The sequence below is a fragment of the Sinohyriopsis cumingii genome, chromosome 2 (genome assembly GCF_028554795.1).
Source record: "Sinohyriopsis cumingii isolate HCF-2022 chromosome 2, ASM2855479v2, whole genome shotgun sequence".
In the NCBI taxonomy this organism is placed as follows: Eukaryota; Metazoa; Mollusca; class Bivalvia; order Unionida; family Unionidae; genus Sinohyriopsis; species Sinohyriopsis cumingii.
The window spans coordinates 34,070,202-34,129,200 of record NC_142962.1 but is presented as its reverse complement, the minus strand read 5'-3'; the positions used below and the strand labels follow the sequence as shown (position 1 = coordinate 34,129,200).

Here is a 58,999-nt window from a genome sequence, read left to right as displayed (position 1 = left end):
AACCAAATTAGGTAAAGTTTTTAAAATACAAACTCAGTTCCTTTTTTAAATATCAACCGCATTATTTTAAAAAGTCTAAGATCTTCTCAGCTGTCTAGAACATCATCCCTAAAAGCATCCAAGGGACAAAAAGTTGACTATATCAGTCGCCCTCTACTACATGAAGAAGGAAGCATCGTGCCAATTCTGCATCTCCGAGTCCCCAAAGATTTTTAGGTGTGTATTCTTGTCTAATATAGCAAAAGATAACATAGGGTAGAGAACTAATTTAAACATATAATCTGACAAATATTTAAATTTTAATTTTAATATTTAAAATGTATTACCTCGTGCATACTATTTAATTATCCCAGTTATAATTATCATGGCACTGAACTAAACGATTCAAAGGACGACGCCGACTATTCAAAAACTAAATCAGGAGAAGTTATACTTTCAAGTACTCTCTCCCCGCCCACAGTCCGCCCCTTCCTGTAAATCAGCCATTTGGGTTTGAATTTTATTCCAATACCCAGTTAACTAATATTTGATCTATTTTTCTTTACATTTCTTCCATGTGTTTTGTATTAACTGAGGATCACAGAGGGCAGGGAACTTTTTCATTAGTATTTTATTTAGGACATCATGCATATATTATATTATCTGACAGCAATTAATGAATAAAACAATGAAACTTTGTTGGGTTTTTTTTTAAAACTACGATCAGATAAATTGTGTACTCCCCCAAAATCAGCCTTCATTTTAATTATGCTTATTTAACCAATATATGATCTCTTTTTTACCTTTGTACCATATGCCCTGCATTTTACAGAAGGTATTTATATCTGATTTTTGTACAGAGACAACATAAACATTGTTCCTATACATTACTTTAATTAATTAAACAGATAATTCGTAAGTGTGCAACTGTTTGATAGTAGCACATGTTAGTTAAACATGTTTCGCGCCTCGGCAAATTGCGGCTTTTCAAAACCTGAAATTACGACCCTAATTCAAGGTTAACCAAGCGGAAACCATTATCAGCCGTGCCCTCATTAAATCATTATCTTAAAAGATTATCAGTATAAAGGCTGATATACAGTATTTATTATTCTTACCTGTTAGCGTTGTTTACTTAAACATTCAAAAGGTGTTTTCTTCAGGGGGAGGGAAACAAATACGTCGGTGTCTCAAAGGACTTTGCAACAGATTTGATATCCTATTGATCTGCAATGGTAAGTAAAGTTTACTACATTTTGTTGATAATTTAATCTCAACAGTTTGAAGAGAGTGTCTTTATAACTGCGAATGTAGTAGTGGAGTAGTGCGTACAAATTGTATGCTGTACTTTATAGGTTCGATATTAACCCTGTCACGACACAAACTCCTAAGTTATTCATTACCTTGAGAACACATTTTGACAGACGCAAAATCATATGCATATCTCACCTGATCATACTCTTTCTTCTACATGAACTGTATTTCAGTTCCAAATCAATAATGGGTCTTGTATATCAGTATTTATATTTATCTCTGTGTAATGCAGTCTTTACATTATTTCATTGGCTGTAATCTTGGACACGGGTGGGTGGGTGGGGTGAGATCAATGTTGCTCTCGTGCGATCACATTTATTTACACGAGAATTAATCCAAATTTTAATTGCATTTTCTTGCCAACTTAAATTGTAACTATGACATGATACAAAACTTCTACTAAGGATTACTCGCGAATGTTTTAAGTCCAATGGATTCTACCTCACCTTTGTTCTTGAAAGACTATCCTCTTGATTGGTAATGAATGCATACTATAATCGGTACTGATATAATTATCAACGGACCAGATTCCTCCTGAAAGAATGGTATACATACCATTTTCTGACAAGTTAATGCATATGTTTTATTAAGAAACTTTTATTTTCATCGATGGCTTTGTTACTGGTAATTCATGATATATTCGTTTCGTCAAGAGTTCAATTATCATAGTAAAATAACTACCTCTGTGTTGATCGTGCCAAGACTTGGATTTATACTGAATTCCGTTGTAAAACATCATCGTCCTAAATTATTCTTCATTCTTCATTAATTCTTTGTGTTCTTTTTCATCATCATCATCATCATCATCATCATCATCATCATCATCATCGTTTGAAGCGAGATAGTACGTCAATGATTTGTGGACATTCGATCTGGCACTTTCTTTCATATTGTTTACGGTCTTTATCTTTTAGCATTTTTGTTTTCTTTTGAATACTTTCTAAAGAACATTAGCATTTTTAATCTTTGACCTTGTAAAAGAAAATAATTATTTTATCAATTTTTGACCTTGGAACCTTTTAAAAATCATTGCCTTTTATCTAGAGGGACAATGTAGTTACTTTATTAGGAAGGATTTTATATTTGTAAAGTCCATTGCATCATTAGCATCATCAAGCAAATGTTTAAAGAAGACAAGTACCATGCTAAACTAAATGATATTTAGTTCTGATATATCTACTGATATATTTGTATGAATGAATGTTTTACGATGTTTCGTTTTGCAAATACTCAGCTTACTCAGTGCTACTCTTGTATTTTTGTCACGTTGATTACTTATTTTGTCATGATTTTGTATTATCCTGAATTTAATTAATCTTATGTAATCTCTGTTTAAGAAGAAATGAAGTCATACATACATACATATATAGATACATACATACATACATACATACATACATACATACATACATATATACATACATACATACATACATACATACATACATACAGACATACCGCTCCGGTGGCTTAGAGCGTTCGCCTCGGATGCGGGAGGTCGTGGGTTCGATCCCCGGCTGAGTCATACCAAAGACTTACGAAAATGGTACTAACAACTGCCTCGCTTGTCGCTCAGCATTAAGAGGTTATAATTAGGACTGGTCGGCCTGGTGTCAGGATAATATGACTGACTAGGACATCATGCTACATGTCTGCGGCATGATGCCCCAATGCTAGACATCACTTTAAACTGTCACACTGCAGACATCATAGCAATATGACCGAAAAATTGTTAAAGCTACGTTAAAAAATCCAAATCTCTCTCTCTCTCTCTCTCTCTCTCTCTCTCTCTCACACACACACACACACACATACATACATACATACATACATACATACATACATACATACATACATACATACATACATACATACATTAAAACATACAATAATACAAGCATACCTACTGTATTACCATTTGTCTATCCTACCATCTGTGTTCATATATCCACTAAAACATACACTCATCCATCCTTCTTGATATCTATCTTTCTCTTCGTTACTTTATGTTTTTGACTGTTTAGTTTTGGTCTGGTGTTTTACGGTAAGTAGGTTTCCTAGTGCTAAGGTAATTGAAGCAAATTGCCTTGCCTTAGAAAGCACCAAGGTAGCCTAAGCGGGGTGACTCATTGGTAGGATTAAAAATAACGCTACTTTGGTCATGAGTCCGTCACGCTGACCACTGAAATACCGTGGCTTCTGCCTCTGTTAGTCTTCTCTTACGACATGCGTAGGGGTACAATGGCCTATTCTAAAAAGCTAAATAGCCAAGCCCGCAGGCAATATGTCTGCATGCAATTACACGATTTTTAGTTTAAATATTACTTTAGGTTACCATATACAACATTGTTTGATTGATAACACCGTGTAACAATTTTGTTGTTTTTTGTTTCTGGGTAGTAAGCGTTATTCCCTAATCGCTTATGCCTCAAAAGTATAGAAAATGGCTTTTATTTCTCGCAAACTTTGTTTTTGTGACCAGGACAGTGATATTTTGAAATTTACCTTTTTCCAGAACATTCAAGATAGATTCAATGCTGAGTAAACTTGGAGTAACGTCTAGAACTTTCTAGAACTTTCCATTAATATAAATAGTAATATAAATACATGGACCTTAAGCCCACCATTTCAGTTTAGATCCAGATGCCTAAGTGGGTACATATCTGCATTTTTCTGAGATGGCATCAAGAGGCTGCATGCATACGGCAGACGCATTTTGCTATGTCTGAAATGGCTGAATAACTATTTTTGTAGGGGGAAAAGAGTGCCATGAAGTTTGAATTTGGCGGGAACGAACTGACCACTCAAGCAACTGCTACTTCTGCATGGTGGACCCTTCCAAACGTCGGACTGGCAAAAATGCACATGCTATCACGTATCCGGACCTTCCTTCATACATCGCCCCGGTGCCCTGAGCTCCCCGTATCCACTCCTCCGGAGAGAGAGCAGCCGTCTTTAGAAGAGATCAGCAAGTCAGAGAGCGTTTAAGACGTTGTAGATCCAGATGACAATTTCAGATGTGGAGCTCAGGAAATAAACCCATATTACTCCAACCAAAAAGACCCCAACGACTTGATCAGATATCTTGGTCTCACTAAATACAATGCCGAGCTTTTGACGTCTAGGCTCAAGCAGTGGAACTTGTTGGATGAAAGTGTGCAAGTCTCAGATCAGAGGAAGCATCACCAAGCTTTTTCTAGCTTTTCCATCCGTCAAGATGGGCTCTGCGCCTGCCACAATGTGACCAGTCTGTTCGAGGCAATCGGAATCGCCTGTAACCAGAATGAGTGGCGCCTCTTCACTGACAGCTAATTCAGGATCCTCAAAGCTGCGCTGCTCTATAATGGGAACAAGTACCAGTCTCTTCCCTTGGCTAGCTCGGTGCACCTCAAAGAGGATTACAACCGCATCAAGATCTTGCTGGACGCCTTGAAGTATGATGAGTATGGTTGGGAGGTCATCGGAGACTTCAAAATGGCGGCATTCCTGATGGGTCTCCAAGGCGGTTTGACCAAGTTTCCCTGCTAGCTTTGCCTTTGGAACAGCAGGGACACCAAGGCGCACTACCACAGGCGGAACTGGCCACAGCGGACCGAGTTCTCTGTGGGGAGGAACAGCGTCAAGTGCGAGCCACTGGTGGACCCCCGGAAGGTGCTGATGCCACCACTGTACATCAAACTGGGCCTTATGAAACAATTTTTCAGAGCTCTAGATAAGGAATCAGCAGCCTTCACGTACCTTCAAGACTTCTTCCCTAAGCTGTCTGAGTCAACGGTCAAAGCCGGTGTCTTCGTCGGACCACAGATAAAGAAGATCCTGGAGTGCATTGAATTCCCCAAGAAGCTCAGTAAGGAGAAAGCGGCTTGGAACGTCTTTGTGGCAGTGGTTCGAGGTTTCCTGGGTAATCACAAAGCCGAAAAGTACGTGGAGCTGGATGAGGCTCTGGTGAAGAACTACGACACAATGGGCTGCAGGATGCACCTCAAAGTCCATATCCTTGATGCTCATCCTGATGAATTGAAGGAGAACACAGGAGCGTACTCTGAGGAGCAAGGCGAACTCTTCCACCAGGATATACTGGACTTTGAACGCCGCTACTAAGGACAGTGTAACGAAAACATGATGGGAGACTACATTTGGGGGCTGATTCGTGAAAGTGATCTACAATATAATCGTAAATCTCGAAAAACTACTCGCTTCTAACTCTTTTGTAGTCATTTTTGTATTACTTTAATATAAATATATGTTAATTTTGATTCATATGTTGTCGTTTTTTTCTCACTTTATATGAACGAAAAGAGACAATTTCGCCCGTTCATTGGAAATAGGTATATTTCAAAATATCACTGTCCTGGTCACAAATACAAAGTTTGTGGGGAATAATAGTCATTTTCTATACTTTCAAGGCATAAGCAATTACGAAATAACAAAAATTGTGTTACATAGTTTAATGGATCCAAGTACACGTGTACTGTCTCCGGAATGATTTCGGATCTCTAAGATCTTAAAGTTTATCCTAAATAAAATTGTAAGACTTGTTTAGAGCCTGTCAGATCGATATTCACACTTAACCCTGGTCGTTTTATTTAAAATGGATTTATGCAAGATTGTGGAGGGAACACGGACGGACATGATCTAATCCTTGGTGTGTAGATTTATGCTTCTGTTTACAGTTTCATCACAGGTCTCGTAGGCTTGACAACGTAATATATAACGTGCAAACGCATATTGGGATCGCAAATGATATATAAAGGGAATGTCTTCCTGAACATTAGATATATGATATCTTGCACAAAATATCAAACAAATCGTGTGACAAAAAAAAGGAATGGTTTACATGGTAGTCATACATCTAGGAGAGAGTAGTCAACATTTAAAAACCTAAATTTCAGATAAGAAAACAAAGCTATGCTGATTTTGATCAATTTTGTCTTTGTGTGATTATGTATGGATCTTAATCTTTTCAGTTACCTGTTAGATATAATTGATTTATACCTATTATAGTAGCAAGATTACCGCCAAAAATTGTATTCTATTTTTGCGTCTATTAGTCTAAGGATGAACTATTCCCAGCTTAAAAATCTTTTTATTTCTTGCTATTCAGCTGGATATATTTAGTGTATCAAATTTACAGTTTTCATTGTTTTAGGTGGAGCCCGATCCATTGACAGACGAGCAGATAGCGGGTATGTTACCTTCTATATCAAAGACCTCTACCTTTATATCAAAGACGCATTTAGATGTCTCTCTTTATATGATGTAATTCTACCCTTTTTATTGTCGATATACTAGTCGGCAACAACACGAAACCGAGGTCAGAGGTAACACTGAAAAGTCAACTGTGTATTTACAGTGTATGCGTCATTCATGTCAGATCAAGACGTGCCTTGTGAAATTATTTTCCAAACATTGGAAATAAAAGACTTCCCAAACAAAACTATGAATACCAAAACTAGCATGATACAACGCCAACCACCAGACATTTAATTTATAAACGCATCTTCAGTTTTGCAATTTAAAAAAAAGAAGTCAAAATCCTTCCTTTCGTTTCGGTCAAGCGCGGATATTTATATACAGTTAGTTTGCATCTGTGTAAATGGGGAGACCAACACTTAGTGATTATGTTGTAAAAAGGAAGTAACCATGAAGTAAGAATCACGGATTGTGATAGTTTGATGGTTGTCGGATGTTAAATAAAAATTGTGATTATATCGAAAAGAGAGCAAGGAAAGCTATTTATTTATTTGTTTATTTGTTTTGATAGCAGAATTGGATTGAAAACATCTGTTTTTAACAACTCTGTAAGCTGACTGAGCAGAATGACAAACTATGATGCGTGACTTTTTTAACATCAACCCTATCTGAAATATTGAAATATCGCTAGCCACGCAGACACACGTTTTCGTGTGTCGAAATATCGCGGGCCACGTAGACACACGTTTTCGTGTGTGATCGTGCCTGTCCGTTTGGTAAACTACACAGTCATACAGTCCCAAAAGGGCAGTTGTTAAATTGCGGTAAAGTCGTTCTGATTTAAAAAGTGAGGGAATACTTGATTCAAACGAAATTTATTAATAATAAGTTAATTTAGTTAGCTTAGTCATTGAGAAAGTTGAGAGAAAAAAAAAATAGAATAGCAAACCCAATCCTAACATTCTGGTACATACAGGTTTCAACATGCTTTCTTAAGACACCCCCACCCCCCAAACAAGCCTCATGCCTCATGTGTCATCTTAGTATTTTGGCTAAATGTTTCTGCTACACATTCAAAATTATGTTGATCACTGTAGTAAATTATTATCAAGAAAAATATGATTTGTTTATATTGCTTCTGTTGCTATACTACAAACTTCCATGGACAGATGATATCTTGATTTTATTCAAATACAAACGTACATAATTATTGTGGGGGATGTTCAATGCTATGTGGTCAGAATGTCATTTAAAGCTACACAACAACTATTGATAACACAGAAAGTCGGAATAGTCATGTATGTTTTAATGAGTTTCAAACTACGGGGTGTCGCGCTGTATTTGAACAATGTAATAATATATTTACACATATTATTTGATACTCAAATGGTTTTTGGATTATTATTTCCTGCAATTGTATCAAAGTACATGCGAATATCTACACTTATGACGGTTATTACTACTTCTGAAACGAACTTTCTGATAAGAAGTAATTTAGTTTTCTTAGGGATCTCTCAGTGTACGAACAAAATCAGTCAATGTGGATAATGAACATTAATTACTCACAAATTAAGCATGATCGAAACTTGGATTCGGTTTTTCAACGTTTGCTATACAGATCAGTGCAAAGAGGTGTTAACCAAATGTTTTATAAATATTGAAAAGGACGAGAGAGAGAGAGAGAGAGAGAGAGAGAGAGAGAGAGAGAGAGAGAGAGTGTGTGTGTGTGTGTGTGTGTGATTTTGATTTTTTACCGTAGCTTTAACAATTTTTCAGTCATATCACTACGATGTCTGCAGTGTGGCAGTTTATAGTGATATCATGAACTGGGGCATCTTGCCGCCTACATGTAGCATGATGTCCCACCCAGTCACATTATTATGACAGTAGGCCGACCAGCCATAATATTGACCTCTTAATGCTGAGCGCCAAGCGAGGCAGCTGTTAGTACCATTTTTTAAGTCTTTGGTATCACTCGGCCGTGGTTCGATCCCGCGACCTCTCGCATCCGACACGGACGCTCCAACTACTAGGCCACCGGAGTTGTCTGAAAATGAGTGTAAGAGAAATTGTGTGCTAAGCGTTTATAGTATATATTCTTACCTGAATGTTGTGGTAAACTTTTATTAGAACGACTGTTTTTATCAAAAGTAACCATGTGATGATTCTACGTATTACTTACTATCTATCTGCGTACCTAACTATTTATCTATCTAAACGAACATTTTTTCGCAGAACTTCGAGAGGCGTTCAGTTTGTTCGACAAGGATGGTGATGGCGATATTTCTGTTAAAGAACTTGGGTCGGTTATGAGATCTTTAGGGCAGAACCCCTCCGAAAAGGAATTAGAAGATATGATCAGGGAGGTGGATGTTGATGGTAAGTTTATAGTCGCTAGAAATTTTCATCTAAAAGTTTGAAGCCTTTCCTTTAGTCTTACTGGTATCAAGTATTTATATCCATCGAAATCAATTGTTAAGACAGGCTGGTGCACAAGGATAGTGGAGTGGAGAAGAAATCGGAAATCGGTTGGGGGGGGGGGGGCTTAACGTGTTACGAAAATTTGGTCGAAATTTGTCATGATGGTGTTCTAAAATCGCTGTCCTGTTGATACGCACATATCATAAAGTATGAAAGTCTAGGTAAGAAAATTACTTGCTTCGATCGATTCGTGAAACATTCATTTTCTATTATTACCGTTCAGTAACTTTATATCTGTTGCACAAAGTTTATTTTTTAATTGTTAACGACTAAATATTCATCTGAGATATGAATGTTCCGGGGCGGACCCAGAAATATCGTTTAGGGAAGCGTAAACAAGAAGACAAGGGATCTTACGGACGGAAGTCCCCATCCCTCTTTGGGGGCCAAGGGGACGAAACTCCTGCATTTTAAGCGTTTCCATGGAAAGCGTTTAACAATCGAACTCTAAAGAAAACTTACTCCATGAAACGTTTAAATATTGTGGTTGTTTCGGTCATTCTTTGGTGGAGGGTAATAGAGGCGCCGACTCCACCTCCAGTTTTGGATCCGCCCGTGAGTTCCATCGAACACGTACCTAAGTTCCACCCTTTGGAAATTTGACTGGTCGGTTAAAGCAACTAATATTCAGATCACCAACTAGTCAGAAAGAATTAAAGAAATCACATATATTTAATGAATTTAGATCTTACGGAATATTTTGCTGAAATTGTCGATTATGTAGAGGCAGAAACTATTTGGAATCTTTGATATGGATAAAAAGAGAACATCGAGACTATTTAATAGTCAACGATTGCCAGTCTTGGTGGATAAAAGGAGAACATTTAGACTATTAAATAGTCAACGATTGCCAGTCTTGGTGCATAAAAAGAGAAGATCCAGACTATTTAATAGTCAACGATTGCCATTCTTGGTGAATAAAAAGAGAACATCCAGACTATTAAATAGTCAACGATTGCCAGTCTTGAGGATAAAAAGAGAACTTCAAAACTATTAAATAGTCCACGATTGCCAGTCTTGGTGGATAAAAAGAGAACATCCAGACTATTTAATAGTCAACGATAACCAGTCTTGGTGGATAAAAAGAGAACATATAGACTATTAAATAGTCAACGATTGCCAGTCTTGGTGCTTAAAAAGAGAACATATAGACTATTAAATAGTCAACGATTGCCAGTCTTGGTGCATAAAAAGAGAAGATCCAAACTATTTAATAGTCAACGATTGTCAGTCTTGGTGGATAAAAAGAGAACATATAGACTATTAAATAGTCAACGATTGCCAGTCTTGGTGCATAAAAAGAGAAGATCCAGACTATTTAATAGTCAACGATTGTCAGTCTTGGTGGATAAAAAGAGAACATCCAGACTATTAAATAGTCAACGATTGCCAGTCTTGAGGATAAAAAGAGAACATCAAAACTAATAAATAGTCCACGATTGCTAGTCTTGGTGGATAAAAAGAGAAGATCCAGACTATTTAGTAGTCAATGATTGCCAGTCTTGGTGGATAAAAAGAGAACATTCAGACTATTAAATAGTCAACGATTGCTAGTCTTGGTGGATAAAAAGAGAACATTCAGACTATTAAATAGTCAACGATTGCTAGTCTTGGTGGATAAAAAGAGAACATTCAGACTATTAAATAGTCAACGATTGCCAGTCTTGGTGGATAAAAGAGTACATCCAGACTATTAAATAGTCAACGATTGCCAGTCTTGGTGGATAAAAAGTGATCCAGACTATTAAATAGTCAACGATTGTCAGTCTTGGTGGATCAAAAGAGAACATCCAGGCTATTAAATAGTCAACGATTGCCAGTCTTGACGATAAAAAGAGAACATGAAAACTAATAAATAGTCCACGATTGCCAGTCTTAGTGGATAAAAAGAGAAGATCCAGACTGTTGAATAGTCAACGATTGCCAGTCTTGACGATAAAAAGAGAACATCAAAACTAATAAATAGTCCACGATTGCCAGTCTTGGTGGATAAAAAGAGAACATCCAGACTATTAAATAGTCAACGATTGCCAGTCTTGGTGGATAAAAAGAGAACATCCAGACTATTAAATAATCAACGATTGCCAGTCTTGGTGGATAAAAAGAGAACATCAAAACTAATAAATAGTCCACGATTGCCAGTCTTGGTGGATAAAAAGAGAACATCCAGACTATTTAATAATCAAAGATTGTCAGTCTTGGAGGATTAAAAATAGATATAAGAAGATGCACTGAATATGATTTGTTATTTCAGATACAAAACTATATAGTAAAAGGTGAGAGGTCTGGCTTTGCTGATCTTGTTACACTGACTCATCGATAAGGGCACGACTTTTACTTTATTTTTTCATAATTTTATTTAAATCATGTAAAACTACTTATTTGCTCTTTTCTGTTCGTTTTCCATTCCTTTACACACTCAGCCTTAGCTTTTTTCTCTCCGTGTCATATATTTTTTCTTTTTTATTCTCAATCTCCTTTTTATATTATCAGATTTCTCATTTTGATATTTTAGACGTTCTTTTTCACATCTGTTAAACTCTATATTTTTTTTATCGTCATACCACACTTACACGTATATCTTTCATGAATTGTGGCTTTTAGTATAAAATATTAAGCCATCGAATCTCCAGAATGAGTTTCATGTTTGCATACGTACTGCTTACACCTGATACAAGCAGTGTTGCGTTTACCATCTCTTCTCTTTTCTTCTGTCCTTGGGGCCCCGGGTGGCCGAGTGGTCATAAGCGCTCGCCTTTACCGATTACTGCCAACTCACCTCTATCCGCTTGGTTTCAATCTCGGGCTCGGCCAATGTGAATTTTTGAGAAAGCTGCTAGTAGCTTAAATTTGGGCGGTGGTTCATGCCGCCATATATATCCTTTCAAGCGATGAGAAATGGAGTTAAACCCCAAAACAACAACAAAATGTTCTGTCCTTCATAACTATTGCATTTTACAGTTTCCATTTACTTACTGGATTTAATGTATAATAACCGCATTTTTTTAAAGTGAGTGAATGCTTTTCGGTTTATAACATCGTAATCATGTAGTTACGTGTATATATGTCCTAGTTAACATTGTTTAGTTGGCATATTTTTCTATTCATCGAGGGCGAGGTTCTCGTTTATAAAGTTGTCTAGTAGTTGAAATAAGTGAGCCAAGATATATATTAGTCTATTATCGTCCACATAGAAAACGTTGCTACTCCACTGAATGAACAATTTTACTTGCATTCATTAGTAAGCAGCATTAAAACATAAACATATAAGAACATGTTGATTCTATACATATATCCATCCACCCATGTCTAGCTGACTAGATGTTGGAAAGCTCCTACTTGTAAGATGCCAAGTTATGAGCTTCTGCAATTGTTTTTGGTAATTTGTTCCAAGTCCCTGTTGTCCTTGGAAAGAAACTGAACTTACAGGCTGACAGAGCAACCCTTTGTTCCAGAAAAAAGGTCACAATACTCTAATTTGTAGCAAATTTTACTGAGACACAACAGTTTGTTTAGAAAATGAAACCTGACATATACCCAACTTAGGTAAGATAGAGTTGTCGCATCTCATTGGCGTGGTTTGATTTGGTGTTAAACTTTACAGTAATTATTTTGGTGCAGAGGCAGTTGCAGTAAAGTGAATTTCCCAAGGACATTCAACGATAGCCGTTCGGGTTTGATCCACTGCTAGGGGTCGAACCGGCACCTTTTCGGGCATGAGTTCGGCACGCTAAGCACTAGGCCACCGTGGCTCCTGCCTCCATAGTCACATTTTACGACCAACGTTCCCTCTAAGCGAATGGTATATGTGCGCGCTATGCGCGCTGCATTGTGCAAGCATTAAGGTGACTTGAGCAAATTGTTTAGATCTTCGTCGATTGCGATGCGCGGGGATGTCTGAACAGCTGCGCGGACGCGCCCGCGCAATTTAGTAGGAACGTTGTTTACGAAATACAGGAGATTGCATCAGACCTACTCTACATCCTCAAGTCGGTGAATGTACTAAACAATGCACTAGATTTCATAAAATAAATATAAAGAACATGTATAAGGAACCTGATTAGTGTATTGATACCTTGAGAGACCCCTATTTTACTTCTACCACACAACTGGAGACTTACCCGTTCCATTGCTGAGTTATCGTGCATGGTACTACTGAAAAGTATACGTTTATTATCAATTTAGGAGAGTAAATACACTAAGGTTAACTTAAAACAATATTCGCTACTGAACTGAACTAATTTAAATTTACCTTAACTAAAATGTAAAAATAATACGCCCTTTAATGTTCGTCTAAAGAAACTTCCATAACTAAACTTACAAATGGCGCTTTATGGATGTAAGGAAATTGACAAACTTGAAGATATAACATACAATCACGGCCGCATTAGCAGTTGTCAAACCAAGAGCTTAAATTTACTTTTGGTTTTTCAATTTCATAAAGAATTTGGAAAGTTTTGTGTTTAGCTTTTATAGTTTGCTTGTTCAAACAAGGAAAAAGAAGAGGATAAAAAACTATCGCATTTATCCACCACAGAGATTAGAAATGAATTCTTTGTATTTTTTAAAGAAAAAATTGCATTTCCAAATTTTCATTTTGTCTTTTGTTCGCAGTGAGGTCACTAGCTCTTCAATATCTGTGTCTATTTATGCATATTTTTCATCTCTCTAAATAAACTAGGAGTAACATCATTTTTTCTGAGTCTTGCACATGCTTTCAGAGAAAACACTAATTTAAATTGATTTTGAAGAGGGTGTGTTTTTCTCTCTCCAGGTAATGGCACAATAGACTTTGACGAATTCCTGCAGATGATGGGTAGAAAGATGAAAGAGACAGACACAGAGGATGAAATAAAAGAGGCGTTTAAAGTATTCGACAAGGACAATAATGGTCTCATATCGCCATCTGAGCTCAAATCCGTTATGGTTAACCTCGGGGAACGTCTTACTGATGAGGAGGTAGATGAGATGATAAAGGAAGCAGATCTAGACGGAGATGGATATATCAATTACGAAGGTGAATACGATTTTGTGAACTAAACTTCTTGGTTTGTTATTCACAGACAATTATGGTCAGGCTACCTGTACTGGCTCAATGCAACTGATTTACCCCGTACCGGGAAATTGGCTTAAAACATTATGTATCTTTTTGAAATATGCTAAAAGTAACATTCATAAGAACTGGATTGACAGCCGTCTCATATTCTAGAGATGCTTTGTGAATCATTGTTTACTCCAGCATACAAAAATGGTACTAACAGCTGCCTTGCTTGGCGCTCAGCATTACGAGGTTAGTGTTAGGACTGGTCGGCCTGGTGTCGGGATAATGTGACTGGGTGGGACATCACGCTACATGTCTGCGACATGATGCCCCAGTGATAGACATCACTAAAAACTGCCACACTGCAGACATCGTAGCGATATGACTGAAAATTTTTTAAAGCTACGTTAAAAATCCAAATCACACACACACACACACACACACACACACACACGCACACACACACACACAGACACACTCCAGCATAGCGCTGTCAAATCTGAATTTTAGATCAGCCAGTATGTACCTATGTCATGGTCGATTCTCCATGTGTTAGTATTTGAAAAACTGGCATGTTTTAGTTCGTTCTACCTGTTTATAACATTAAGAATCAGACTTTCCTGTCTGAAATTCTCCTCATTTAACAGGTACGTTGAAGGATTGCCTGGGGTTGTCAGCATCAAATTTGATATAGGTAGTTGCTACTATGCTCAGTTGAAATAAAAGTATATCAGATGCAGTTTTGGGCAAGATAGGTTTTCTGTATGCAAATCTGTGAACACATTGTAGCGACTGCCACCAAGTCTGCCAACGCATTCTTCATAGGTTGTACATTTTCCAGTTTGGTATTTGCATTTTATCCTAAGCTCAATCTGAATTGGTAGTAATATGTGGTTTACGGCGAAGACCAGTCATCTCCAACGTGTTCATTGAGAAAGCATTCATAATCAGTGATAGTTAGCGAAGAAAGCTACTGTAAATGAACGTGTTGTCGTTAAATGAAGAATTTAAAATTCATTATAGCGGACAAACCTGATAAACCGTACTATTTCAGGAGGATATAATGCTCATGTATTGATGTCTTATCGCAAATGATCAACTCCATGTTTGTTGTCTTAAAGTTGTTTCAAATATAAGTTTTAGTTTTTAATATAAAATGCATTTCAATATGCTTTTAAAAACTGAGTCATCATTAGTTTCTTAAGTATGTATTTCAATGCAGTTCGCCTTTGGACAACACAGTGATCATTGCGTACGATTTACAACTTTTATCTTAATTTCCATACTTTATATTGTAACGAATCTATGGTCTTAAACTAATTCAACGAAAAGAGCAAACACCAACAAATTTTGTAAAAGTCAACAAATAATTTATTTCCATAGAATACAAAAGTGAAAATTTAAAAATAATTTACACAATGCGAATTCAATTCAATTCAAAATAGTACTAAAAGTTCTATGACAAGTACAAAGTAAAAAAGTATTAGAAATGAATTCAACTGATGTTCCAAATGAATTCCGATCTCGAATGTGCTGATGTACCAATTGCATGCAATAGTATGAATGTGCTAACAGTCTTAATATTCATACTGATATAATCCAAAATGTCTCTAAATGAATTCACAACAATCCACAACGAGTTATTTAGTCCGAAAGTATTAATAAGCACTTTGCAATTCAAATAAAATTCAAATGAACACATCTAAAAGACTTGTTCCACTAGTTAGATGTTAATAAAATAATACTGTTGACTCCAAACTTATATATTAATATCTAAGAAACAAAAGAGGACCAGGTCAAAAGCTCATTTCCATAAAATGCTTTGTTGTAAACATTGTCAGGACTCTTAATTAAATCTCAGTAAAGAACGTGGCAAATATTAGGGTAGACCAGGAATTTCCGAGGGGAAAACCAATGCCTTGAAATTAAATCCAAGTAAACATGTTTACTCACCAAATAATAATAATCTTAATATATAATCTATGTATTATGGGATACGTTTTCATTATTCACTGTAATGGTTTTTGATTGATTTTGATATTTATTAGCATAAAAAATGTTTATTTACATATTTCCGCATATACGATGGACACGTAAGCTACAACGCAAAATCCGTATTTTTTAAGACTTGACGGACAAATCTGAACTTTGTTTAGAATATATTTTGAGAGTGCTACGTAGGCATTTTAACCAGGGATAAAACATTGTTATTGACATCTAATGTAACCAACTGCATGATGTACAAAAGTTCACATTCTGTCACTTTTGTATTTGGGTTATGTTTGATTTTTTGTCTAATTGTTTGTTCAGTCACAATCATCATTTGCGATATTTGAAAATAAACCATCTGCTGTCATCGATACATTCTCATCTCCACAAACTTCCCTTCCTACGAATATGAATCTTGCTGTGGTTGAGGGGGCCCCGAGTGGTCGAGTGGTCTAAAGTGCTCTCCGTTACGGACCACTGCCATCTCAACTATGTCTGCGTGGGTTCGAGTCTCAGATTCGGCCAATGTGGGTATGTGAGAAAGCTTGCCAGTAGCTTCTCGTGGGTCGGTGGTTCTTTCCGGGGTTTTCCCGGGTTCTTCCTCCACCATTAATACTGGCCGCCATGTATAGCCTATCGTGTGCTGAAAAATGTTGTTAAACCTAACAACAACAACAACAACAACAACTTGCTGTGATTCATTATTATCTACCGGTAGGCGGTACATTTGCTCAGGTGACAGATTAAGCATGTAAAAACTGACTGTAATTTCCCTCATTGCTTTTGAGATAGTACCGTCTGGACTAAGGAATTCAGAACTTATCCTGAAATTTGCCAGCAAAAAAGAACCAAGAAACTTAGACTAATCAAAACCAAGAGCATCTTTTCTTCCTTGTGCCCGTAGAAACCCTTTTCCTGTGTTGAATAGCGGTGTTACGTTGAGTTTGCCTGGGCAGGGCCGTAGAGAGCGATCACGGGCCCTGGGGTAAGAAATACCCGTGCCTCTCCTAGTTCTTGGTCAAACGAATTTTTTCTTTTATAAAATGAAAAAGTGTTGTTCGGTCCGGGCCCCCTTACGGGTCCGGGCCTTGGGGATGTATCCCTAGTTGCTCCATCCTCTTGTCGGCCAAGCGCGTTGGAGTGGGGAAAGGGGCGAGGCGTTAAATTCAAGTATAACAGTTTGTTGTATATTTATCTAAAGATACCCCTGCTCCTAAAGGGAGCCTCCTTAAGTTTGAATCGTTCAAACACCAACGATAATGCTTGTCTTATGGTCACTTTACAAGTTGACCACTTCAGCCCTAGGGAATTTTACACAAATTATGGTATTTTTACAAGTTTGTAGGTTTGTGGCTTAATTGAAATGTTGGATATTTCCTTATTATTTATGATTTTTTTTTTTATTGATTTCTCTCGGTGCTCACTTTCGATGAATCTGAAAACAAGTTACAACTTATTAGCCTGATGAATTGTTACATGAAGCATGTAAAGATAACAATGCCACGACAAAATAAAATTAGCACTTACTTCTAAATGCAAAGTAATCGTGTGTGTGTGTGTGTGTGTGTGTAAATTTATTTTTATTAATTTGGGCTGTGAACAGTGTCAAGTTCTTGTGGTCATGCTGATTTTATTTGCTTATTTTCAATCTGTGGTCACTAAACATGAAATAATTATTTTAAACCCAATGATGGTCATAGACAGTTGTCAATACCGACATGTTTAATCATGTGTTTAGGTGAGTCATGCTAGCTCAGCATGCTGGATTCCCAGTCTGAAGAGCGCGCGTTGGAATCCTGCCATCAGATCAGACTAAGTTGGCCTCAGTGGTCTGCTCATTGGCAAGGCACTTTATACTAATCGCGTCAGCACTAAACAGCCTGTATGTGTTGATGTGCACTCAAACACCAAATTAATCCAAAATGAAATCAGGTGCTTAATATTACGATATAGATCAGGTGTGTTAGATTACGATATTAGCTCTAAACGTCGTCATGTGCCAGTAGACAAGGCAAACACTTGATGTCAGCTTGTATTACATTAGACAATTTTAGTCAACAACGATATACAATAACATGTAGCCGTACAAAAACAAGGAGTTACAGTGTGCAAGATTTGGCAGTAGAACAAATAAAGATCATTGTGGGATATCGATAAACAAATTTAACAGGACGATATTACATTTGTGTATCACTGACGAGTTCTGTAAGTTACGTCCTAATCTTTGTATGCATCTATGTTCGTAGACTATGGCTTGTCAGCGCAGGCATGAACGATATTGTTCTTAAGTGTGTCTGTGTGTGTGTGTGTGTGTGTCTTACCTACCGGTACTACTATGTCAGTGATGTGAAATTTGTCGTAATGTCTATCGGTTGTGTATCAGCATATCATCTGCAAGAGCATGCGGGCTGGGGTACAAACAGGCTACAATCTTTTTTGGGGGCAACACAAGAAATAGTAGACACCCCCTACACATGTTGATTGAAAGAAGTGCTCGTCTCTTAGCAGACGTGGTTAAACTGAATGTTCCCGATATACGCGTCTCTGGTTAACGAATAGAAGGATAGATCTGTGTAAGAGAGAGGTGGGGGCATCTTGGTAGTGGTTAACCGTTTGCTCTTTCTGTATTTTGTTTTTGGTAATTTTGGTTACCGACGAAAGCTGCGAACAAAACAAGAATGGAAATACAATATACAAACCGAATCTTCTACTGATTGTTTTCGAGCCCCGTGCAGACAGTGAAGACGGATGTTTAGCTACCTATGCGTGAATGAATGTTTAGTCGTTCACGCATTTTTGTTTCAGACAAAAGGAGCAGTTGTGAGAGCTTGCCATGCCTCCCCCCCCCCCCCCGGTGCCTGCACAAACTGTGAATTTCATTTTAATTTACAAAGTGTCGGACTATTGTCATTATTCGACAGCTAAAATATGCAACGGATGCTTTCTTGTTGATGTTTTTGTGCCTTTGTTTACGTTGACGGTGGCAGTATTGGTTGTACCTTGCCATTCCTTGTTTATTTTTCACACCGCAATTGAAAGCATCGTGTAAGCCAGAATCCCACGGAATAATCCTGGAAATAGTTTAAAAACTCATACTCACATAATAAGGTCGCATACATTTAAAATATCTGCTGAGTTTGGAGTTTCGCAGCTGATAGAATGGCGCCAAAAGAAATTTATTCACGCCGGAAAAATACTACTACTACTACTACCAATAATAATAATAATAATAACAGTAATAACAAGCAACTTTCTTTAACGATGATAACACATTTGGTCATGACTGACCAATCTGCAATGAGGTCCTCAGTTTTTGTAATTGGCTATGTTAATAAAAAAAATAATATGCACATAATCAGGTATCGATGTACACTCATTCATACATATTTAATATGAATGACTATGTTTGACTATACTAGGAAACATATACGCATATGAACAATATTCTATACACAGGTACATACATTTCAGCATAAGTCGTACGTGTTAATTATATCGAATAAGATATGGACATATTATGTATGGATATCAGTTTTCTATTCAGAGCCTTTAATATGTCATTCCAGCTGGTCAAGAATTTCTCAAATGATATTTTAAAAGAAGCAAGGGAATTTGAATTACGTAACCTCAGTGGTATGAAATTCCATACAGTAGGTGCTGATACAGTAAATGAGTTTTTGTAATGATTGGTTTTTGACCACGGAATCTGGAGATCGTTTTTAGTCGTCGATCTGAGATTACGCTCAGTATTTGATGATCTTAGTTCAGTTAGGTTCGAGATATAATCTGGAGAAAGACTGTTTAAAGACTTATATGTCATTGTTCCTTGAAATTAAAGAATACGTTTTTGTATAGGTAGTCACTGCAGACGTGAAAACAAAACAATTCTGGACAGATTATAACTGGATTACAAGCGGAAGAAAATGAGAAAGAAAGATAAATGCAGTTACAAAAGGAACAAATACAAAAGGAAGAGAGAGAGAGAGAGAGAGAGAGAGAGAGAGAGAGAGAGAGAGAGATGCAAATGCAAATGCAAAGAGGGAAGGAAGAGAGGGAATATCAGTGTAGAATGAATGAAATGGAACTGGCAAGTGAAAAGTACGTTCATCTTTCAAATCCATATTGACGTTTTGATCTTGCAAAGAATATTAGATTAGTGCCCCCTTTCAGTGAAAAAGAAGTAGACAAATAATTTACTCGTTTTGAAAAGGTTGCTGAAAATTTGAAATGGCCTAGGGAGCATTGGACTCAGTTATTACAATGTGTACTCACTGGTAAGGCTAGTTCATCAAAGTGGTGACTATGATATGTACAGCCGTAAATTATTAGTGGTAGTATATCACCCGAAAAATAATGTTCAAGTGATTCGGGAGGTAGAAATTTCGGAAGCAAATTTAACAGAATTACTCCTTTGACTACCATTGCACATAGGTGACGGTATGTGCAATTCCAGCTGAGGTGTTGATCACTGTAGATACCAAGAAGTTTTTGATTTTTGACAATAGATACGTCTAAGCCATTTTGAGTTAGAAGTAAATCCATGTTAATAGATAGACGCTACCTTCTTCCGTTTGTCATACATTTCATTTTAGAGATATTAATATGCATTTTGTTTTGATGACACCGAACCGAGGTCGATTTGAAGTTTATTTTTAATGGAGTCTCGAGATTTTCCAGATAAATGCAATGTAGAGTCGTCAGCGAAAACATCTGTGTAAGTGTGCGCTGGATACAAGGCTATGTCATTGATAAATATTAGAAAAAGAAAAGGTCCTAATATAGATCCTTGAGGAACACCACTTGAGATATGACTTAGTTCGGAGATATATTGATTGTGATTTATTGAGGAGTTGGTGCTTATCAAGATATCTGAAAATATGTTTGTCGACACGTTTTTTGATGATATTTTAAAGTACAGATATAACAAATATGGGTCGATAGTTGGATGGGTCGTTTATTTCATTTCCCTTATAAATTTCGAATACTTTTGCTAACTTCAATGACTCCGGGAATTTACAGGAAGTGATACTACAGTTAATTATTTCTTTCAACGACTCCGAGTTTGATAAAGCCGACATTTTCAGAGTTTTTGGGTGAATTCTATCTAGACTAGCTGATTTGTTTGTGCTAAGTTTATTGAGAATATCAAAAATGTAATTTGTTGTTATTAAGGGAATGTTGACTCTACCCTTTCATTCACGAATTTAGTACGTTTGTTTAAATTAGGCACTGTAAGATTAGACCTGTGAAGAGTTTGGGATATATGACTTAAAGAAAAGAGGTTCATTTGGTTTTCAATATCGAGCTCATCAGTATAACTAGTGTCATCAACTATAATTTCTCACTGAGCTAGGGGTTTCATTGACCAAGGTTTTGTTGAAGTTAGATTTCGTAAGCGATTCCAGATGGATCTGTTATCAGAGTTTTAGGTGATGGCTTCTTTGAAAAAGGGACTCTTTCGTTTTACCATGATTGATTTGACTTTGTTCCGCCACAAACGATAGTTTGTAAAGTCTTTATATAATTATGATAGTAGTTTCGTTTGCTTTGTGCGATTTCATTGGTATAACATTCTGGTTGTTTTGATCATTTAATTCTTTTGATGCGTATGGGGGGGGGGGCGTTTTTATTTAGGATAGTAAGAAAACAGTGGTTCCAGATAGGCAAGTCATAATGTGGGTCTATGTTAGGAAAGTTATTGAGTTAAATGTTTTATGATATTTAGGCACGAAATTAATTTTCAGCAAAGATTTTAAAACATCTGTATTGCATATAAGTGTGTAAGTTGTTTTTCTTTGCGCTCTGTTGTTTACGAGTTGCACATATATGATAGTGATCGCTAATAGGGAAACATGGTATGCTTATCTCGTAGAGATTGGAAGGATGTGGTCTATCAGAGTAGAAGTAGAGGCTGTTACTCTTGTTGGAAGGTCCTGTGTAAGGTCGTGTAGTTGTATCATATGTAGCCATTTAACGTTAGTATCAGATAGGAAGTCAATATTAAAGTCTCCCATGATAATTATCTTGTTGGAAGATAAAGCAGCCTCTAACTCGTGTTCAAACGGTTCATTACATGATGAGAGGGAGTTTGGAGGTCGGTAAGCTGAGTAGATATAGATAGATTGACTATTGAGGAAACTTGACTCAATCCATATTGATTCTATAGTAGAAATTTCTAAATCTGTTCTTCTCTTACATGTAAAGTTATTTGAAACGTACATGACTATCCCTTCTCCTGTGCCTTGTGCTCGATCAGGTCTTTCCAAACCAAAGTTGTTAATAGAGATAGCGTAGTCGGATACATTTCATTCTAGAAATGTTTCGCATAGTCCAATTACTGCAAGGTTGGGTTCATTTTGTATCGTAAGTCTTAGTTCATCGATCTTTTGGTAATATGTGTCTTACATTGAGGCTGATAACATTGGGGACGACGCATACGTGGAATTTCAACAATCAATGAAACAGATCAATTTCTCATTTCATAAAAATTGGGATGTGCCTAACCAAATCCATTAATAGTAGCATCACTATGTCTAACATTATAATTTATACCAAAAGGTTTGAATTGTACACGTTTTGTTCGAACAGTCGTCTAGTCGGATATCTCGACTTCGAGTTTAATTACACATACAATAGCGCACTTTATATATTTGCAAGTGTTTTCAACGAAGAATATCTCAGTGAAAAACAAAACACACAAGCAAACAAACGCGTTTATTTTCTATCTAATGAATATATTATGTTTTTTTTTTATTATAGAATTTCTCAGGATATTGAAGTGAAAAGGGAACATACCATTGGCGTCATATCATTGGAATGTATAACCATTAAGATTCATCATCGTATTTCCTGTGAAACGGAAAGCCATATGAAAAGATGTTCTCTCCATGCACAGTCATTACTGAAGGAATAACCTAAACATAAATATTTTTTATTCTCTCTCTCTCTCTCTCTCTCTCTCTCTCTCTCTCTCTCTCTCTCTCAGTAGATTCACAAACACAGAGACTGTGTTACCCGTATGTACATGTATATTACAGTAACTGTGTTGCCCACAGTATACCCTTAGTTTTTGTCAAATTTGTCCGGTATTGTATAATTATATGCATTTAATAAGAGTAACTTATGTTATGTACTAATGCAAGAATAAAAAGGAGAGGGTAAACTTATTAGCTGTTTTGTTAGTGCATATAATACAATATGTTAACAAAATGTAGTTTCTACCTAAGAAAGTAGAATTATAACAAGAAGAGATAGAAATATCCACTTTTATTCGTACTTTGTTAACTCTAGGAGAAAAATTGCTAAATGTCCTTATGGTTTCCAATTTATTTGAAATTGAAATTTTGTTTTCCGTGAGGAAATGGAAATTGGTTTAAATTTCTTCTATCTGTATCACGTAATAAAAATGTATTCTGTTACATGTCTGAATTAACTATTTTGCAGTAATTGTAGAACAATTACAGATGCTACGTGTTGAGTATTAAACAGATCATGTCAGTTGCATCATGATAATGACAATGATAATGATGGCAACGACGCCGATATTTCATCATCATCATTATTAATAATAGTTTTAGACTTTCTATAATTTCAACTTTGCATTTGTGTTACTCGCTTTATGTGGACCTTCTTCTCTTTGATTGTGACGTTTTTCCTTACCATGTATTATTAGCATGTTGGATGACTTCAACTTAACTAATTTTTTGCGGTACTTTAAACTTTTTCACGAATGAGACTATTCCTGCATATAGGCTCGAATAAACAGTAGGCCTAACACAAGAAAGAGTGAAAAATATGAACTTGCGGTTTTATAGAATCAAATCCAAAATAATCCAAGAATAATCCAAGAATACAATTTTAGTAGTCCTAATAACAAAATGTTCTACTGATTTCAAGTTCGAATTCCGACGAATAATCCAAGATGGAAGACGACGACGTATGCTGCAATCTGTAGTGTTGAAGTCTATAGTTCCTTGTAGAAACAAGAATAATCACTCCCGTTTTGGAAATCGAAATAAATTTCTTATAAGAACTGTCTTTGATTAAGAATCTCACACGAGTACATGTATTTTCTAGAAAAATAACAGAATTAATCCTTTTGAATCCAAGTAATTTGAAATAACTCCAAACAGCACAACATACAACTTCCAGTTTAACAGCCCGCTTCTACTGAGAATAATTTTCCAAAACAGAGGTTATATCGTCTTCTAAACGTAAACAGGGGATCACGTGGTCATGTTCTGGAAACTTAGAGAAATTAAGTACTTGTTAAAAGTCATGCACATCCATTGTGGCTCTGACAAATCCTAATCACTTTACTCTAAGAAATAAAAAACATAAAAAACTGTTTACATCTTAAACACGAATTTCCATTATGACATCGACATAAACCAATCATTTTACAAAAAAGATAGAACTTGTTAACGTGGTTGCCACAAAGTTTGACACAAGGTCAGGATTTAGATGAACACCTGATGTTTATAAAAAGAACAGTCAAGGTCAAACTATTTTCTGAAAAAAGTATCATCTCTAGTGAATTAATTTATAGTACAATATCATGTAATGAAAAATATTTTTTTTTTAAAAACTGACAAACAATTAAATTGATATATATATATATATATATATATATATATATATATATATATATATATATATATATATATATATATATATATATATATATATATATATATATGTGTGTGTGTGTGTGTGTGTGTGTGTGTGTGTGTGTGTGTGTGTATTAGTCATGTACCGATCCTTGCGCTCCTTTTCCTACGTGTTAGTTACATTATTTTTTCACTGAACATTGTTTGTGTTATCATAATCCAGCTTGTCTATTCTGTATATCTTACATTTTCTCTCCTTCTGTCTCCGTGTCTATTTTCACTCATGGAAATTTGTTATAGATATACCAAACCGAAATTAAGAATTTTGGATGAAATATGTGTATGTACTGAAATGCATAAGAACCAACTGCAAACTGGTATACAATTCCAACCAATTCTTGGATTAGGTGGCAAACAGCGTTGATATTATTGTTCGATTATTTCATAATATATCATGAATACCACACCGACCTGTACTAAGTAAAACTTATTCTATTTCACATCGCCATCTGTAAGTTTTCACCCGATATTTAATTCCATTAGGCATTTCGTGCGAATTTATGTAACCGCCATTCGAAGTTGATGAATCCCTCGCGAGTTCGCTGGTTTTGCATGCTTAAAGGCCACCAAACTCTATCACCAGAGCTGTTAAGCATTTCTAACGTGTCGTTCAATATGGACGCCTTGTTCCATAAATTGATATTCTTGACCTTTTTCACGTGGAGATAAATACACAAAAGAAAGCTGATCTGTGTTTATTTTCAAATAAGATATTAAGCATTCTGTCAGTAATTAGATATAGTCATCAAACCTATTTCAATATTCCCCAGTAATGTGTTACATTAATCAAGCATATACTATCTTACATATTAAATGTTAACATGTTGGAGTCGGGAATAGTTATTAAACCCAGAGACAGATATAGTACTGTTTGTGTTATACTTGTCTTTGTCAAATCTAGCCATTTATTGATTTGTCTATTAATTCTAGCTTTTGCTGATACATTGGTCATGTGTTCATATCAAGTCCCTATTTTTCTGTAGTCATGGCACAAAACGTATAACGAACTGTATGCACTTGGTCATACTCTGATTTCTTGTATTGTTTAATATTGGTACTTTGGTCTTTGATTAACAAAGAAATGTTTCATTTGATCTAGAATACGCTAAAAAATAGTTTATGTTACACTGAAAAACGAGCATGTGTATGTTACTTTAATGTTTTATTCAATTCTTGCTATATTATTCTATTTCGAATTTGTGTGTTAATGTTGTTTCCCGGACCAGTTGAAAATAAATTAAATTCAGGTCCGATTTAACCCAATAGGCAAAATAAGCTTCCGCCTAAGGCAGAGGTGGGCAAACTTTCCAGTACAAGTGCCGCATACACAAATTTACACCTTGTCGCGGGCCCCATAGTTCATTAAGTAAAATAATTAATATTTGAAATAGCAAAAACAAAAGGTTTTTCTAAATAACATCTAATTAATTTTCAGTTGTAAAAATGTTGTTAATATTTGAAAACTTAAAGTTAAACTTCAAAAGAAGCACATTTATTTGATAAACAGTAACATAAACAGAGTCAGTGCGAATGATGCCTTGTTCCTAGGCCGCATGAAAGCCCTTGGCGGGCCGTATGCGGCCCGCGGGCCGTAGTTTGCCTACCCCTGGCCTAAGGCAACAAGACTTGAGGGGGGGGGGAGCAGAAACAAAGAACACTGTCCGGTTATTTCTTCATTATCAATAAATATGTAGTCTAAATAATGAAACTAATAAATTATCAAGCCGAATGAACAGTTAATAATGAGTGGTGTCGGGGGTGGGGTGGGGGGCAAGGTGGAAGGTTCGCGTAAGGCTCCAAATACCCCTGCGCCAGCCCTGATTGAATTTAACTGAATTGAATTTAAATGAATTGTAAAATAAATAATGTAATATTCATCTTCGTATTAAATAAACAAACTTGCTATCATATAAATATGAATCTGAAATATCAATTCAGGCTGGAATCGGAAAATAATGGAGTAAACTATACCTGGGAATCTATGTCCAGCGTATCCACAACTGCAATAGTTGTAAATGCCCCCTACCCCAATGATTTTAAAATCCTAAGAGGATTTATACGTGTTTTAAGTGGATATAAGGAGATATTTAAAAAGTTCAGAGGGAACATTGTATTGTATTGTCATGAGTTGCGAAGTTGCTACTGATATTTCAAAATGTTTTCACTTCACGAGTAAAATATTTCCATGTACTTACTCAGACAATGCTATAAATTTATATTATTTATTTTTAAAAGCAAAACATTTGGAAAAATTTCAATAATTTTAGGCCAGCTTTTTAATAGTGCAAATTTTGATTGTACATATGATGCTTCAGATTGTGCATTTGGTCAAAAAATAATGACCGAATAAAATAACGAACTGATTAATTTGCGAACACATTTCCTGCTCTGATACCGTGAATATTGTTGGAGTCGCGAAGCTACGAGTGACGATATAATTTACAGGGGTATAGAAGAAACATCTCAGTCCTCATATTCGACAGGCTTTAGAACGTAACATTTTTAAAGAAAAGAGTTTAATGATTCTGAGTTTACTTGTTAGGATTTTAGTTCTTTATTTTGTTTCTTTCATTTTGTTTATTTCTGCATTCAAACGTGATATCCTTTGGGCCTTGGCAAGTCTGCAATCTGAGGTAACAGACGCCCCACCCCACCCCATAAATTTAAATTGTCACTTAATTTCGGTTTGCAATCAACACTGACTAATGCCCAAATTCTCCATCGTTTTCGGACATGATCATAATTGTGATGAGAGATAAAGTCGGTACTTACACAATGATAACGCTATATTTAATAAAGCGTTCGTCTAAATTATATGCACCGTTTGTCTTAGTGTAACAATTACACCACACCTAATATTGAATATAGGTCATATTAGGCCAGTCGTTGACATGTTGCATAATAGTTGACATGTTGCATGATACTTCTGGAACTATATAGAAAAAGTTAATGGAAAAAAACCCCAATATTTTGTTGTCTGAAGTACTTTTTAGGTCACTTCAGAAATGCAAAAAAGTATATTAGAGTGTTTGCAGTCTTCACACATTTAAAGGTCCGTTCATCCTAATTGGGGTGGGCATCGGGAGGAGCAGAACACAAAAATGAAATAGACGTAAATATGGAAATGCTCGTTTGAGCAACATACAAAAGGCAGATATATTTCTTAAATGGGAAAAAAAGTAGTTCCATTTGTAATCTTGCCACTTTGGCGATAAAAGTTGTATCGCCTTTGTGGCAATGTCATTTTTCTCCAACTGATATTTTTCAATATCTCGTTAGTAGTGAATGGGGTGAGATTAGCGACAGTGGGAATTAGCATTAAAAACACCCCCCTGGGTAAGATTAGCGACAATGGAAATTTAACATTAACCACCCTGGGTAAGATTAGCGACAATGGAAATTTAACATGGGCAAAAAACCCTGGGTAAGATTAGCGACAATGGAATTTAACACTGAAGAAAGGAAAAAAAAGGAAATATCCATTTTAGCGACAAAGGCATTCGAACAATGGAAAAAAAATATCGATTCTAGGGACAAAGGCAATTGAACATGGGGAATAGAGTTTGGGTTTGTCTAGGGACAAAGGGGAATTGAACATGTTAGAAAAAAAAAACTACTTTAGGGACAAGGGGAATTGAACATGGGATTTTTTTTAAAAAAAAAAATTAAAAAAGGGGTAGGCAATCGAAAGGCTATCTCTTTTCGAGAAATGTGGGTGGCCCTGAAAAGGGCCTTTGGGTTTATGTTAATATTAATATTAACATAGACGGCATCTGTCACATCTTCTTCTTCTTAAACTCCTTCTAACTGCAGGTCCATACACAAGTACCCTCTTGAGGCATCCTTGTCTTTCTATGTAAACTCTTCTCATCCATAGACTAGTATCTGTCCTATCAACAACAGTCCACTTGGACCGGACATACATGAGCATGTCCGTCCTAAACATCACTGAAGACACAAGGGTAGATGATTCAACTGTGGTCCACATCGTGAGGCGACGAGAACAGGTGAATCAATGCAGTGAACTGCGCTTATTTATAGGTAGAGGAAGGATTGAAACGGATTGAGTTCATTCACCAATCCGAACACGCGTTACAAAATTCAGTCAGTCCGCATCCAATCCGAAGAGAGCAGTCTGTGACGTCATGTGGTCTATATAGATTCGCTAGCGCCTGTGTGCTGTCAATCTATGCGACAGTAATTCAACATGACGGAAACTCAGAAAACGATCCATTGGGGTGCACCAGCAGTGGAGACCGCCCAAGGGAACCCGGACTTACTTTCAGAAGAGGTACATTGGGATTTTGTGGATTTTCTTAACTCGCAAGAATTTGTTCCGGAACCTTCGTCTCATTCTTCATTACCGCAAGTGGAGAATTTTAGACAGAGACAGAAAGAAGAATTGGAGAAATTTATGCAACGACAAAAGGAAGCGGAACAAGCTTTTCTCCTACAGCAACAGCAACAGCAACAAGAAGAGGTAAGAAAAAAAAACAACAACAAGAAGAAGTAGCAGCAAAGAAACAAGAGGGTGAAAATCAAACGGCCACGGTACTGTTGGACATTTTAGCGGAGTTAAGAAGTCTGAAACAAATGTATCAGACTTCTTTATCACGACCGAAGAGAATACGACCTTCCCGAGCTAAACACGCCAACCCTGTGACTAAGAGTATCGTACCACCCTTAGTGATTTCAACCCAATCATCATCATCAGAAGTAGGCCTCGGCCGTGGCAAAGGCTTAAGGCAGTTAAAGTTGATTGCTTAAACTCACCCCTTCACCAAAAAAGGCCCTTTTCAGGGCCACCCACTTCTCTCGAAAAGAGATAGCCTTTCAATTTGCCAATAACTCAAAAATCAACCAAAAAAAACCCATTTTACCCTTATAGTACATGTCTGTGTATGAGTGCGTGAGTGTAGCTTTTTATTTTAAAATCAAAACTCAAAGACACTTACCTTATATAATTAATGTATTCTTTTCTCCATAGTTACAATTCAATTCACAATTCACAACAGAACACTTTATAAATTACATTCACTTCTTCTGTTTCTTTCTTTTACTCTCTCTTTTTTTTCAATTTCTTCACCGTCACAGTCTTTTCCTCCTCTTCCTCCTCACTTTCTTCCCTTCTTCTTTTCTTCTCCTGTTTCTTTTTCTTCACCTGGCTGCTTTCTTCCTCTGAAGAATCTCTCTCTTCTTCTGAAGAATCCCTCTTTTCTTCCGACTCCTCTTGTTTCTTTTTTGGGCAATCTGGAGACCAATGTCCTTTTTCTTGACAATAATAACAGGTCTCTTGACTTTTGTCTTTTCTAGCCCCTGTTTTTGTTCTTTTTTGACGGTCTGGACACTCTGAAGACCAATGCCCTTTCTTCTGACAGATATAGCAAGTATCTTGACTTTTATCTCGAAAGGAAGGAGAGTAGTCCGTCGGCTGGTCTGAAGAGAATTTTCTAATGACCCCTCGCAAAGCTCTGATGAAACGTTCCATCTGGGTAGTCTCTTCCATCGTTGTGCTCGGTTTGAGAGTGAAATGAACAGTGAAAGGACAAGACACACACCCTTTTTATATACGCTGGTTTGCCATGACTATAAATTAGTCTATGGTGTTTAAACTTGAGTCATTTGACGTTTTGCACTCAAGATGAAATGATCCTATTCATTCGAGAAGAAAGAAGAAGAAAGTAAGAGGCAGAAACGTGATCTATCGCCTCGTACCAGAGCTGAAGTCTTGGCACAAATTCATGCCAGTGATTTTGAAGAGGACATGAGTGAACCAGAATCCGAACCCTCTAAACAAAGTTCACCACCCTTAGTCAACCCTGAAAAGTACTATTCCATTCGAGAGACGGAAAAGCGCTCCTCTAGAAAATTTAGAACCACGGCTTACACCTACACAGTGAAGTTTAAAGATTTCAAGTCCGACGTACCATTGGAGAAAGCAGAAGGGTTTATTACCGAGATGTGGGATTCTTTGCTCACCGCACTCAAGCGACAATGTCAACCCAAAGAAGACGATCGCTTGACACTATCCATAGATCACGACAGCTTGAAATCCCCTGTTTGGATCGAGTTTAGCAGACCCGCAGAACTAACCCCTTCCAAAGTCATGGACAAGATTCAACACGTACAACAATCTAATGACCAGTTTGACATCACCGATGGTAAAGCCACACTGAAAATGGCCCACGTCTCTCCTCCTCAAGGGACCGGACAACGCAATAAGGTGTTATTGGTGAACGACCTTCGCAACACCAAAAAGAGTCTCGTCCAAATTCACAATTCTCAAGACCAGATGTGTTTAGCCCGAGCCATCGTTGTGGGACGAACCTATGCCAACAAGAACGACACGGTAGAATGGAAAAGAGCCTGGAAAACTATTCAACGATCCGACCGAGCCAAACAACGAAACCAAGCAGAACTCCTGTTACAACAAGCCGGACTGTCCAAAGACACACCCTGTGGCATTCCTGAGATGCAGAAATTGCAAGATGTCCTAGCTCCACTCTACACCTTGAAAGTGCACCCTCAAGAAATGCGCGGACCTCTGTTGTTTCGAGGGAAAGACTTTAAGGGCGGAAAATACATTCATGTCTATTATCATGATGACCATTTCGATACCATTACCACCATCACTGGATTCCTGGGATACAGTTATTACTGTGAGAAATGTGACTATGGCTATAACAATCGAGAGCAACACAAACATTGCGGATGGAAATGCCCAGGATGTTTGGCCTCTCCACCCTGTCTGAGCGAAGGACAAGAAAGAGTACATTGTCCTGCTTGTCTGCGCACGTTTGTCAGCCCTGCCTGTTACCAACAACATCTGAAGACGCAAGGTTCACAGCAGAAATGTGCTTGTCAACTGCTGAGATTGTGCCCTACGTGTCGACAAGGCCTACGTACCAACAGTACCAAGACACACGTATGTTCAGGAAAAAAAAATGTCACATTTGTCATCACATCGTGGACTTGAAACACAAATGCTACGTGCAAAAATACCAACCCCCACCAGAGAAAGAGGACGGTCACAAGAAGAAAGGCAATTTCATCTTTTTCGATTTCGAATGCATGCAAGAGACTGGCATTCACATTCCTAATTTCTGCGTGGCTCATCGAGCGTGCGAGAAGTGCATTCAAGAACCTATCTTCAGTCATTGCCCTCACTGCAGCAAGATTCCTGGAGGGCGTGAAAAAATCTTTCGAGGACCGAACACGTTAGCCGATTTTGCCCAATAGGTCTTAGATCCCATCGACAAGACGTGGAGCCAAGAGGACATCGAACGTTACGGAGATTGTCATCGTCATGCCACAGTGATGGCTCACAATTTCTCCGGATACGATGGACAGTTTCTTCTCAGATATTATACGGAACAAGGCACCGAGCGTCCTAAAGTCACTTTGAACGGAGCCAAAATCATTTTCATGCAAGTGGGACAAGTGCAGTTTAAAGATTCGATGAGCTATTTGGCCATGCCTTTGAGTCGAATGCCTAAAACGTTTGGAATGACAGAAATGGCTAAAGGGTACTTTCCACACTTTTTCAATACGGAAGCCAATCAACACGCCGTTCTACCCCATTTGCCTGAGGCTCACTATTACGACCCCGACAACATGCGTACCAAACAACGAGAAGCTTTCTATGCTTGGTACCAGACTCACGCGTCCGACCCTTTCGACATTCAGGAAGAAATGCTAAAGTATTGTCGTTCCGACGTGGACATTTTACGGCGTTGCTGTGGAAAATTTCGAGAACTGTTCATGGAACACGGAGGGGTCGATCCTTTGAAAGAAGCTTGTACCATTGCCAAAGCGTGTTCCTTAGTGTATCGACAACGATTCATGCCTGAAAACACCGTGGCTGTCATCAGTCCTCAAAGGACCCACTATGTCAAACGTCAATACTCGGTCAAAGCCCTACGTTGGTTACATTACTTGTGCGACAAGGAAGACAAGTGGATTCAGCATGCCCGCGACGGAGGAGGCGAAAAGACCATCGGAACGTATTCGGTCGATGGCTGAGACTTAGAAAACCCCAAGATCGTGTACGAGTTTAACGGTTGCTTATTTCACGGATGTCCCGTCTGTTACCCTGACCGTAGCACTAAAAATAAGTTTTTACAACGAACCATGGAAGACTTGTACCAGGACACTTGTCAGCGGCGCCTAAAGTTGGAACAGGAAGGATACCAAGTGGTGGAAATGTGGGAACACGAGTACGATCACCGTATGAAAACCGATCCCGAGTTTAAACGCCTCGTGGAAAGTTACCAGTTCATGGACCCGCTGAACCCGAGGGATAGTTTGTACGGAGGAAGGACCAATGCCACCTGTTTGCTGTACCAAGCCGGCGAAGAGAAAGGAGAAGAAATCAAATACTTGGACGTGTGTTCCCTGTATCCCTACGTGTGCAGATATTGTCGCTTTCCTGCAGGGCAACCGCAATTGCTGACGGAACACATCGACCTGAAAAACATTCGACAATACGAAGGTCTGATCAAGTGCAAAGTTTTACCGCCCACGGACTTGTACCATCCCGTCTTACCTCACCATTGCCAAGGCAAACTGATGTTTCCTTTGTGCCGTACTTGTGCCGAAACGTGCTACCAAGACCAGCCTTGCCATCACACCCAGGAAGAACGGGCCTTGACGGGGACGTGGGTCATCGTAGAATTGTTCAAAGCTCTGGACATGGGATACCAACTGTTAGAAGTGTACGAAATTTGTCACTTTCCCAAGACAGAACAATACCACAAGGGTGACCCCACGCAGAAAGGCATTTTCGCCGACTACGTGGATGCCTTTTTGAAACTGAAGCAAGAAGCCAGCGGCTATCCTTCCTGGTGTCACACTTCCGAAGACGAAAAGACATTCAAAGAGAAATACTATGAACAAGAAGGCATCTCTTTAGACCACATCGACAAAAAAGAAGGCAGGCGATCGTTTGCCAAAGTGATGTTAAATTGCTTGTGGGGTAAAATGGCACAACGACCGTGTTTACCCAAGACGGAATATTTGACAGAACCTTCCCCTACTTCCAGATGATTCACGACAAAACCAAATACATGAAACACGTGGACGTCGTTCGCGAGGATTTGATCTTGGTCAATTACGAAGAAGATCTGGACTTTGTACAAGACGACCCCTTTGGAAATGTCATCATTGCGGCTTACGTGACAGCTCATGCTCGCTTAAAATTGTACGAAGCTTTAGAACTGTTAGGGGAACGTGTCCTGTACTTTGACACGGACAGTTGCATTTACATCCATCACCCGAGTCAACAGCACCCTGACATCGAAGGAGACCGTTTAGAAGCCTGGACAGACGAACATCCCGACGACAAGATTCTAAGTTTCGTCAGTGGCGGTCCCAAAAATTACGGCTACGAATACCGGGACCCACAAGGAGAAGTGCACACGACGTGCAAAGTGAAAGGACTGACTCTGAATTATCGTACCAGTCGTGTGGTGAACTTTGGGGTATTGAAAGAAGCCTTGCAATCGGGAGAGGATGCAAACTTTAAAGTGACCACCTATCAACCGAACAAGATTGTACGTTTACCCACTCACCACATCGTCAGTCGGCCCTTGGAAAAAGTCTATCAAATCGTGTACCAGAAGCGAGTGCGACTACCCAACCACTTTACATTGCCGTATGGACACGTTGGTATAAAACTTTGGTTGTAAGAGGATAGCCACCCACCAGAAGGATGACTTCGCCACAGCAAGAATCGAGTGAGAAACCCGATGAGAACTCCAAGTTCAAACCCTACCATTTTCCAGTCTTCTTACCTGACTATTGTGATTGTGCCCGTCGATTGGACACGTTTCAGAAATGGCCTACGGATAGGGAAGGATTACCTTCTTCGCATGTTTTAGCTAGAACAGGATTTGTCTACTTGGGACCTGAGTCAGGATTGGGATACGAAGTACAGTGTTTCGCTTGTGGCCTGAAGTTACGAATGGATCTATGTATCTACAAAGATTCAGCTATTCTGGAACATACTCGACGGTCTCCGCACTGCCCTTACCTTTCTATGGCCTTTCCACCCATGACATTACGGTACAATGTTGACGGTACCTTAGAGACGGTACCTGCCAAAACAAGACATAAAAAACATAAAAAAGGAAAGATGTACAAGCTGGAGATTGCATTGCGACTAGTATAAAAAGGGGCTATGGTCAAGATCGATAGTTCATTGTGACTACCAAGACCGAGCGAACAAGATGAATACTTTCTAAGAAACACAAAACAAGTTTAGACAGGCACAATTCAAGTGTGGGGCTTCTGAAGTGGAATGCGATTGTGAGCCTTGCGACTTTTCAACCTGTGTTAGTGACGGTGCCAGAAGAACCCGTCACCCAGGACAGGACTGTCGTGGACAGGCCTGAAAGACCCTTTCGGGAGGACACTTGTGTGACCTTACCCCCTATAGAACTGGTCAGAACATTACCCAAAACATGTTGGACAGACACTTGTGTTTATTCCACGTTGATGGTTATCATGTGCCTTTTATCCTTATACTTAAGCCTTTGGCTTTTATGTATATTTTTGTCTTTCGTATTCATGTTTGAAACATTCAATAAACGTTTCTGAAAAAAAGCATATAAACTCTCGTCTTGTCTGTTTTCGTGTCACAAGTGACATTCCAGACACTATGGCTACCTCTGCTGTCTCTGCTCCCTCTTCCTCTACTGTCAAAGTCATCGACGAACACTTAGATCGTGCCAGTTGGGAGGCTTTGTATCTTCGCCATCCCTTTAACATGCTCATTGCTGGACCTAGCGGTTCAGGCAAAACCGAATTCGTCAAACGTTTGATCGAACATAAACATCATTTGATCGATCGACCACCTCAGCGGATCGTGTGGTGTTAGAAAGAGTGGTAATCGGCGTACAGCCTCTTGCGAGAAAGTCAAGGCGATTCCATCGTGTTTGTGGAAGGCATTCCTAAAGAAGACGACGGCATCGTCTCTGACTCCCGTCAAACCCATTTGGTCATTTTTAGCGACATGTTAGGAGAAGACGAAGAAGAAATCGCAAGTGCAAGTCTTAGCCAAACAGATAGGAACGCCTTGGCTGACTCAGGCGTACGACGATGCCACTCAAACTCCACACGCCTATTTACCCGTCGATTTGAAACCTACGACCCCCGAGGATTTGCGATTTCGTACCCACTTGTTTCACCACTGGTGCCAAGACGGAGGGCCTGTCCTGTACACGTCTCCGTCCTCGACTTAATTTCACTCCACAAAAAAATCTATAAAAACCTCAGACCCTTTTCGTCTGTCTCACACACATTTTGAACATGACGTCCCTTCAGTCGCATCTTCCCGTCAAATTGATTCGTGCCTTGTATGGCATCAGTCGAGAAAAAAATCCACAAACACGAGCTCGTGTCTTAGAAGCTAGTCTCAAAGAAGTCTTACGATGGTTCACGGTGACGGCACGTCAATTACTCCAAGGGATCATTCAGATTCCTCATCAAACCAAACGCTTTTTCGATCGAAACAAAGTCGCTTTGGTCCAACTGGCCGATCCCCGCATCGACACTCAAACCAAAAAACAAATCATTTTGAAACCTGGAGGGAGCGGTACTCTAGGAGGGGTCATCATTCGCTCTCTCTTAAGATGGGATCCTAATGCCCCCAAACTTCTCCCCAAGAAAATAGTCAAACGAAGCCCCAAGATGAAGAAAAAGACCAGGTCCCCAAGGAGAACTTCTCCAGTGGCGGGACCCTCCTCTTACCAGACGCCACCCCGGAAAAAGAAAAGAAGCCCCCAGAAAAAGAAAAGTCCACAGAAGAAAACTAGTCGCAAGAGAGGCACTTCGGCCAGGACGCAACTTTACACTCGCAAACCACGACCTGCCACGGCGGTGACTGCGTCTCCGGCAGCCTCACGTTCATCCACTTCTCCGTTGATGACACCAAGAACTGAAGAGTACTTGGAGACGTTGATCACACCAAGAACATCTCCGTTGATGACCCCAAAAAGAACTTCCCCAGTGGCAGGACCCTCCAATTTAGCGGCAGTGGCTGCTGCTCACAAAGTACCTTCTCCCAAAATCAAAGTCCAAGAAAGATCGGGCATGTTACAAAGTTTACTGGATTTGTCCAAGCAAGAACTGGCTCGATTTAGTCCGTTACGTACCCCTGCACGACGTGTCATGCCTGTCCTCAAACTGATACGACGTAAAGACAATCAGTGGCGACGCGTTCCAGTATAAAAAAATGTCTGTGACCAAGTAGGGGTATCAGTGTTTTTGGTGCTGAAGACTCAAAGATGTCACCCTCCAGAAAACATCCCTCTTCTAAGCAGTCCCAAGGAAAGAAAAGAAAAGGTCTGCCTCCTCGTTTAGTTAAACATGGGGACATGTTATCTGTCCTGTCCAAAGCTTCTCCACCCCTACGAGAAAAACTCATTCAATCAGCCTCCAAAGAGGTCATCGATACCGTGTGCGAATGCTGTTTGAACGTCTTGAAAGGCACGATCCCTTTGTCCAAACACCAGAAACAATGCTTAGGTACACATCGTCACGTTCTTCGCCAAATGGTTCAAAAGAAAATTCCCATTCGTCAAAAGAAGAAGATGTTGGTCCAACGTGGAGGCATTTTACCCCTCTTGTTAGGTCCCTTGCTGAAAGGAGTCTTGGGAACCATGTTGGGAGGACTGGTGGGAGCAAGATAAAAAGGCCTTCGGAAGTCCCAAGATCTCAGAATCGACCGCTGACAACCCCATGGAAGGACGAAAACTAGCTTTAGTGCCTTACAAACGATGGATGGAATACCATCGTTGGCAAGAACAATGCACCCCACATTTACCTCCCAATCCCCATTTGAGCGAGATGTCCCAGTTACAACATGAATTGCAGTCCTTGATGGATCGCCAAGATTTGTCCGAAAGAGAAAAATCGCAAAAGTACGGTCAACTCTTGCAACGACTGCAACTCTTTCACCAGAAAGCTTTAGACGAAACAGCTCTACCCACTCTGAAAGATTTTAAGACCTTGATGAGAAGTCCAGCACCATCAGCAGTACCAGTACCAGTACCACCACTACCAGTGACCAAGACAGAAAAAGGAGAAGAAGAAGAAGAAGAAGAAGGGTTTCAAACTCCACCAGAAAATGTACGCAAGTTAACAACACCACCTACCTCCAGAATTGGATGGATTAAAAAGATGATGGCCACCCCTTCTTCATCATAAGAGAAAAAGAAAGTGAAGACAGAAGTGAAACAAGAACCGATATCCCCCGCTCAGACATCCTCCTCTTCAACACCTATTGCCGGTCGCACACACAAAGCATTGCAATCCAAGAAAGTACCCCAAGAGAAAAAGAGTAGCATCTTCCAAGAGTGGGTGCCTTATTAACACACAAACACAAAAAAAAAGAAAAAAAATGGAAAAAGTCTTAGCCAGCATTTACTACGATCCCTCTCATCCTGCAGGTTACTCAGGAGTTCAAAAATTGTATCGTGCTGCCAAAACTCGATTGAAAAGTCTCCGTTTACCTCAAGTGCAACGATGATTACAAGAACAAGCTACTTACACTTTTACAAACCCATTCGACGCAAGTTTGCCAGAAGTCGCACCCGAGTGGAAGGCATCGATCATCAATGGCAAGCCAATTTAGCCGATGTCTCTCATTTGGCCAGCTACAATCGTGGCTACAAATATTTGTTTTGTGTCATCGACGTCTTTTCCAAATTTGCCTGGGTCGTGCCCTTGACTTCCAAATCGAGCAACGAGTTAGTGCGAGCCCTGCAACGAGTGTTGAAAGAAAGTGGCCGTCACCCTCTTCGATGGCAAACGGACAAAGGCACCGAATTTCTGAACCAAGCTTTCCAAAAAGAATTAAAGAAACGTGACATTCATTTTTTTACCACCGAGAATCCCGAAACCAAAGCCAGCATTGTGGAACGTTTTCAACGCACTTTGAAAGAACGCATGTGGAAATATTTTACGCATCACCACACTCTGAAGTACATCGACATCTTACCGCACCTGGTGCAAGCGTACAACCAATCTTACCATCGAAGCATCGGACGTGCCCCGCAAGAAGTGACTCCCGAGAATGAAGTGTTGGTGTTTGAGCGCCTGTTTGGTACGTCCCCGACGAGGGCTGTCCCCAAGAAAAGTGGAGAGTTGACCGTAGGAGATTGGGTGCGCATTGGCAAAACCAAACGCACTTTCGACAAAGGTTACTTACCTAACTGGACGACCGAATTGTTTCGCGTCACTGGACGAGTGCATGGCCGTCATCCTGCCGTCTATAAATTGGAAGACATGAACGGAGAAGTGCTCAAAGGAACGTTTTATTTGCCCGAGTTACAACGTGTCACCAAAAAAGAAGACGACGTGTACGACATCGAAAGCATTCTCGAACGCAGAACCCGTGAAGTGGGCAAACGACGTGTCAAAGAAATCAAAGTACGTTGGAAAGGATATCCACCCAGTTTTGATTCTTGAATCGACGCTTCGCAAGTCATCGACTATAAAAAGAAGTGACCATCATGCCCTTTCACACAGACGCAGCTACGTCGACCACTCCTTCACCTAGTTCTTCTCTGCAAGATTTACAAAAACAACCCTTGTGGGTGTGGTGCGGAGAACGTGTGCCTAAAACGCAAATCGTCTTTTTCTGCCAAATCTTCGTGGTGTATTGTGTCATCGGGGCAGCCATTGCCAATTTGAGTTTGCAACAAGAAGACAAACAATTGTGGACCATTTTATTGAGCAGTTGCATCAATTACCTGCTTCCCAATCCCTCCCTGAAATTCTCTTCCAACGGGAACCACGGGAACCTTGTGTCCAGTGCCAGTGCCAGTCACCACTCCAACCACAACCAGAACCCCATTTTGAGCGGAGACACGCCTCTGACGTCCAGTAACCCCTTGGACAGCCACAGAACTCTGGAATTATGAGTCACCAAAACCAATTTTACTTAACCTTACCCAGTGACAGTTACATGGAGGTGTTTCCCCACAACACGTGCTGTTACACGGCCAAATTACCTCAGGCCATCCCCTGAGATCACGAAGCCCATTGGGAAGTGGCTTTGGTAGAAATGATTCACCCAACACAAATCAAAAACATCACTGAAACTCAAAACACTTTTGACGTCGAAATTCTGGACCCAACAGTGCAGCAAAATATGACGACCACTTCTCAACATAAATCACTTCCCAAGACCCCAATACTCAACAGTGACACTTCTCCTCCTTTTTACATTTATCACTTTAAAATTAACTCAGGCCATTATTTTAGTGGTCAACATCTGGTGGAGGCCATCGCTGACAAATTCTATGCAGCATTTGACAAAGTTCTGACCGGACTAAAAAAACGTGTCACCATTGAGTACCACAAACTGTCTCACCGTCTACTCATCAGATTTGAAAGTGAGGGAAAAAGTATACGTATTAAATTTTGCCCAGAATTGTATGACATTTTGGGTGGAGACCTCAATATGGTCACGGATAAGCAGACCAAAAAGATTCACATAGCAGACATTGACAACAACGGGCATTTTGCGAGGTATTTTCGTTTCCCGGTCGAACTGAACCAGGGACTGAATTTGATCTTCGTGTACTCCGATGTGGTGGAGTACAACGTGGTGGGACACACCTCCGTGCCGTTACTGCGTGTCATTCCTTTCAAAGTAAATTCTGCCACGACCACTGACGAGGAAGGTGGAAACACTTATCACGTCCACCGCGAATTTGTTCATCCTCACTATTTGCCTGTCAGTAAGTCGTATTTGGACACGGTCAACATTGCTATAAAAGGAGATTTGGGACAAAATATTCCATTCACCAAAGGAAAAGTCACGGTGAAACTCCATTTTCGAAAACGGTTCTCTCACGACTCGTAAGTCATGTATCCAGTGTACCGAGGGGTTGCTCGACAGCGAGGACACGGTTTAGGAGATATGCTGAAATCGGCCTTTCGTTCGGTGGCTCCGGTGTTGAAACCGATGGTGACACGCGGATTGCACGCCTTGAAAGATGCGGCACTGACGCAAGGCAAAGAATTTCTCCAAAATGTCATCATCGACAAATAAAACCCTAAAGAAGCTTTCATGAGGGCAGGCAAAAATGTCTTGCTGCAAACGGGTAAAGACCTTTTGGGCCAACGAGACACACCTATAAATGCCCTGCACGCTACCGAGTCAGGCATTCAGCAAGGACAAGGCAGAAAGAGACGACGAAGAATACACCCTTTCACCAGACTTCACACTTCTAAAACTAGAAAGGCCAAGAAAAGAAGAACCGTTCGAGACTTAGACGTTTTCGATTATTGAGACACAGCAACAAAAAAAAAATGATGGACCGAGAGTCATGCGCCTGTTCCAAGTCGGAACTGGATCTGTTTGCCATGCCGCCCACCATGATGACCATGCAAGAATCCCAATGGGTGGAATTTCATCCCGTCTCATCACTGACCGATTCCGCGCCCATCGAGTTTGAAATCAAGGGACAGCCCGAAGATTACATCGATCTGAATAGCAGTTACTTGTACTTGAAAATCAAAGTTCTAGATAAGGATGATGGTGCAGTAGAAGACACTGAGAATATAGCTCCCGTCAACAATTTCATGCATTCCTTGTTCAGCTCAGTGGACTTGTACTTGAATAACAAACTGGTAAGCAGCAGCATGGATACTTACCCTTACCGTGCCTACCTAGAAAATCTCTTGACGTACGGAATAGATGCCAAGAATACTCATCTCAATGCTTGTGTGCTATGGGAACCTGACGAAGCGGGCAAGTTTGACGAAATAGATAAAGACAATGACGGCTTTGAGGAAAGACGAAGCAAAATCTTAAATAAGAAGAGTTTAGAACTGATGGATCGTTTGCATTTGGACATGTGGTTGCAAGAGAAATATTTGCTGAACGGGGTAAATGTTCGCTTGAGACTAAATCGCAGCAGTACCGCTTTCCATTTGTTGGCTGATACTGCTGCTGGCAATCCTAAAAGCCAAGTCGAGGACGTCAAACTCTACGTACGATGCGTGAAAGTGTTACCCAAAGTGGGAAATGACATCAGTCAAACGTTGAGCAGAACGACCGCCAAGTATCCCATACGACGCGTGGAAGTGAAAACGTTCACCATTCCCGCTAGCCATCATTCCATGATCGAAGATCATCTGTTTCAAGGACAGTTACCCAAGCGTTTAATCCTTGGTATGGTCCTGAATTCAGCCTTGAACGGAGCCTTCCATCAAAATCCTTTCAACTTTCAACACTTCAACGTGAAGAAAATCGAAGTCAGTCGCGATGGCAAGACCTTGTGTACCCGACCTTTGGAACCTAACTCTTCTCCCAATAAAATGAATTACTTGAGATCGTACTTGTCCTTGTACGAAGCCACCGGACAGTTAGGAACCAACACCAGTCACGGCATTACGTACGAAGATTACGCAGGAGGCTATGCTTTGTGGGCTTTCGATTTCACTCCAGACCAGGGCAGCGACGAGGGACATTTCCACCCTATAAAATCCGGCCAGATTCGTGTGGAACTTCAGTTTGCAGAACCACTGGACAAGACAGTGATCGTCATCCTGTATGCAGAATTCGATAATACGATAGAAATCAACAGTTTGAGAGAAGTCATTCTAGATTATTAGAAGCCATGGAAGACTGTTCTCCCTCTTTACCTAGTGGAGAAGCTTTGAAGATGGAATGTGAGGAGACCGTGGAAGGAGAATCCCAACACAAAGACGAAAAGGACATCGTGATCAAGTCGAGATGTCCAGAACAAGAACAGCAATTGGTCTCCTACTGTGCTACATACCTGGCAGACACAATTACGATATGGATGAAGCATGATTACTATGAATGTCAAAACATCAGTCAAGAAGAAAAATTCAACGAATATCTGGACGAAGCTTGGAGTCTGTTTAAAAAAGACGTGTTACGTTGGTGGTATAAAGACTTGCGTGAACATTTCTGTCCTCCATTAACGACTCGAGACATCCATTACATCAAAGCCCTCTTTGACAAATTCAAAGAGAAAGTCGAGATCGAAATTGATCACTTATTATCAGCAAAAGAACATTTAGTGACTTATTTTGATCATGATTTTTTCTAGAAACGATGAGAAAGTAAATCGTTGATTTTGTGACTAGTATGCTTATTTTGTTGTCTTCAGCTAGGAAACGTAGTGTCCATCCATGACTCAATGACTTGCAACAGTGGAAATCACAATTTCATTCACAACTTTACCAACCCTGTTTAAAGTAGAGTGTAAATTGAAAAAAATGTTTGTCATTTGAAAAAAAATGTTTGATGTTATATTGTTGGATTATTGTTAAAAATGTTAGAGTTGTTGGTTAATGTTAAGTGATTTTGAATAAAAAATGTTGTGTTTTGAAAAAAATGCCTTTGTGGTTTGTTTGGCTAAAAGAATGTTGATTTATGCTCTTTGACTTCTTACTATCCCTCTCATGACACTCATTGAACGTTGCGGCTCGAAAACCGTAGAGGGATGTTTTCCTTCACGTCCGCGCTTTAACTTTAAAAACCGGGTTGTTTCCAGTCTAACCATCCATTGTCGACTCATCCTCCTACGAAGATGTGCTCCAAACTAGCTAAGCTAAACGAAGCCTACGTGAATTTGCATAGGGTCAGACACAGTCTGATACCGAAGCCAGAAGAGATAGAGAATGTGAGAATGTTAAAAGTTACTGAAGACCTGATAGAAGAGCTCTTCAGAGAAGAAGTGAACAGGGAGAAAGAAGAATGGACAGAGAAGTACAGACTTCAGAGACAGCAGCAGCAACAGCAACAACAACAGCAACAGCAGCAGCAGCAACCTGAACCTGACAGAGGCTTTGTCGATTGTCGTATCGACACCAAAGAGTTCTTCTTCTCTTTCCGAAGAAGCAGACCTATCGCCAGAAAGTCTATCCTCAGAGGACATCGCATTCTTAGAAACTAAAAGATTGCCATAGCAAACAAAAAAAAGACAAAACAAAACAGCCCTTTTCAGGGCTACCCAATACTCTAGAAAAGAAATAACCATCAATTTGCCAATGTGTGTAGGTAGAGTAGTGTGAATATAAACACTAACTCTTTTTAATAGTGCGAGTGTATGTGTTTGTGTGTTTGTGTTTGTAACATCTCACGTACGTTTGTGTGGATAGTAGATTAAGATCATGTTTTTTTTGGCTGTTTGAGGTGTGGGGAGAGTAGATTTGGGGGGTTTGATTGGATTGCTTTGCGTATGTGAATAGTATATTGAAGTGATTAATGAAAATTTTTTTAGAATAGGAATGGGTAGTATAAAAGAGTGAGTGAGTGTTTCTTTTAGGTCCGCGCGTTGTTTGGTCATGATCTAGGTAAGATCAATTTTATGTTTTTAGGGGGATGTTTTCCTTCACGTCCGCACTTTTAGTATAAATTGAAACTCGTTCGGCAGTCCAGCTACCTTTGTTGATTGATCAACACCAGAATGAACACCAGACTAGCGAAACTGTTGGAACTTCATGTGCATCTGGATTATGCCAGGCGCCTGTTGAACGAACTGGCCGCGGAAGCCATTGTGGAAGAGGGAAGGATGAAAGAGGAGAGAAGAAACAAAGAAGAGGAGAGAAGATACAAAGAAGAGGCGGAGAGAAGATACAAAGAAGAGGCGGAGAGAAGATACAAAGAAGAGGAGGAGAAGAGAAGAAACAAAGAAGAGGAGGAAAAGGAGAGAAGAAATTTCAGAATCCCAGAGACAGAAAATTGGGATTCTGAAGCTATTTATCCTCCCTCTGCAATCTCCCCAAATAAAAAAAAGCAACTGGAGAACAAGATGTGTATGTGGCGCCAGGCCTGGAAGGTGCCATCATTAAGCAGGTGTCCATGAAGTTCCAAAAAACAGCCCTTTTCAGGGCTACCCAATACTCTAGAAAAGAAATAACCATCAATTTGCCAATGTGTGTAGGTAGAGTAGTGTGAATATAAACACTGACTCTTTTTTCATAGTGCGAGTGTATGTGTTTGTGTGTTTGTGTTTGTAACCGCTCACGTAAGTTAGTGTGAATAGTAGATTATGGGTTTGTTTATTGTTTCTTAGCGTATGTGGAGAGTACAGTTTGGGTTTTGTAACCGCTCACGTACGATTGTGTAGATAGTAGATTATGGTTTTTGTTTTAATGATTTGCGTGTGTAAATAGTAGATTTGGGGTTTGTTTATTGTTGCTTCACTTATGTGGATAGTATATCATATGAAATGAGAAAAGTAGGGGAATGTTTTCCTTCACGTCCGCGCGTTGTTTGGTCATGATCTAGGTAAGATCAATTTTATGTTTTTAGGGGACGTTTTTCTTCACGTCCGCGCTTTTCGTATAAGAACCCACAGTATTCGTCGTTCAAACCATTCTACAAAGAAGATGGCTTCGAACCACCTTGACAAAATGCAAAAATTACAAGACGTCCTGGACAATTTAGGAATGATGGAGCAGATGTTAGTGAGACTCAATGAAGACCACTATTCTTATAGTCCCCATCGAGTAAAGATGGAGATTAATAACTTAAGAAAAGTAAAGGACATAATAAGTGGTGTTATGAAAGAAATAAAGGAGGAGAAGGAGGATGAAGAGGAAAGGATAAGGATAAGAGAATGGAATGAAAAAATTGAAAAAGAAGAAGAAAATGAGAAGAGGAAGAAAGAAGAGGAGGAGAAGAAAGAAGAGGAGGAGAAAAAAAAGAAGAGAAAGAGTGTAGGAGAGAAAATAAGAAGTTGGTGGAGAAAAAGAAGAAATTAGAAGCAGAAGAAAGCAGAAGAAACCCAAAGACCCTTTTCAGGGCCACCCACATTTCTCGAAAAGAGAATGACTTTCAATTGCCTACCCCTTTTTTTAAAAAAAATTATTTCTTTAAAAAAAATCCCATGTTCAATTTCCCTTGACGCTATACAGTCCCACCCTGTTTAAATTCCTTTGACGCTATACAGTCCCTATTCCCATGTTCAATTCCCCTTGTCCCTAAAGTAGTTTTTTTTCTTCCTAACATGTTCAATTCCCCTTTGTCCCTAGACAAACCCAAACTCTATTCCCATGTTCAATTCCCCTTGTCCCTAGACAGACCCAAACTCTATTCCCCATGTTCAATTGCCTTTGTCCCTAGAATCGATATTTTTTTCCATTGTTCGAATGCTTTTGTCGCTAAAATGGATATTTCCTTTTTTTTCCTTTCTCCAATGTTAAATTCCATTGTCGCTAATCTTACCCAGGGTTTTTTGCCCATGTTAAATTTCCATTGTCGCTAATCTTACCCAGGGTGGTTAATGTTAAATTTCCATTGTCGCTAATCTTACCCAGGGGGTGTTTTTAATGCTAATTCCCATTGTCGCTAATCTCACCCCATTCACTACTCTCGTTATGGAAAATATAATAAAATCGATTACCTGAAATAAAAAAGAAACAATAGAAACATTGTCATGCTTTATATATTTTACTTTTAGAAACTTGATATACAAAACGGTCGTTGATAACAGTGTCGCACAATGAAATTTTTTTATCAGGGCAAGAAAAATCATTGGTAAAGAAGGTCATCAAATTTTCCAAGAGGCACCATGTTGTTTCTTATAAATTTATTATCTTGTTAAATTAAAATCAGACGGTAATTTAATCGTTTAAAATCATAAAAATTCAATGATTCCGAACATTCTCTCATATTATTAGCGAAACTCTGAAAAGAATTATGCTATAATTTAATGAAAATTTCGACAACGATGTATCTCTTTAATTAAGTTCAATAATTACTTCGTCCATTAAAAGAAAGATATCTAAAGATCAAAGATACGTAATAAAGACGCATTAAGAACTAAGTTTATTTTTTATTTTCTTCCCATGGCAAATTATATTGCATAAATGTATTTATATGGGCTTGCCTATATACAGATAGAATTCGAGTCTCAAAAGACTAATTTCTTTCAATCAAAAATAAAAGTACGGTGTCAACATTAGTCATCATTCTCCATTTTTTCTCTTTTGTCGTCTGCTTTTTAAACAACGCCTCCCTTTTCCTGTTTCGGTTTCTTCAAATACGTTCCTTTGGATGTCATCATAGCCTTAAATTCTGAAAGAGATTGCAAACACAATTTTGAGAAAACAATTATGATGGTACAAAAATAAACTAGTAAAATAAAATTCCCAGAACCCTTCGTACGGTGAAAATGGTGACAACGAAGCAACATAAACATACAAATTTTGGAGTTTGATTTATGGAACTAATAAGAAACTACTGGACTAATACATTCACCTTGATTGCATTTTAAAATGTGATAATTTATCCATAGATAACCTCCCCAACGGGGAAAGGGAGAGAGAGAATGAGTACAGGAAATCTAAGTAGAGAAATAAGTCAGAGACAGATACACATGCGAAGATATACAGAGAGAAACACAAGAAAACGGTCAGACCGACAGCGATGCCACGAGAGTACAGAGGTAGGAATAAAAAGACAATTAAACAGACCTAGACAGACAGAACCATTTTAAATTAATCTATATATAGTATAAATCCATGATAAATATTAAAACACAAATCCACCCAAAAATCCCAAAGCAACCAAATTGTATGCATTTTTCATTGCTTTTCTAGTTTACAGTATTATATAACAGAAAACATTGGTAAGATCATCAGGCAAAAACTGCCAAATATAGCTGCTCGGAAACGGAACAAGATTTTCCTTCAGTCTTCCATTTAGAGAGACAAAATGTTGATTACAAGAATATTTATGGTTTAAATCCTATCACTAAATTTGATGGTACCTTGCAATTTGTTTTGAATATTGGCACAGTTGTATTTTGACCCCCGCCAAAGTTTCATATTCGTCGATTGATTCAAAACACGTGATATCCCATTTTCGATTGGATAGTATTAAGACCAATTGTATAAAAAAATTTATTTGGTTCCTTTTGATGGATGTGCTTGCATGTGCCTGCAAGAGTAACCTCGTCCGGTTTGGCCTAGCTGACTGTCTTCTATTCGTGTTTTTTTCCCTTGGTGAGCAATGTAAATAGTCGGAGAACTAGCAACCGAATACTATCCAAACCACATACTTTGGTTAGATGTTGTTTATAGAGAATGGTGAGATAAAAGGTCAAACATCATCAACAATAGCGATTGGCATTGAAGACTCGGACCCAATTTCTAACCAATTATCTTCGTGGTCAATTGTAAGTCAGACTTAAATGTAGGCATATCAGGCCGCAAGTTGACCAACACAAGTCTTAGGTTAAGTCTAGACGTAATGCATTGCATTGGTCAGTTTTAAGTCAGACTTTAATTTCAGCCAATCTGATAACTGGATTCTACATTTAAATTCGACTTCAGAAAACTGGACTCTATACTTCAGTTTAAGTTTTAATTAAACTAAACCTAGAACTTCAGCAGATATATATAGAAAATGCCAGGCGGAAGACGCATGATAGACTTTCCGTATGTTTTCACTGTTTTAGTGTAATACAAACCTGACAGTACGGTTATATATCATAAACTCTTGTACAAGAATCTTCCGAATCGCTTATCTATGCCACCGATTGAACAGTTTGGGACACGGGAAGCTACCGCCAAGGTTTCTCCCATATTCACGCTAGCCGAGCCTGAGGCTACAACCAGCGCAGATAAAGGTAAGATGTCATTGATCTGGAATCGAATCGAACAAGAGGGGAAGAAGCAGACCGGGGAACAATGCAGTGAGAAGCAATGATGATGAAATGAAAAAAGTTTCTAAAACTAAAAAGGGTGCTTATTTAGCTTAGTCATAATAGACATGCAGAGAGAGAGAGAGAGAGAGAGAGAGAGAGAGAGAGAAGGAGGTGGGTGTCGGTCAGCCAGTCCAATAATAAGCATCGTGTTAGTCAGTGTGTTATTCAGTAAGCATGTGAGTAAACCTCTCCATTTTAGAGTGTATTCCTGGAGTTTGTGACGAATAAACCACTGCACGCACTACAAAAGTTCCATTTGCACACATTCCTATCAGGTCACCTTCATAATTGACTCTTCCGTCCCCGTCGCTGTCTACTTCGTTGATCATTTCTTGGACAACCTTGGCCGAGAAGCGCATTCCAATATTCCTCAACACCGTTCTCAGGTTGTTAGATGTTATATAACCCGTTTTGTCTTTGTCGAATACGGAAAAGGTTTTCCGCATAATATCGTCTGAATCTTCCTGTTGTCTTGCCCTAGTGGCCATCATGGCGACGAATTCTTCGAATTCGATGGTACCGTTACCTTTAAAGAAAGAAGAATAAATAAAAACCAAGAGGAGAACGAAATCTGTTCGGCAACTGTTGCTGCGCGTGGAGCCCTCCAAACGTGCGATGCAAAGAGGAACACCTCCATGCAGACACGAACTGGTAAATCGAAGTCTTCATATCGCAAGCAGATTAAAATGATAAGATAAAATCAAATTGAAGACAAAAAGGGAACTGTAAAAGGCAGGTGAACGTGCAATTTAAGGAATATGATGAATAAATATCATCCGGGAACCAGATGGAAACACTATGTAATAACATAAATGATGTACCAAAAAGACACTTATCCATCCGTGACAAAAGAAAAAGAGTGCAGAAATAACAATATCAAGGAGTACGACAACTCTGAGTTTTTGAAACATAACGAGTTTCTGCATTGTGGTATATGTTGGAGAAAACCCCAGTCTATTAGTCAGAGGGTACAAAGAAAGTACGTCCCAGAATATTACAAGTAAATAAAAAATGATACACACGAAATATGTGACAACCCGACTGCGATGTAGACAGTTCCCTATAGTAGGATAAAAAATGACCTCAAACAGGAAATTAAAAAGGTAACATTCAAAGGTATGAAGTCTTAAACAAAGCTGAAAACAAAAACAAATACAATGTGAAAGACTAAAGTTAGTCTATAATACCCTTTCAACAAAATAAAGGGAAATAAAATTCACATATTTGTCTGGGGACATATGCTCGGGACATAATAACATAGAAACATGAATCAAAACATAACATTTTAACATCTAGAAATAATGTTTAGTTAGCTTTCCATACTTTTAGCTAATACATTCAAGTTTTAAAGAATAAACGATTCACAAAAGAATGCCAAAGGCAATGTGAGCTAGGGGTGCAATCACAACAGAAAGAAACTCCACAAAAGGCAAAAAATGGTCCACATAAAGATTGCCTTAGCAGGCAGCTTCAAAAACGTTAAAAAAAATCAAAAACCAAAGCTGAGCTTTTGAAGAACAAAGAATAAAGAACTGAAACGTCAGAAAATGACGAAAGTGTATTCGGCTTATGTTGTCTTATGTCACTTGTTTAGGCTCGAATAAACAGTAACACAAGAAAAAGTGAAACCAACAAGCTTTGAAAAATACAATAATTCATTTCCCTGTAAAAATTCTGTAAAAATGAAAAAACTATGAACTTACGGTTTTATAGAATCAAATCCAAAAATAATCCAAGAATAAAATTTTAGTAGTCCTAATAACAAAATGTTCTACTGATTTCAAGTTCGAATCCCGACGAAGAATCCAAGATGGAAGAGATGGAAGACGATGACGTATGCTGCAATCTGTAGTGTTGAAGTCTACAGTTCCTTGTAGAAACAAGAATTATCACTCCGGTTTGGAAATCAAAATAGTTTTTTTTATAAGAACTGTCTTTGATAAAGAATCTCACACGAGCACGTGCATTTTCCAGAAAAATAACAGAATTAATGCTTTTGAATCCAAGTAATTTGAAATACTTCAAACCAAGTAATTTGAAATAACTCTAAACAGCACAACATACAACTAGTAGTTTAACAGCCCAGCTTCTACTGAGATTAATTCTCCAAAACATTGGTTATATTGGCTTTCTAAAACGTAAACAAGGGTCGCGTGATCATCTTCTGGAAGTTTATAGAAACAAGTACTTGTTACAGATCACGTTTACCCAGTGTGACCCTGACGAAAACCAATCATTTTTACTCTAAGAAATAAAAAAATAAAAATCGTTTATACCATAAAGACACTGTCCCATCATTACTATGGAAACAACCAATCATTTGAAAATAAAATAGAACTTGTTTACGAAGGTTGCTACAAATTCTGAAGCAAGGTCAGGATTTAGATCAACACGTCGTGTTAATAAACTAACAGACAAGGTCAAAATATTTTCTAAAAAAAGTATCATCTCTAGTGAATCAATTACAATATCATGTAATGAAAAAAAATAAAAAATAAAACTGAAAAAAAATTAAATTGAAATAAATATATATTAAATCAGATATAATTAAATCAAATATACATTACAGTTGCAACTACCGTGCAGGGCACACAATGTCAAATAAAAGACGAATATTTACAAAGATCAAATAAAATATAATATTTGATGGGTGGCAGTATAGTGGGTATTTTTAATCTTGTAAATATGGTAGAAATATCCATGAATGATGTTGACGTTAACAAAGAACAATGAAAAAAAAAAACACACCAGCAAGGTCAAACCATGTATTTATTGTGCTGTACACGTGTGCCGGTGCTACAATACCGCAACACAATACAAAATATAATTTAACTTTCCAGGTAATGAAAAACAACGATTTTGCTTACAAGCAAATATAAAGAAATTATTACTATATCGGTTTACATTGCAACACTAAACTCGGCTTTCACGCTTGCATATATAATGCTTTCAAGAGAGTACTTATGATGTCGATTCGTCCTCCATCCGTTACAGAGACTGGGAACATTTTAAAACAAGTTGTTCCATTTTCACCTTCTGTTCACAAGCAACCACTTGACAGACTTTAATTTGATAAATTATTTTAATATTTTAGCAAATAAACAGCGTGTGCGAAAAACAGACCATTTTCTAGATAAATAACATCGCTTAAAGCTATCGAAACTGTCGTCTAAATCAACAACAAAAACAACATTATCAACACAACTCATCAAATAACATTACAATTTTCTCGTACTACAGTATGCTTTTGAAAAAGCTCTTTTGGAGTGGGGATAGTGGTGGGGTGGGGCTTGTCACTGATTCGCCGTGAAGCATGGGTGTACAGTATGTTATATATCTAATAATATAATTCCAGTTTGTTTTAGTTAACAATCTAATAACTCGGAGAATAAAATTACTGTCAGTAAATATTTTGTAAAAGAAAACTTTTACCAGTAGGTGAAACTGTAATAAATACGAAAGTCTCCCGTATTAAGTGACAGAATTAAAGAGTTGAAACAAAATAAAGAATACATAAAAAGAAATAAAACTAAATCGAAGAAACTAGTGGGTATAATGATTGCTACCGTAGGTGTTAGAATTTTTAAATATAAAAGGAAATCGACAAAAACAAAATGGAGTTCGAAGAGAAAATCAGACTATTGTCTGCATGGATATTGATTGAAATAGGATAAAACTGAAGAATAATGACTGTCTAAACTTTATGAGTTTTACCAGCTTTCTATCAATAAGTACAAATATGAGAACATATTAATTTCAATTGTGATGGATGTTTGTACTTTTATTTTTTACAAGTTTTTATCGGGTTCCGTGTGAACTGGTCTTCGTCTACGAAAGTCCCCGGCATTGTTGGAGAGAAAAGGTTTCACCGAAAGTGCACTATGTTTTTGTATATAACTTTTTAACACGATATATGGCACATGTGTATCACATCCTTTTTTTATTTTTCACAAGACAAATAATACAATTTTAGCGTACATTAAACACACAACAAGTAGGAAAAGATACTAGAGGGAGGTCATTACTTTAATGAAACACATCATACTATCGCAACATGAAATCTGAACTAACTTTACAGACAAATTTTCTAAGGCTAAGCATTACTATAATGATTGCAACAGGTAGTTTTTTGTATCGTTTAATATGAAAGTAAATGAAGACGCAGAGGTAAATAATTTGTAAAAGTCCATCACCATATCCTACAGGAGAGGTTATATTTTCAAGTTAAATGACTTTAATATTTTCACGATGCACAGAATTCGCTTACAACTAATAGGATTGTATGAATTACAAATTATTCAAGTTAAGATCATGGGTAGGTAATGAGCTAAACACTAGTCCTGAGTGTGTGTGTGTGTGTGTGATTTAGATTTTTAACGTAGCTTTAACAATTTTTCAGTCATATCGCTACGATGTCTGCAGTGTGACAGTTTATAGTGATGTCTAGCACGGGGGCATCCTGCCGCAGACATATAGCATGATGTCCCACCCAGTCACATTATTCTGACACCAGGCCGACCAGTCCTAACACTAACCTCTTAATGCTGAGCGCCAAGCGAAGCAGCTGTTAGTGCCATTTTTGTATGTCTTTGGTATGACTCGGCCGGGGATCGAACCCCACGAGCTCCCGCATCCGAGACGGACGCTCTAACCACTGGGCCACCGTATCGGTATTACTAGTCCTCAAGTTATACTGTTCGTGGAATATGATGAAAAGGTTCGACTGGACTTCTAGATACTACAGTTATATCCTTGAGCTGATCCACATTATGTCAGATTTAATATAACACTTTCAAAGGCCTCTAAAGAGGCAGAAGTTGTAATGAAGATATTGACCTGGAAAACATTGTCTCCAGTACAATATGATTACTTGAGTATGTATTGCACAATCACGAGAGTAAAAGATTTGATAACGAATTTTGTACACCTTTTGGTCTACACAAACTTGTCCAGTTCCGATGAAGGGTCAAATTTTGTCAGGAATTTTTCAACAAGTCATGCATGAATTAGGCGTAAAGCAGTTTAAGTCTTGTGCCTATCTTCCTTAAAGTCGGGGGCTTTGGAAAGATTTCATCAAACATTGAAGAAAACGAGTCTGTCTTATTGCTTTGATACATGAAAAGAATGGAATGAGTGTGTTCATTTGCTGTTATCTGATGTTGGGATATTATTTCAAGAATCGTTAGGTTTTTGTCCTTTTGAACGAGTTTTTGAACATAATGTATGTAGATCATTGAAGCTATTAAAGAGAAACTTCTTGAAACTGAAGATTCAGAAATCAAATGGTCATACAACTGTAATGGTGTCTCCAAATCCACTTCTAAGATCAAGAAATTATCATAGTCGTACATGATTTCTACAAATCTAATTTGTTCGTCAGTTACCTATCTTAATTTGCACAGGCAGTATATAATTAGGTCATTGAAATTAGGTACATAATCACTGACTTTTACCTTCTGTACTCGTCATCATCGTTTATCTTTCCATGACTGAGCAAGTATAATTCGTTGTATGCTTTGGCGTGTGTATATGATATTCTACTGAATCCACCTCTTATTCACCTCTCTTTCATCAGAAACATGATAAAATTTCACGTTCTAACCCTGATATCTTTCAATTTCCATCATGAGTTAGTTCTGGTGCACTATTATAGTAGTGAGTAGAGTTCAGGTGGTCATTTTTCATACATACATTCCTAAGGTAATCAAAAATGCTACATAGCACTCAGAAGTCGTGTAGTGTTTTCAGGCTTCTGTGAGATGTTGAACATACAGATAATTGTCGTTTTATATGTCTGAGTATTGTAAACTGGAATCAAAGTTTTATTTTGATTTTGTAACTGTTTACTTAAACGTTTCAAAGCTTCATTTATTTATATGGGTAAATGTTTTTCTTTAAATATTTAGGTGTCAGTCTTTATAATGCTTCGGTGTCTCCGCAAACGTTTCATCATTTACAGCTTTAAGCCAACTGTTCTATAGATTTCTCAGGAAGCTAAAGCTACATAAAAACATAATTGTCCTTTTAGATGCTACTTCTTTCCTTGTGCAATAAACCTACTCAATGTCAAATCTGCGCTTGACTTAAATATATTTGCATAGTTGTTCTTTATGATTGTCAACTCTTCAGCTGGATCACTTTTATCAAAAGTTTTAATGAACAAGATAATGGTTATAACCAGAACATATATTATTAAACAAGGGCATGCGTATTGGATGTTTAACATTCAAATTGGTTTTGATGTGTGCTGGATTTACCTGTTATCTTGTTCTCAAACTTTATCTTCAATTGTTATTTCTCACAGATAAACGTATTTTGCAAATTTACTTGCTTGTCATCGTTGAACACAAGAGGTTCTGCATTTGTATGTCTTAATTCTTCATAAAATACTCTGACAATTTTACCAAAGGCATCGTTAATTACATTAATGCAATCCAGTCCTTTGGAAACCTTTGGTTAGTATATTTTGTGCATATATGTAAGGTACAAACAAATTCTTGCTGGGACGAATCTGGATGTGTGTCCATGATAATATCATGAATTATGCTTCCCATGCCTGCCATATTCAAAGCTCTCTCTGTCTCTGTCTATGTCTGTCTGTCTGTTTCCGTCTCAATTGTGTGTCAATTTCTAGCTTTTTATTAATTTTGATTTTGAAAGCTCGGTTAAACTTACACGGTATCTAAAAATATAAAATCATGGATAGTCTACTATTCTCAATATTTTTAATACTTGCATCAGAAAACTAAACAGTTTAGAAAATGCACAAATAAATGTCATTATGTTGCAGATAGTGGTCATCGTAGTGATTACCAAATTACGGCTACCCATCACCTACGACCCAGTTTCTTTTCTCGAACTCATACTTAAACATACAGTGTTGAGCCAAATTTTCGGCGTTCAACATTAGTAACATTTCCGAATCATTTCATCTATAGCTCAGAAATAATTCTTATTCTGCTTTTCAAACACATTTTCCCCAAGACAAAGCAAATGTGCTGTTTAAGGACTGCATTTATGCTTCAAACTGACATAACAAATATTTAGTACGCCATTTGTTCTAATGACCAAAATAAATTCTTCTGATCGATTTATGTCGTCGGTACAATTCATAAACTTGTGGATTCAAATATTGAAACAGGTCTAAATATTCATATGAAGACGAAGTATTAAATAACTGTATTGGAATATAATATCGATTGCAAGGTTTGCATACCGTCTTGGTCGACCTCGTTAATCATGTCTTGAAGCTCCGCTTCTGTCGGATTCTGACCAATCACCCTCATCACCATCCCCAGTTCTAGTGACGTAATGGTTCCATCGCCGTCGGGATCAAATAGTCGGAAAGCCTCGCGAAACTCTACCAAAATAAAGTGAATTAAAAATGTTCATCGATCAAGATAATGAAAAATAGAGTAAAGCAAATGGTTCACCAGGCCACACAAACGATAGATTAAACTGTGATAAAAACAGGCATTAAGGCAAAATATATTTTGGTAACAGTGACTTTGATCTCCAAGCCACTGATCCTTTACACTTAGTAGACCTTTTGCTTGCCCTAGAGAAAGAGAAATGTCACATTTTCTTTAAACTTTTGCCGAAATTACACGCACAGGTAAAAATTCTTCTAATCACAGTGACCTTGACCTTCAAGAGACGCCTAAATCAGTATAGCTCTTATTTGCCTGGCGAAAAACAGAATTAACATACAAACATTTCTTGAAATATGTCCACTGGAGCAGCTGCAAAATTTATTTGTAGTCATTGTGAACCTATTGACCTTCAAGCTACATATCCTTAAATAAATGGCCTTCTTCCCTAATCTGAGAGAAACAATATACCAACATCAATTTAAATTTCAAATCATAACCTATGCTGCTGTAAGATTCGTTTCAAAGGTGAAACTATATTTAGTAAGATTTGCTTTGGCCTTGGCTTTATTAATGAACTGTTATACTGTGTTAACAGAAGCACGCGTATCAAACTTTGCAAAATTATATCTACTAAAGCTCAAGTTACATGCATGAACTAAATCAGACGCTACACTTCAGTTTCCTAAAAAAAAAATTGTTCTATTGATTTTGATTAGGAAACAGCTTCGTGGTTCCTCCCGCTGGAGTAAAACGTTCGCTTTCCATTACTCTTATTCCAGGATCGTACGCATAATTTATTTGTTTTAAAACACTCTAAAATAAGTAAAAAGCATTTACACCGTGAGCGGCAATGATAACCAGGAGTTTTACATTTCATGCAATATAATATCTTCGTTAGCCAAGGTTCTGATATGATAACCCTACACCTTGGCGGATCGAACAGATATTTCTATGTTTCGGGTCTGTGAATTTCATTGATGCGCCACACCCAATTAAAATCAAGCTGTCCAAATGTAAACACTGCTCCTCCATGATCGAGACAAGGGGAGCACACAACTTGAATGGACTGATACATAAGCAATTTTCTACTACCGGTCCGTGTTCGTTTCATTCAAATACACTTATAATGGCTTCCCTCTGGTACGTAGTCAAACTTTCGAGGTTTAACTTACAAATTATCCTTTTTAGGACAATTGTCTCTATCATTTTCGGCCGATGCACAATGCACCATGATATATGCAATTGGTTAGTTGGGAGGCAACGCATGAAATCAAATATATCTGTTCGATCCGCCAAGGTGCAGATAGGGTTATCATATCGGCACCTTGGCTAGCGAAGATGATAATACAAGTGTACTGATTCGAATCGATAAGGAGCGCTATTTGATGACATCATTGGCGACGGCGTCGATGACAACTCAAAGATAACGTACTTTCTGCAAGTGATTAATTCAAAGTTAGGGGAAACTTAAATTATGCTGCTGATGATGATAAAAATCATTAATAAAGGTAGCAATGAAGATCCTGTGGTACCTTCTACCTGCTCTTCTGTCAGGTTATACATTTGACAGTAGTCGGGTTCTTCTTCCTTTTCTTCTTCTTCTTCTTCTTCATTTTTTTCCACTTTTTCTTCTTTCTTTTTCCTCTCCTCCTCTTCCTCTAAAAATGTTATAAAATCCTGATTGAAAAGAAAGAACATTTTAATAAATAAACTCTATTGACTCGAATGCAGGATACCATGAAACATATTTTGTTTATAACGAGAATTCATGATTCATTTCGACTTATTTCGTTTTCCCCTGTTAGAGCGCAACTTCACTTCAGAGAAAGACATGGATAGAAGGGACGACAAACATACTATCATATTATATGTAGATATTATACAGATAGATAGATAGATAGATAGATAGATAGATAGATAGATAGATAGATAGATAGATAGATAGATAGATAGATAGATAGATAGATATGCATACGAAAGAGTGAGACAGGCCGGCAACAACCAACTCAACTTTCATCAGCCTGATACATTCGAGGTTTGCTTGTTTTTCTTATGTTTTCTGTTACATATATTACGAAATTTCTCTAGAATGAACGGTTGACGTTGCATGTTTGATATTTGTATTCGTTGATTCAATCAACTCCATAATAAAGTCAATACGAATGAAAGAACAAAGGAAGGAAGGTAACAACATTTATGTCATTCGTATCTATAATGATTTAAATTTGTCGTGGCGACTGAAGAGAAAAACGTATACATACCATCTGTCAGTAACGAAGCCGTCTCTACCGTCCCGGTACAAGTCCAAGCACCAAAACATCCGTTCCTTCCGGTGATTGGCATTGTCGTTAGACAATAGACGGGATTCCGGTATTGTCTGTTCTACACGGCATTTATTCAAAAGGCTGTATGAGCAACCATGTAACTTAAATGAATAATTCAATAGGTCCCTGCAACAGAATGGGTGATATAGGTGATTATAATTAAAACTGAATATTTGCCAAACAAGCAGATCAAATCGGTTAAGAAAAAGAATGTTTGTTTAGACTGATAACCATATTGTTCAAATGTGAGAAAAAGGTTGTTGAAATTGTTAGGGTTGACATTTAAGATTGGCATTTTATTATGTTTACTTTGGATAAATGATCTTTTGGGACAGTTTGCACTTAACAAAAGATCGCTTGCAAAGTGCAACAGCTATCTGTCATTTGAATATCTGCCATTGTAAATGTGTAGAATGGCTAGTGATATAGCATATCAGAAAAATAGTACGTACACATTTTGTAATCACGTTATTAGTTGCTCCATGGGGACCCTAGTATAGGGAATGTACTTTCTGTTTATTACAATTATGAATACTGCGCCACAATTAAAAACGCCATTGCACGTTCATGTAAGTTGTCTCTTATTGCATTGAATACTGTCTATCTGGATTCAAATCTGCTCTCAACCAGATTCACTACAAACCCAAATTATACGACTGTTCAACGTTCTGAGTTCGTATTAAAAAAGTAATCTTATAAGCGGAAGTTTCTCGTCTTTTTGCTGATTAGTTTCACATTGCTCAGTTGAATTCCCAGTATTTCTTAACCCACCTGACTCCATCCCCATAACGTAATGGCTTTTGTTTATTTCATGTTGAACGTTTATTTTACTTGTGCAAAAACAACTTTTTAAAATACTTTATTAAATAAAGTTATATTATCTCTCTGTCCTAGATTAGATGTGCAATTTTCTACAGTGTTGTGATAACTATAA

At 38.1% G+C, this 58,999-nt stretch overlaps 2 protein-coding genes across 3 annotated transcripts; one reads left to right on the top strand and one right to left on the bottom strand.

The window, feature by feature from the left end:
- Window positions 1-1,070: 1,070 nt before the first annotated feature.
- On the top strand, window positions 1,071-23,415 carry LOC149804601 (neo-calmodulin-like). Its single transcript, XM_089942174.1, has 5 exons — window positions 1,071-1,214; window positions 6,443-6,479; window positions 8,722-8,865; window positions 13,742-13,984; window positions 22,757-23,415. The coding sequence occupies exons 1-5, from the start codon at window positions 1,212-1,214 to the stop codon at window positions 22,777-22,779; spliced, it is 450 nt and encodes a 149-aa protein (XP_089798300.1). The 5' UTR covers window positions 1,071-1,211; the 3' UTR covers window positions 22,780-23,415.
- Window positions 23,416-46,089: 22,674 nt separating this feature from the next.
- On the bottom strand, window positions 46,090-58,134 carry LOC149804600 (neo-calmodulin-like). Of its 2 annotated transcripts, none has more exons than XM_089932879.1 (5): window positions 58,003-58,134; window positions 57,274-57,418; window positions 55,585-55,728; window positions 48,649-48,894; window positions 46,090-46,735 (listed from the first exon to the last, which is right to left on the bottom strand). In XM_089932879.1, the coding sequence occupies exons 1-5, from the start codon at window positions 58,003-58,005 to the stop codon at window positions 46,662-46,664; spliced, it is 612 nt and encodes a 203-aa protein (XP_089789005.1). In that variant the 5' UTR covers window positions 58,006-58,134; the 3' UTR covers window positions 46,090-46,661. The 2 variants fall into 2 exon arrangements, with proteins under 2 accessions (XP_089789005.1, XP_089788999.1); XM_089932873.1 differs by lacking the exon at window positions 58,003-58,134 and adding an exon at window positions 57,717-57,834.
- Window positions 58,135-58,999: the final 865 nt, after the last annotated feature.

What these genes read in the sequence shown, in the direction of transcription:
- LOC149804601 (XM_089942174.1), top strand. An exon ending in GACAGACGAGCAGATAGCGG is followed by an intron (nt 6,480 to 8,721) that starts GTATGTTACCTT and finishes ATTTTTTCGCAG; the next exon opens with AACTTCGAGAGGCGTTCAGT. An exon ending in CAGGGAGGTGGATGTTGATG is followed by an intron (nt 8,866 to 13,741) that starts GTAAGTTTATAG and finishes TTCTCTCTCCAG; the next exon opens with GTAATGGCACAATAGACTTT.
- LOC149804600 (XM_089932873.1), bottom strand. Translation starts at nt 57,758, where the DNA reads ATGAAAGTTGAGTTGGTTGTTGCCGGCCTGTCTCACTCTTTC. An exon ending in CCGGCCTGTCTCACTCTTTC is followed by an intron (nt 57,419 to 57,716) that starts GTATGCATATCT and finishes CTTTTCAATCAG; the next exon opens with GATTTTATAACATTTTTAGA. An exon ending in CGGAAGAGTCAATTATGAAG is followed by an intron (nt 46,736 to 48,648) that starts GTGACCTGATAG and finishes AATCTCTTTCAG; the next exon opens with AATTTAAGGCTATGATGACA.